This window comes from Lactuca virosa, chromosome 5 (genome assembly GCF_052849685.1).
Source record: "Lactuca virosa cultivar CGN04683 chromosome 5, Lactuca_virosa_CGN04683_v6, whole genome shotgun sequence".
Classification (NCBI taxonomy): Eukaryota; Viridiplantae; Streptophyta; class Magnoliopsida; order Asterales; family Asteraceae; genus Lactuca; species Lactuca virosa.
Window position 1 is genome coordinate 326,047,444 of NC_136430.1, and position 72,089 is coordinate 326,119,532.

The 72,089-nt window shown below is 38.0% G+C and overlaps 1 protein-coding gene across 1 annotated transcript; it reads right to left on the bottom strand.

Annotated features, from left to right (window-relative positions):
* Nucleotides 1-26,861: 26,861 nt before the first annotated feature.
* On the bottom strand, nucleotides 26,862-28,445 carry LOC145117754 (uncharacterized). The gene is made up of 2 exons (XM_079054065.1): nucleotides 27,851-28,445; nucleotides 26,862-27,104 (listed from the first exon to the last, which is right to left on the bottom strand). Exons 1-2 carry the CDS (start codon nucleotides 28,352-28,354, stop codon nucleotides 27,030-27,032), a joined length of 579 nt encoding a protein of 192 aa, XP_078910191.1. The 5' UTR covers nucleotides 28,355-28,445; the 3' UTR covers nucleotides 26,862-27,029.
* Nucleotides 28,446-72,089: the final 43,644 nt, after the last annotated feature.

The following is a 72,089-nucleotide window of genomic DNA, read 5'->3' on the forward strand; positions in this document are numbered from 1 at the left end:
CTAGCTTTGAAGAAGTGAAAAAGTGTTCAAAAATGACAAGTGTTAAATATATATGGGAGAGTGTGCGGCTGGGATGGGTGTGCGGTTGGCTGTGTGCGGCTGGCTGGCCGCACACACCTTGTTTGGTGTGTTTGGCCCGATTTTGTGATGCTACACACATTCTAACCCATCCTACGACTCATATCTTGATTATACTAAGTCTCAAGCACTCATATAGACCCCAAAACTTCATTATAAAATAGCAAAACGAGGCTAACTTTGATAAAAATGCAGAATGCATAAGTTAGAAATTTCGGGTTGTCACATCATCCCCCCGTTAGAGGGAATTTGTCCCAAAATTAGAGTTAAGCAATTAAGTTATTACAAATAACTAAGTAAAAAGATGAGGATATTTCAGTTTCATCTGATCCTCTCGCTCCCAAGTGAATTCAGGTCCTCGCTTGGCGTTCCAGCGAACCTTCACTATCGGGATACGGCTTTGCTTTGTTTGCTTGACCTCTCGGTCCATGATCTCTACAGGTTCTTCCATGAAGTTGAGGCTCTCGTTGATCTCGATCTCGTCGAGTGGAATTACAAGAGTCTCGTCGGACAGACACTTTTTCAAGTTCGAGACGTGGAAAGTAGAATGTATGTTACTGAGTTCGCGCGGTAAGTTAAGTTTGTAAGCTACAGGGCCGATTCTAGCGAGAATCTCGAAAGGCCCTATGTATCTTGGATTTAGCTTTCCACGCTTTCCGAAGCGTATCAAGCCTTTCCAGGGTGAGACCTTCAATAGAACACGGTCGCCCACCTGGAATTCCAACGGTTTCCTTCGTTTATCAGCGTAGCTTTTCTGTCGGTCTCTAGAGGCTTTCAATCGTTCACGAATCTGAACGATCTTCTCTGTCGTTTCCCGAATAATCTCCGGACCCGTGAGAGTGCTTTCAGGAACTTGTCCTTTAGCTAACTGGGGATCACCCACCTCAGCCCAGCACAGAGGGGATCTGCACTTTCCGCCATAGAGGGCCTCGAATGGAGCAGCCTTTATGCTCGTGTGATAACTGTTGTTGTAGCAAAATTCGACAAGGGGTAAATGAGTATTCCATGCTTTCCCAAAGTCGATCACACAGGCTCGCAACATATCTTCCAAGGTTTGGATAGTCCTCTCACTTTGTTCGTCGGTCTATGGGTGGTAGGCTGTACTCATGTCCAGCCTAGTTCCTAGGGAACTTTGTAGCGACTGCCAGAACCTCGAAGTGAATCTACTATCTCTGTCCGAGATAATGGATATGGGAACACCGTGCAGTCGTACAATCTCCCGTATGTAAGTTCTTGTAAGCTTCTCCATCTTGTCTGTTTCTTTAATAGGCAGGAAGTGTGCGGACTTGGTCAATCTGTCGACGATGACCCATATGGTATCAAGTCCACCCGTTGTCTTGGGCAACTTGGTTATGAAGTCGATAGTGATCCGCTCCCACTTCCATTCCGGTATCTCCGGCTGTTGTAGTAGACCGGAGGGTTTCTGGTATTCGACCTTGACCTTGGCGCAAGTAAGGCATTTACTCACGAAGGTAGCAATCTCTGCTTTCATGTTAGGCCACCAGTATAGCTTTTTAAGATCCAGATACATCTTATCTGAACCTGGGTGGACGGAATAACGAGTGTTGTGCGCCTCGTTCATGACCAAGTCTCTGAAACCACCGTGTTTCGGGGTCCAGATCCGATCCATGAGATAAAAAGCTCCGCCACCCTTGACTTCCAAGTTCTTATCCATCCCTCTCAGGGATTCACCCGCCACATTTTCAGGTTTCAAAGCGTCGAGTTGAGCCTCCTTAATTTGTGTGGACAAGTGTGAATGGATAGTCATAGTCAATGATTTGACTTTACGACCAAAATATTCTTTCCGACTTAGGGCGTCAGCTACTATGTTGGCTTTACCCGGATGATAACGAATTTCGCATTCGTAATCACTGAGTAGCTCGACCCACCGTCGTTGTCTCATGTTGAGCTCCTTCTGGTCGAATATGTGTTGTAGGCTTTTGTGGTCTGTAAAGATAGTGCTTTTTGTTCCATACAGGTAGTGTCTCCAGATCTTCAAAGCAAACACAACTGCTCCTAACTCAAGATCGTGTGTAGTGTAGTTGACCTCATGTGTCTTCAGCTGTCTCGAGGCGTAGGCGATGACCTTACCTCGTTGCATCAGAACACATCCGAGCCCTTGATTCGACGCATCACAATAGACAGCGAAGTCTTCTATCCCTTTGGGGAGGGATAGTATTGGTGCGGTGCACAAGGCTCGTTTGAGCGTTTGGAACGCTCTCTCCTGCTTCTCTTCCCAGTTAAAGGCCACGCCTTTCTGGGTCAGGGTTGTAAGAGTTTTTGCAATGCGGGAGAAGTTCTGAATGAACCTGCGATAGTAGCCAGCGAGGCCTAGAAATTGACGAATTTCTATAGGCGTCTTTGGTGCTGACCAGTTCTCAATGGCCTTGATTTTGGAAGGGTCCACGTGTATTCCCTCTTCGCTAACCACGTGCCCTAAGAATTCGACTCTTCGGATCCAAAATTCGCATTTCGAGAACTTCGCATAGAGCTTCTCCGAACGCAGCGTTTCTAAGACTTGACGAAGATGTTGACTATATTCCTCCTTACTACGAGAGTAGATAAGTATGTCATCGATGAAGACGATGACGAACTGATCCAAGTAAGGACGACACACCCTATTCATTAAATCCATGAATACTGCGGGCGTGTTTGTTAATCCGAACGGCATCACTACGAATTCGTAGTGCCCATATTCGGAAGGCTGTCTTCAGAACATCCTACCCTAGCGCTCGTAGTTGGTGATATCCGGATCTTAAGTCGATTTTTGAAAAGAAATTCGCCCCTTGAAGTTGGTCAAATAAATCGTCAATACGTGGCAAAGGATAACGATTTTTGACGGTCAATTTGTTGAGCTCCCTGTAGTCGATGCACATACGAAACGATCCGTCTTTCTTCTTGACGAACAAGACTGGAGCTCCCCAGGGTGAGAAGCTTGGTCTTATAAAGCCCTTGCTGAGCAGTTCGTTAAGTTGACAGGACAGTTCTTGCATCTCTGCAAGTGCTAGACGATAGGGCGATTTGGCTACGGGGGTAGCCCCTGGAACTAAGTCGATTCTGAACTCGACTTGACGTTGCGGAGGTAATCCTGGGAGTTCTTCCGGAAAGATGTCGGGAAAGTCGCGTACTACTGGAATGTTTTGAATGTCTTTCGTTTCTTGGCTCACATCGACCACATGAGCAAGGAATGCGCGACATTCCTTTCGCAAGAATTTCTGAGCTTGAATGCTCGAGATGATACTAAGGTTAGTGTCGGGTTTGTCTCCATAAACTACTAGAGTTTCGCCTGACGGCAGATTAAGGCGAACAGCCTTTTCATAACACATGATGTCGGCACGATGAAGACTCAACCAATCCATGCCGATAATGACGTCGAAACTTTTAATTGAGATCGGCATGAGGTCGATCGAAAATGAATGGCTATCTAGTGTTAGGGTACACCCTATGTATATACTGCTAGTGCTCTCCGTCTTTCCATTAGCCATTTCTACAGTGAACGGTTCTTTAAGTGTTCGTGATTTTTGCTTAAGTAAATGAGCAAACTTTTGGTTCACGAAATTTTAAGGTAAAAAAAATTCATTTTTAGTTCAACCATAAACACCATTTAATCATTTAAACGTATATCAGAGTAAAATAGTTATCATAGTACAATTCCCAAAATCATAGAGTGCGGAAACATGGGTGGATGCGTTGCGATCAAGCCGGGCTCTTCCCTCGCAGATCGGGATTACTTGAAAAACATTTTAAATATAAATGATAAGCACAAAGCTTAGTGAGTTCTCCAAAATACCACATAACATACATATATGTCAGCTCAAGGCTGTGCATGGTCTATTTCACCCTCGAGTCTACGTACCAGGTCTATTTCACCCCCGAGTCTATTTCACCCCCGATTCTATTACAATTCATATGTCAGCACAAGGCTGTACTGAGTCTATTTCACCCCACATACATATAGAAAACAGACACATAGGCATACATACATACAACAGGAGTCACAAAGACTACAAGCACATACAATCCTAATGTCCTATAGTATAGTGAGCAAACTCACCTCAGTCCGCTGATAATCCAATAGATGATCGAGCTACTGGATCGAAGAATCCCCGCTAACCAATCAAAAACAATAATGATCAACAATCAGGTCGTAACCATAATCGAGACTAAATTCACTAATCTTGACTCCTAGGGTAAAAGACTATTTTACCCTTCCCCTCAACTGGCCCAAAGACCAAGGCCCAAACTCAATAGCACTAAAAGCCTAATAACCAACCCAAATCCAAAAGACACCCAAGGCCCAATACATGCTCAATTCCATAAAGGCCCAACCAAAAGCCCAAAATTTCAACTATCCATCCTCACGTCGTGGCCAGTCCTTGGTCACGTCGTGAGATCCTGCTTGGTCCAATTCCAACTCATCCCGACACAACTCAGCCAATTCAGACATGAAAATTCAATGGAGCTTACCTCACGTCGTGAGAAGCCTCATCTCACGTTGTGAGCTCCAAGAAGCTAACCAGAAACGGGTTCATTCAATCCTCACGTCGTGAGACCCCAAGTCTCACGTCGTGAGAACAGTCTGAAGCCAAAAGTCCAACTTTTAAGTCCTTAATCCATTAAACCTTGAACCCTAACTTTCTAGAGGGTCTTATAACTCCGTTATACACTAGAAAGTCTATGCTTTTGAGACATATATGTCCTATACATGTCTAGATCTTATTTGGGTCAAAAGTTAAAGAAAAGACATCCAACTTTCATGCAAGGTTCCAAAACTCAAACATTCACTAGATCTGAACTCCATATCACTCTTAAGACCCTAATAATACGTAAAGTTGCCAACTTTATGGTTTTCATTCATCAAACTTGCACAACCAAGTGGAAAAGTGGGACAAAACCTAGATCTATCTTCATAGAACAATAAAGGAGGAATCTTTGATACTCACAATGGTCCAGAAACATTGTAAGATGATGATGATGATGAAGATTCCTTGCAAGCCTCAACACAATATCACCTTTTTCTTTTTTTTTCTTCTTTTCTCCTTCTTCCAAGCCAAGAAAAGCTCCAAAATGACAAAACATAAAGCAAGGATGAAGAATAGGGTTTTTCTGAGGTGAAAGAGGGTTTGGGGCTGATAGGAAACCCTAAAATAAGTTTAGAGATGCTTAAGTACGAAGGGAAACCCTAAAATGATCATGAGCTTGGGCTGCATTAGCTCTCACGTCGGGAGCCTCTATGTCTCACGCCGTGAGACCAATCTCGAACAAATGTTTTCATCTAGCCCATTGTGACGTCGTGAGCCTTCATGTCTCACGCCGTGAGTCTCCTTTCTTCCAAAATCAAACCTTTTGACTCCTTGAAACCCTAAATCGATTCATCCAAGAAAACGGGTGTTACATGTACACTTTGCAAAATGCTAAAGGTGGGAGACTAGTCTTATGCACGTGTGAAACTTATAAGGACTTAAGCCCTAGGTTAGTTGTTTTATTTCATGTAGAGGATCTAGAGATGGGAAAGGGAAGGAGACTAGTGGGTATGCTTTGTATAGGGAAAATGAATTGTATGGGTAACGAAGTATCATAATTGTACAAAAAATACCATTGAACTTTTTTTTGTACACATATCGCCAACCAAGTATAATGTTTGTACACATATGACCATTAAACTTCACGTTTGTTCAAAAAATACAATTACGTTACCAGTAATCGTAGGTCACCAGCCATGTGGCATGCCACGTGGCATGTCTAGTGGTTGCTGACGTGTATTTTACTGTTTATTATGTACACATTATACCATTAAACTTTTTTTGAACACATTATTAAACTTTTTTTTTGTACATATTTTACCATTAAACTTTTTTGTATACATTTGATCATTATTCTTATATATTTTATTCAAAAAAATATCATTCCAAAAAATACATATTATTACATAAAAATGGGTTTTCTATCACCTATTGTTTTTTTTTTTGGAAACGGAAAATATATTAATAGGCCCAACTACCGCCACTAGCAAGTAACCAGAGGGTGACAAGGCAGTCAAATACAAAACATGTTCAAAACAGAGAGACGAGAATAAAACACCAAAATACAGACTTTTAAAGACTATTACAGGGGAGAATACACCTAATCACACCATCTCTATCACCAATTATTACTCCCTGGTTTTGTAAGGTTTGGGGGAGAGGGTTCGCTTTTGACAATGATACTATATAACACTTGAATCCTGGTATGTTTCTTTATTTCCCTTGGGTAGTAAGCGGGGCATACCACATGGTACGCTTAGCGTACAAGATGTAAAGCGAGTACGCAGGGTGTACCACTTGGTACGCTTAATGTACTGTTGCGAGGATGGGACGAGACTCCGGACACGTACGTTGGGCGTACATTTATGTACGCGGAGTGTACATGAGATATGTTGCAACCCTAATTTAGGGTGTTGTGCCCTATATAAAGACCTTAAGTCCTCATGGTTGGCCTCTTTACTACCCTCCATTGCCATAAAAACCTTAATTCGACCCTGAAGCCTCTTTGTGGTGTTCTTGAGCTATTAAGAAGTCTTTGGTGCCCATTTTTGCCTTTGTGAAGGAAGTAGAGAAGCTTGAAGTTGCCTTTCTTGGTGAGAAGGTTTTGGATCCAGAATCATCATCTTTTGTGCAAGCTTTCTGAGGTATCAAGTTTTAATCTTGGCTTGTAAATGTTTAAATCTCTTCATAGTTTGTTTTGTTATGCTTTTGGTCCCTTTTTGGGTTGATAGAAGATTTAAGACGTTTTAATGGTTTGTTCTTTTAGATATAAGCTTGTTGTGGACTCCTTACGCATAAAGGTGCAAGCTTTATGGGATTTTTGGTCACATGCATGCATTAAGTCACTTATTAAGTCCTTTTTAAGCTTAAGATCTTCATTTAGCCATGCATGAACATAAATTTAGCAACTTTACGTGATATTCCAGCTCAAGGAAGTCAGATCTATGTTTTGGAGCTATGTATTAAGGGATTAACGGCTAAAAATCGAGTGGCTGAATGGGTGAGTACATTGGACGCATAAGTTGTTATGCTTAGTGTACAAGCCCTCAAGCGAGTACGTTGTGCGTACGTGCTGGGTACGCCCTGCGTACTCAGTTTGATGGACTCCGCATGGTTGGGCTTCGGATTTGGGCTTTCCTTTGGGCTTAGTGGTTTAGGGCCTTGTTGGCCTTCTGAATGTAAGAGTTTGGACTAGGAAAAATTAGTGGGCCTTAGAGTAAGGCGCATGTAGGGATTTGGGCCCAATTTGGAAAAATGGGCCATATGTGGGCCTTGTATGGATAATTGGTTTTTGGGCGTTTTAGATTGGAAGTTTGGGCCTTAGTCTTGGACCAAACTAGGTAAGGGGTAAAATGGTCTTAAGGATATAGATTTGACTCCAATTGTTAATTTGGTGTTATTTGATATTGATAGCTCAGAGATTTGTTGGACCAGCAGCAAGGGATTATTAGTGTGATTCAACAATGCGAGGTGAGTTTCCTCACCATGTTTAGCGGGTTGAAGGAACCAATGCCGACCCATGATCTGTTATGTTAGGATATTTGTTGTTTGTGTGACACCAGTATATGTATATGCTTGTATACTTACTGGGCGGGGACCGATGATTATTTTTTATGCTATTACTTGTTATGTAGTATGAATTGTATGTGGACGGGGCTCGTTATGCGAGTTAGGGTGGGGTTCGTTATACATATTGGACGGGGCCTATTATACGAGTTAGGGCGGGGTCCGTTATACTCTTTGGGCGGGGTCCGTTATGTGCTATATGTTTTGGTATGCGGTATCTTGGGGACTCACTAAGCTTTGTGCTTACGGTTTTCAGTTTATGTTTCACGTACTTCCAGTTCCAAGGGGAAGGGATTGGAATGATTGTAGAGCACACACCACCTCGTTCCGCTTTTTGTGATTCACTTTGATTGATATGTTGTTTGACACATTTATTTTTTATTTGGTTTGTACCAATGATGTTTTGGAAATACTGATTTTACTAAATTAAAAATGAAATTTTCGGGTTTTATTTTTGGGACGGTAGAAGTTGGTATAGAGCCTTAGTTTGAGGGATTCAGACATACTCTCGAGTGTCTATGAACTCAAACTGAGGATTTGGTAAAGTTTTTTTTAAAATAAAATATAGTTTTAAGAAAAGAGTTTTTCTAAGATAAGAAAGAGTGTGGTGTATGCAATCAACCGAACTCAAGTAAGTTGTCACAAAATACCCATACATGTTATCTAATATGATTTGATCTGTGAATCTGTGAATCACATGCTAGTTAGGGCTAAGGATCTGCTCAGTTTTTGCATGATAGAATTCTAAGAGAGATGCCTTTGTATGCATATTGTACGAGCTTGTAGACTTGGATGCTAGTACTGTTCAATCGGTGATAGGGTGGCCTGATTAGGTGATACTTGATTCTGGTTACTAGATTCCCAAATGTTGCTTGCTTTGTGCTTTATAGGAGTTCTAACTAGCTTTAGCTATCTAGTAAGTGAATATGCCAAGTTACATATTATGAGAACTAAATAATTTTAGAAGATTAGGTTTTAACTCTATTATGCAGCTCTTGTCTTAGTCCAACCGTTGTAGTGTGAGACCTCTCATTCGAAGAATTATCTGGATTTAGTAATATGTAGCTGTATTCTTGAGCTAGTTAGAGGAAGTTAGCGGGAGTTCCTTTTATAGCTAATGGCGGAGAGTGGTGTGGAGTTGCCCTAGGGAAACCTAGGATTAAAATCTAGTTTTGGGGGTATTATCTGTGAGGAGAAAGTTGTATGGATATAAAGTGTCTTGGTGGAGTCAAGGAAATCCTTGAGGAAAGTACGGATAGTTGTGGAAGGTAGTATGGGCCAGTACTACTGGAAGCAGAGGATCCATACTCGATTCAAGGAGGGTTGCAATGAAACCATGGAGCTTGTGGAGTTTGTGATTCCCTGATATATATATATATATATATATATATATATATATATATATATATATATATATATATATATATATATATATATATATATATTGATGCGCACATGGATGGTTTTTCTGGTCTATTTTCCGTATAATGACATTGCGAGGCAGACCTGTTGACAGTTATGGTGTTGAAGAGGGATCGGGCTCAGGATTTGGAGTCGGGAAGCTAGATGACCAGACGAGGGAGTTCATCTCGTTTGAGATTATGCGCAATATCCTTGAGTAGACTCTTGTGATCTTTGGCATGGTCAATGAGGGTATTCTGGAGATTCTGGATGAGCGGTTGAGCGCCTTTCGTGCAGAGATGGTGGCTTTGGTTGGGGAACATTCTTTAACCTTTAGGGAGTTCCGGGAATGTGGAGCTCCGGATTATCATGGGGAAAAGGACCCGATAGCGAGCAGGAGGTGGTTAGCGGATGTTGCTAATACCTTCCGCACCAACCGTTGCCCCGTGGGGGAAAGGGTCAGACTAGCTTCCTGCCTTTTGAAGTACAGGGCATGAGAGTGGTGGGGGGAGGTAGGACGTGCAGTGGTTGATGATGTTGTTGATGTGATGACATGGGATGATTTTCGACCAGGTTCTGAGATGAGTTTGCACCGGTGATTGAGGTGAAGCAGTTGGCGCGAGAGTTTCACGATCTCTGCCAGACTACGAAGACGGTGGCTGAGATCACCGTGATCTTCCGAGAGAGGGAACTTCTGGTTCCACAGTATGTGGCGGACGAGGAGATGAAGAAGGCATGGTACCATGAGATGTTGAGGAGTGACATTCGACAGTTTGTGAGTCGATCCAGCTGCAAGACGTTGGAGGATATGATAGCAAGGGATAGAGAGAGAGAGAGATAGAGATTGATATTGAGATGGAGAGGAAGAGGAAGTCGGAGGAGGTTCAGGTATCAGGGGGTTCGGGCAAGAGGCCCAAGGTTATTGATACGAGAGGGAAGGGCCGAGGCCGCTGCGGCAGGTCGCACAAAGGGACGTGCAAGGTGGGTGGTTATGGTTGCTTCAAGTGCGGTCAGACTGGTCATGTTAGCAGGGATTACACTGCTACCACCATCACCACCCCAGTATCTGATCTGATTTTCTTTCATTGCAATATGAGGGGCCACAAGTGTTGGATTAGGTGTCTAAGCCCATAACTATAATTGGTATGTACTTGAATTGATAGCAGCACAGTCCTTTTGAGTTGCCCTCAAACCTAGCAACTGGACAAGGAAATTATGAAATGAGAGATATTGATTTATTATAAGATTAATAAATTAATATAAATGATTTATTAATATATTAATATATTAATTAGAAATCATAAGATTTAATTAATAGTTAGCCATAAATTAATTAGAATTAATTTTGGGGTTAATTGTATTAATTATAAAGTGCAGGGACTAGTTTGCAATTATCAAATAGTTGAGTGGAAGGCTCCAGAACCTCCTTGGAAGGAGGTGGACGAAATCTATAGGGGAAACCCTAATTATTTCGTCCAAGGGGCTTGGATAAGGCCTTTGGATAAGCTTAGGCCCCAAGCAAAGGAACATTAGGGTTTTACCTAAACCCTAGATCCCTCATCTATATAAGGAGCCTCTTGGCTCTTAAAATCGGCCACTCCTACTCTTGAAGAAACCCTAGGCCGATTTTTGCATACCCTAGCCTCTCTCCTCACAAGTTTCCTTCTTGCTAGCTCTTGGGTGTGATTACATTAGAGGCATTACATTTGTGGTGCTAAGCTTCCAAGAAGATCAAGATCAAGAGGATTACCAATTGTTTGCTATAACAATTGAAAGGTATGTAACTCTTAAACCCTAATTGGTATTTTCGAAAATAGCCTCTCTCCTTAGGGTTATTGTTTTGCAATTCAAAGTTATATGTTCAATAGTTAAAACATAGATCCAAAGTAGGTTGCATGTGAACTTAGGAATTGTTTTCTAGTTTATTTGTTTTACCCAAAACCCATCAACAAGAAGGCCCATGGTTCGTGTTCGGACCCTAGTTGGGGAGATATAGTAGTTCATGGGGAGAAATCTCAGCGTGGGCTGATTTTGTGTTCAATAGCGAGGGCCAGACGCTATCTTCGGCATGGTTGTTCCAATTATGTCGCCTATGTTATGGATACCCGAGATAAGGGTAAGGCGACCATGGATAATGTACTAATTATGCAGGATTACCAGGACGTATTTCCGAAGGATTTTACTGGGGTGCCTCCGGAGAGGCAGGTTGAGTTCAAGATTTATATGGTTCCAGGTGCGACTCCAATAGCCAAAGCACCGTATCGATTGGCTCCTCATGAGATGCAGGAGTTGTCTACACAGCTGCATGAGCTGTTAGACAAGGGATTTATTCGACCGAGCAGTTCTCCTTGGGGAGCACCGATTTTGTTTTTGAAGAAGAAGGATGGGTCTCAACGTATGTGTATCGACTACCGGGATCTGAATACAGTAACGATGAAGAACCGTTATCCACTCCCGAGGATTGATGATATTTTTGACCAACTTCAGGGTTCATCTTGGTTCTCCAATATTGATTTGCGATCGAGTTATCATCAGATTTGGGTCAGGGACGAGGATTTGCAGAAGATCGCTTTCCGGACTCATTATGGTCATTACGAGTTCGTGGTGATGCCCTTTGGGCTCACCAATGCTCCAGCCGCGTTAATGGATCTCATAAACCGCGTGTGCAGACCGATGTTGGATCGTTCTGTGATAGTATTCATTGATGATATCTTGGTTTATTCCAAGACTCAGGAGCAGCACGAGGAGCACTTAAGGGAAGTGCTAGAGACATTGAGGAGGGAGAGAATTTCCGCAAAGTTCTCCAAGTGTGAGTTTTGGTTGCGCGAGGTGCAGCTTCTGGAGCACATTGTCAACCATAATGGTATTCTGGTTGATCCAGCCAAGGTTGAGGCCGTGATGCAGTGGCAGGTTCTGAGGTCTCCATCTGAGATTCAGAGTTTTCTTGGTTTGGCCGGTTATTATCGGAGATTCATCCAAGATTTATCCAAGATATTTGTTCCTTTGACCCGACTGACAAAGAAGACGGTGTTACATTTTGCTGGGGGCCTGAGTAGCAGGCAACTTTTGAGACTTTGAGGTAGCGGTTGTGTGAGGCACCAATTCTGACCCTTCTAGAGGGTGTTGATGTATTCATGGTTTATTGTAATGCATCGATCACAGGATTGGGGGCATTGTTGATGCAGATGGGTCGCGTGATCGCTTACGCTTCGAGGCAGCTGAAGCCTCATGAAGCGAATTATCCGACGCATGATTTGGAGTTGGGGCCGTGTTTTTCACCCTCAATACTTGGAGGAATTACCTCTATGGGGTCCGTTGTACTATTTACACGGATCACAAGAGCTTGACGTACTTGATGGATCAGTCGAATCTGAATATGAGGCTGCGTTGATGGTTGGATGTGGTGAAGGATTATGATTGCGAGATCCTTTATCACTCGGGGAAGGCCAATGTAGTGGTCGATGCTCTCAGCCGCAAGGCGGTTGCGGCTCCGGTCATAGATATATGTTTGAGGATGACCGTGATTACTCCATTGTTGGAGCAGATTCGTGAGGCTCAGATTGAGGCTATGAAGAAAGAGCACCGAAAGAGCGAGCGTATTGTGGGTCAGGTGGCTTCCTTCGATTATGATAGTTGTGGATTGTTGACTTTGCACCGATGAGTTTGGGTTCCATATTGGGGTGGTGTACGCCAGATTCTGATGGAGGAGGCCCATAAGTCTAGGTTCTCCATTCATCTCGGGGCGACGAGGATGTATATGGATCTTCTTCCAGATTATTGGTGGCCCTACATGAAGCGGGATGTGGCAAGGTATATGGAGTGGTGCTTAACTTGCAGGAAAGTCAAGGCCAAGCAGCAACGTCCTCACAACAAGATGCAGCCGTTAGAGATTCCCGTATGGAAATGGGAGGATATCACTATGGATTTTATCACTAAGCTTCCCAGGAATGCGTGCATAGTGGATTCGGTTAGGGTCATCGTGGATCGTTTGACCAAGAGTGCGCATTGAAAACCGGGCCATGCAAGGGTTGAGCTTCAAACCGAAAAGATAAATTTCTCGGGGTCTTCGGGCACTTCGGAACGTATTTTAGGTGTTTGGTACGATCCTGGGGCTTTCGGGGATTAAAAGTTGCTTGAAATCGGGTTTAGAGGTGAAAAGTATAAGAGCTTCTAACCAAAACCGGGAGATATCGCACCTCCCTTTATATAGGGGAGGCTTCGGACCAAGGGGGAGGAGGAGCGAGCACGTGGCTTGCATGCGAGGAGGACACGAGGCGGGCTCGGATGGTGCCAGCGCGAAGCCACGCGTCGAATCAGGAGAGGACCGTGTCTCGGATACGAGGAGAGGGTGACACGCTTCGGACACCGGGAATCTTCGCGTGCGAGGTGACGTGGCCGGATAAGGTCCATGCGATTTTTCTCGATTTACAAGGATTTCTCGATTTTTGAGCCAAAAACTTCTAAAATCCATAACTTTCGCATACGGGCTCCGTTTTTGACGTTCTTTATATGCACGCGTAGTAAAATTATGATCTACAACTTTCGTTCAGACTCCGTTGACTAATTTTGACTTTATTTTTAATATTATTATTTTTAACAGACCGGAATAGGAAAATCCGTTAAAAATTCATAACTTCTTCATCCGACGTCCATTTTTGTCAGTATTTTTACCGTTGTACTACTATTGATGAGACATTCGATTCTCTTTTAGGTTGCGTCGGCTAAAAATCACTCAATCTTTATATCAAGTTTTTAGCTGTCTACTGCTATTTCGAAACTTAGAAAAATCATAACTTCCTCATACGAAGTCAGATTTGGAAGTTCTTTTTATGGAAATTCTCGGTTTAACGAATACTACGATTTTTATTTAGATCACCAAGGCTAAAAAGTAGTTTATCAAAAACTCACTTTTTACGTCATTCGGTGCCGTGCTGGTTTTGTTGCGGATCTTCGATTGGTCATAACTTCTTCGTTATAACTCGGATTTCGATGAGATTTTCGCCTAAATGTTTCTAACGAAATTATCTACAACTTTCAATAATAAAATTCTACTTATTTTAAATTTTATATTTTCGTTAAATTTCAACATTTGCCTTTTGGTTGGAATCTCATAAGACTTCCAATATTTTCCGAGTGATTCTAAACATAGTTTTACTTCATTTCTAGTAAAAACTATCCTTTAGAACTCAGTACTCATAATTTTATAATATTTCATAATATTATTCACTTTTAAAATTTACAAAACACGATTTCAAAACGTGTATGTTACAAATACCTCCTCCTTTTGAGGATTTCGTCCCCAAAATTACATCGATTAAAATAAATGGGGATATTTCACTCTTATCTCATTCTTATTTTCCCAAGTATAATTTGGGCCTCGATGGTGTTTCCATTTGACAAGCACCAACTCTACTTCTTTATTACGTAGCTCAGTCGTTCTTTCGTTTACGATCTCTTCAGGCTCTTCTACATAAGTTAACTTATTATCCAGTTTCACCTCGGATAACGGAACTGCTTCATCATATATGCTTAAACATTTACGCAGATAGCTCACATGAAACACATCATGAATACCTGCCAAATCTTTCGGCAATTCCAAGCAGTATGCTTGTTTACCAATTCTCTGGATGATTTTGAAAGGACCAACAAATCTAGGGCTTAGTTTTCCTTTCTTCCCAAATCGCATAATGCCTTTCCACGGGGATACTTTCAGCATTACGAAATCACCCACCTGGAATTCTATGGGTCGTCTCCTCTTTTCTGCATAGGACTTCTGTCGATCCTGGGCCGCTTTCATTCTTTCTCGTACAATTTGAATCTTGTCGGTGGTGTCTTGAATCATTTCAGGGCCTCCAAGGATCTTCTGTCCTACATCACGCCAACATAATGGCGTACGACATTTGCGACCATATAATGCTTCATATGGTGGCATTTTGATTGAAGCGTGGTAACTGTTATTATACGAAAATTCGACAAGAGGTAAGTATTTATCCCAGTTACCACCGAACTCCAAGACACATGCACGAAGCATATCTTTTACTGTTTGGATTGTTCTCTCCATCTGACCGTCTGTCTGGGGATGATAAGCTATGCTGAGAGCAACTCGAGATCCCAATTCATGTTTCATACTCGCCCAAAAATGAGAAGTGAAGCGAGTATCACGATCAGAAATGATCTTTAGTGGCACACCATGTCTTGCAACAGTTTCATCCAAGTATACTTGTGCGTATTTCTCCATTGGAGCCGTTTCACGCATGGCGAGAAAATATGCACTCTTAGCCAGGTGATCGACGATTACCCAAATGCTATCATGTTGTCTAGCAGTCTTTGGCAATTTGGTAATAAAATCCATGGACAGCTCTTCCCATTTCCATACAGGAACACTAAGACTTTCTGGAGTTCCGTAAGGCTTTTGGTGCTCTGTTTTGACTTGTAAGCATACTAAGTATTCTTGTACCTATCTTCCAATGTATCTCTTTAATCCTGGCCACCAATAATCAGCTCTTACATCATAGTACATTTTACTTGTACCAGGATGTATTGACAGTTTAGACTTATGGACTTCATCTAAAATCTTCTGTCTTAATCCACCAATCTTTGGAATCCATAGTCGATTCTTGAATACCTTTAATCATCGTGGATTATCACATAAAACATCAGTATAATGTACCATCCCTTCATTCTTCACGTTTTCTGGCTTTATGGCCTCTATTTGCCATTTCTCTAGTTCATCTAGAATAGTGAACTTTAATGTAGTGTGAGTAATAGCATAACACATACTATTACGATAAACCTTTATGCTAAGTGCATTGGCAACTACATTGGCCTTTCCAGGATGGTACGGGATTTCACATTCATAATCTTTGATCAGCTCCATGGCTCTTTGTTGTCTCATATTAAGAGTTTGCTGACTGAATATATACTTGAGACTCTTGTGGTCGGTAAATAGTTGGCATTTTGTATCAAAAAGATAATGCCTCCAAAGTTTTAGGGCAAATATCACTGCAGCGAGTTCGAGATCATGAGTGGGATAATTCTTTTCATAATCTTTCAGTTGTCTTAAGGCATAGGCTATCACTTTACCACGTTGCATCAACACACAAACGAGTCCCAATCTTGAAGCATCGCTATATACGGAGAAATCATCATCACCTTCTGGGAGTGATAAGATTGGAGCATGAGTCAAAAGATCTTTTAGAGTTGAGAAAGATTTTTCTTGGGTTTCACCCCATTCGAACTTCACTTCCTTCCGTGTAAGACTCGTGAGAGGTACGACTATATGATAAAAGTATTTTATGAATCTCCAGTAATATCCTGCGAGACCCAAGAAACTACGAATTTCGGAAGCATTACAGGGCACTTCCCAATTTTGAATGGCTTCGATTTTGGTAGGATCTACAGATACACCGTCACCAGAAATAACATGGCCGAGAAATTGAACTTGGCGAAGCCAAAATTCACATTTCGAGAATTTAGCATATAGTTTCGCCTTTCGAAGAAGTTTTAATACCGCACGAATATGAATGCCATGATCAGCTTCAGACTTGGAATAGATTAGAATATCGTCAATGAATACGATGATAGATTTATCGAGCATTGGGCGGCATACCCGATTCATCATATCCATGAATACTGCAGGAGCATTTGTCAAACCGAATGGCATGACAAGGAATTCAAAATGTCCATATCGAGTACGAAAAGCAGTCTTCGGTACATCCTGCTCGTATACTTTCAACTGATGATAGCCAAACATCAAATCAATCTTTGAGAAATAGCTAACACCCTGAAGTTGATCAAATAAATCGTCAATGCGAGGTAGTGGGTACTTGTTCTTGATAGTTACCTTATTTAGCTCACCGTAATCAATACACATTCGCATCGAACCGTCTTTCTTCTTGGCAGGCAACACTGGAGCACCCCAAGGAGAGGTACTCGGTCGAATAAAGCCTTTGTCAAGTAATTCCTGCAGTTGAATCATCATTTCTTTCATCTCAATTGGTGCACGATGATAAGGAGTCTTTGCAATCGGAGCAGCACCAGGCATAAGGTCAATTCGGAATTCTACTTGCCTGTCCGGAGGAAGTCCAGGAAATTCTTCGGGAAAAACATCTGGATATTCTTTAGCAATGGGAACATCATTTACCATTTTCTTTTCCTCTTTTGAGATATCGACTGTGTAGGCCAGATAGATAGAACACCCTTTCGATATGAATTTATGATCTTTGAGGAAAGAGATTATTTTTTAGATTCTTTGTTCACCGTAGACATAGATAGGATTCTCCCCTTAAATGGGAATACGTACTATCTTTTCATAACACAAGAGTTCTGCGTGGTTCTTTGACAACCAATCCATACCGAGGATAATATTAAAGTTGGGCAAGGAGATAGGGATCAGGTTAGCAAGGAAAATATAGCCTTCAATTTCTATGACACAATACCTATATACTTTATCAGCAAGTAATGATATACTTCCCGCAGTATCTACATGAAATGGTTGCGCGAGTGCATAACAATCAATTTGAAAAGAATGTGCAATGTCATGAGACACAAAAGAATCTGAGGCACCAGAATCAAATAATATGTGAGCAGGTCTAGAGTTGACAAGAAATCTACCTGTCACAACATTCGGGTCCTCGCGTGCCTCCTCTCTGGTAATCTGGAATGCACGACCCTTAGCTTTTGGAACCTCCTCCTTTGTAGTTGGAGTACCCTTTGATTATTGAACAGGAGCTTGACTTCTCGCTGGTTGTTGAACAGAAGATTGACTTCCCGTCATATGACTAGTAAGAGTAGGGCAAAAACGCTTCTTGTGGCCAGTAATACCACATGCATAACAAGTAACATCCTTCCTTGGGCAAGCTGGCTTTATGTGACCCGTTTCTCCACATTCATAACATACAACAGATTCCTTGTCTATTTTGCATTGGCCCGGATGATTCCTTCCACAAATGCGACATGAAGGCGATTGAATAGAAAAAGATTGTGACCTACCGCGGCCACGAGGGGCATTTTGAGTTTGCACTTGATTACCAGGTTCAGTTCGAACAGATTGAGCTAGTGGAATAGAGGAAACGGGAGTAGTTCGATCAATACGTGGATGCTTTGGAACAGAAAAAGTGGCACCACGTATTTCTAAGTCATGCTCTCGCTTTCAAGCATACTCAACTGCTTTTTCAAATGATAGATTTCTAAGTCAACAGCTTCCCTAGCAAACGAGTTTTGAACATTTCCTAGGATAAATTCTCCTGGTCAAACCCGTTGAGAGCTTCATATGTTGCTTCCCACCAGACCAAGGCTTCTCCGATGAGCATTGCAAAAGCATAATTAGCCTTGTCTTCATTATCCACATGAGAAATACGAAACACTTTCTCTGTGTTCTGGATCCAGGTAAGAACAACAATGCGATTAAGAACACCTGAAAACTCTGTAGCTTTCTCTTTTCCTTTATCACCATTCTTTTTGTGTTCTTCGAGAGTCTGCCGAATAACCCTGGTAAGTTTACCCAATAGTCGCTCCTCACGAGGAGATACTGGAGTATTTACTTCATCAGGTTGAGGACCTCCACCCACCTCAGGGGTATGGCTACTCACCTGTTCAGCCATTGCTCTACAATATGGAGTAACATTGTATTCTAGAATATTAAGGTTTATCATTACCTAATACACTACTTAAGTCTTTCCTAAGGTTTGTATCCATATACTTACAATGATTCAGCTCATATATTGAACTTCCAATAGTTTAAGTCTAAATACCAATCCGTGGAATTTAGTTCACTTAAACTACTACTCTGATACCATGATTGAAAGACCCACACTTTCATATTTGACAATTGTTACTCCAAAACATGCTACATGTATATTCATAAATAATATTTTACATTGATAACTTGTTTACATAAGACTCGATACAAACCGACTATTACAAAGTGTTGTATATTACACAGGATACTATAATTTATACATACATGAGTACAAAATATAATAGTTTCAAACTATTCAAAATCTTCCAACAGTATACGATTATACTGGTTACTTATCTCCTGCAATTTGTTAAACATTGAGAGGGGTAAGCGGTGACGCTTAGTGAGTTCAATAATAGATACAATATAATGTTATGCCATATATATACTTCAATATGGCAGAAGCAAAGAGGAACAAGGAACAACAAAGGCATATGTGAATCATGTGACAAACTTTCCATATCAATCAATGATTTGATTCAAAGATATACAGTCAATGAGACATAACAATTTCCCTACCTGATATACATCAATAAAGCTTCGGCCCAAATGGCACAGAAGACATATACTTTCTGATTAAACATTTTGGTAGATTTCAGGCTTTTAGCCCTATCTAACCTTCTCCCAATACCATAGAATAGAAGTCATTCTCTTACGAGACATGCTCTACATGGCCAGAGGCTACATACCAGTACCACCGTGAATCTAAGTCCTTTCACTGATCATATGGTCAAAGGTATAGCTTTGCTATCATAAATAGCAGAAATAATAACAACGGAAAAGCACATAGCACATATAACACATAACATACAATTGTTCCTATATATTGAACTCACCGTGAATTAATCGGGGGTTAAAATAGTAATTTGTGCAACACTTCGTTATAATAAATAGCTTTCTTCGTTGAAAACCGGGAGCTTTATTGAAAACCGGTCCCTACGAGAGTTGAGCTTCAAACCGAAAAGATAAATTTCTCGGGGTCTTCGGGCACTTCGGAACGTATTTTAGGTGTTTGGTACGATCCTGGGGCTTTGGGGGATTAAAAGTTGCTTGAAATCGGGTTTAGAGGTGAAAAGTATAAGAGTTTCTAACCAAAACCAGGAGATATCGCACCTCCCTTTATATAGGGGAGGCTTCGGACCGAGGGGGAGGAGGAGCGAGCACGTGGCTTGCATGCGAGGGGGACACGAGGCGGGCAAGGATGGTGCTAGCGCGAAGCCACGCCTCGGATCAGGAGAGGACCGTGTCTCGGATGCGAGGAGAGGGTGACACGCGTCGAACACCGGGCATCTTCGCATGCGAGGTGACGTGGCCGAATAAGGTCCATGCGATTTTTCTAGGTTTTCAAGGATTTCTCGATTTTTGAGCCAAAAACTTCTAAAATCCATAACTTTTGCATACGGGCTTCGTTTTTGACGTTCTTTATATGCACGCGTAGGTAAAATTATGCTCTACAACTTTCGTTTATACTCCGTCGGCTAATTTTGACTTTATTTTTAATATTATTATTTTTAACAGACCGGGACGAGAAAATCCGTTAAAAATTCATAACTTCTTCATCCGACGTCCATTTTCGTCAGTCTTTTTACCGTTGTACTACTATTGACGAGACCTTCGATTCTCGTTTAGGTTGCATCGGCTAAAAATCACTCGATCTTTATTTCGAGTTTTTAGCTGTCTACTGCTATTCCGAAACTTAGAAAAATCATAACTTCCTCATACGAAGTCAGATTTGGAAGTTCTTTTTATGAAAAATTCTCGGTTTAACGAATACTACAATTTTCATTTAGATCACAAATGCTAAAAATTAGTTTATCAAAAACTCACTTTTTACGTCATTCGGTGCCGTGCCGGTTTTGTTGCGGATCTTCGATTGGTCATAACTTCGTCGTTATAACTCGGATTTCGATGAGGTTTTCGCCTAAATGTTTCTAACGAAATTATCTACAACTTTCAATAATAAAATTCTACTTATTTCATATTTTATATTTTCGTTAAATTTCAACATTTGCCTTTTGGTTGGAATCTCATAAGACTTCCAATATTTTCCAAGTGATTCTAAACATAGTTTTACTTCATTTCTAGTAAAAACTATCCGTTAGAACTCAATACTCATAATTTTATAATATTTCATAATATTATTCACTTTTAAAATTTACAAAATACGATTTCAAAACGTGTATGTTACACGAGTACGCGGGGTATACCACTTGGTACGGTTAGCGTACTGACGCGAGGTTGGGACGGGACTCCGGACACGTATGTTGGGCGTACGTTTATGCAGTGGCGGAGCTTCAACATTTGATTTGGGGGGGGGGGGCACAACCAAAATTTTATATTTTTGGGCCTAATATGTATAAAATTAAAGTATAAGGGCTACTTATAACCAAAAAATCCGGGGGGGGGGGGGGCACAGCCCCCCTCGCCTTAATAAAGCTCCGCCCTTGCATTTGTATACGCGGGGCGTACGTGAGATATGTTGAAATCCTAATTTAGGGTGTTGTGCCCTATATAAAGGCCTTAAGTCCTCATGGTTGGCCTCTTTACCAGCCTCCATTGCCATAAAAACCCTAATTCGATCCTTAAGCCTATTTGTGGTGTTCTTGAGCTATTAAGAAGTCTTTGGTGCCCATTTTTGCCTTTGTGAAGGAAGTAGAGAAGCTTGAAGTTGCCTTGCTTGGTGAGAAGGTTTTGGATCCAAAATCATCATCTTTTGTGCAAGCTTTCTAAGGTATCAAGTTTTAATCTTGGCTTGTAAATGTTTAGATCTCTTCATAGTTTGTTTTGTTATGCTTTTGGTCCATTTTTGGGTTGATAGAAGAGTTAAGACGTTTTAAGGGGTTGTTCTTTTAGATATGAGTTTTTTGTGGACTCCTTAACCATAAAGGTGTAAGTTTTATGGGATTTTTGGTCACACGCATGCATTAAGTCACTTATTAAGTCCCTTTTAAGCTTAAGAGCTTCATTTAGCCATGCGTGAACATAAAGTTAGTAACTTTACGTGATATTCCAGCTCAAGGAAGTCAGATCTATGTTTTGGAGCTATGTCTTAAGGGATTAAGGGCTGAAAATCGAGTTTTGGCTGAATGGGTGAGTACGTTAGGCATACAAGCTGGTACGCTTAACGTACAATCCCTCAAGCGAGTACATTGCACGTACATGCTGGGTACGCTCCGCGTACTCAGTCTGATGGACTTCGCATGGTTAGGCTTCAGATTTGGGCTATCCTTTGGGCTTAGTGGTTTGGGGCCTTGTTGGGCCATCTGAATGTAAAAGTTTGGACTAGGAAAAATTATTGGGCCTTAGGGTAAGGCCCATGTAGGTATTTGGGCCCAATTTGGAAAATTAGGCCATATATGGGCCTTGGATGGATAATTGGTTTTTGGGCCTTTTAGATTGGAAGTTTGGGCCTTAGTCTTGGACCAAACTAGGTAAGGGGTAAAATAGTCTTTTTACCCTAAATATGGATTGAAGGATATAGATTTGATTCCAATTTTTAATTGGGTGTTATTTGATATTGATAGCTTGGGGATTTGTCGGACCAGCAACCAGGGATTATCAATGCGATTCAGCAGTACGAGGTGAGTTTCCTCACCATGTTTAGCGGGTAGAAGGCACCAATGCCGACCCGTGATTAGTTATGTTAGGATACTCATTGTCTGTGTGACACTAGTATGTGCATGTGCTTCTATGCTTACTGGGCGAGGCCCGATGATTATTTTGTATGCTATTACGTGTTATGTAGTATGAATTGTATGTGGGCGGGGCCCGAGTTAGGGCGGGGCCCGTTATACTCATTGGGTGGGGCACGTTATGCGGGTTAGGGCGGGGCCCTTTATACTCTTTGGGCTGGGCCCGTTATGTGCTATATGTTTTGGTATGCAGTATCTTGGGGAACTCACTAAGCTTTGTGCTTACGGTTTTCAGTTTATGTTTCAGGTACTTCCAGTTGCAGGGGAAGGGCTCGAGATGATTGTAGAGCACACACCATCTCGTTCCGCTTCTTGTGATTCACTCTGATTGATATGTTGTTTGACACATTTATTTTATTTGGTTTGTACCGATGATATTTTGGAATACTGATTTTACTAAATTAAAAATGAAATATTCGGGTCTTATTTTTGGGACGTTACATACTAAGCACTCCTTTTTACAACTGCATCGTACATTTATGTTGGTCATACATCGATTGAAACCAACAAGGTTTGAACTTGAGACTTCCCTCTGGAGTGCCCAAGAAATACTCAATTATTCATTATTTTAGCTAAAGTTTAATAAACTTACCCTATAAGTCATGAGGATTTGAAATCTAATATAATGGATAATAGAGTATTTATATATATATATATATATTTATACATTTAAATGTAGGGAAAATGACTTGTAAGGGTAACGAAGTATCAGAATTGTACAAAAAATTTCATTGAACTTTTTTTGTAGACATATCACCAACCAACTATAACTTTTGTACATGTATGACCATTAAACTTCACCTTTATTCAAAAACTACCATTACGTTACCAGTAATAGTAGGTCACCAACGATATGGCATGTCACGTGGCTGTTGATGTGGATTTTACTATTTATTATGTACATATTATACCCTTAAACTTTTTTTGTACACATTATACCATTAAACTTTTTTGTACACGTTTTACCATTAAACTTTTTTGTACACATTTTACCATTAATCTTATTTAATTTATTCAAAAAAATATCATTTCAAAAAATACATATTATTACATAAAAATGGGTCTCCATCACCTATTATGACTCCCTGATTTTGTAAGGTTTTTGGGATAGGGTTCACTTTTGACAATGATACTAAGCACTCTTTTTTAGAACTGATTCATACATTTATGTTAGTTATACATCGATTGAAATCCACAAGGTTTGAACTTGAGACTTTCCTCTGGAGTGCACAATCCTTACCCGACAAGCCACCAAGATGACAATTTAATATTATTATATAAGTATAAAGTATCAGGGGCGGCTCAACCAATTTGGGGGCTCTAAGCAAACAAAAAAATTGGGGCCCTTCAAGTAAGCAAAAAGTTTCGAACTTGAGACCCTTAGTTTTATAAACAAACGTTTTTACCACCGAGCCAAGCTCCAACTTATCTTTGTAGCCCAAGAAATGCGTATATATACATATATAATTAATAGACTAAACTTTAAAATTGGGGGCCCCTTAGAATTGGGGCCCTAAGCCCTTGCTTAGTTTTGTAAAGGGCAGAGCCGGCCTTGTAAAGTATTTTTGCAAGTAACCACAAAGTATTTCAATGTATAAATACATATTTTTACATACATATAAAACATATTTACAATAAATATGTGTTCTTTACATAAAAAACACATATTTATTGTAAATATGCTTTATATGTATGTAAAAATACGTATTTATACATTGAAATACTTTGTGATTACTTGTAAAATTACTTTATATTTATATAATAATATTAAGTTGTCATCTTGGTGGCTCGTCGGGTAAGGCTTATGCACTCTAGAGGGAAGTATCGAGTTCAAACCTTAACTTTCAATCGATGTATGATCAACATAAATGTACAAAACAGTTGTAAAAAGAGTGCTTAGTATCATTGTCAAAAGTGAATCATCTCTCCCAAACCTTACAAAATCAGGGAGTAACAATAGGTGATAGAAAACCAATTTTTATGTAATAGTTATATGTATTTTTTGAAATGATATTTTTTTAATAAAATATATAAGAATAATGGTCAAATGTATACAAAAAAGTTTAATGGTAAAATATGTACAAAAAAAAACAGTTTAATAATGTTTTCAAAAAAAGTTTAATGGTATAATGTGTATATAATAAACAGTAAAATCCACGTCAGTAGCCACGTGGCATTCCACATGGTTGGTGACCTACCATTACCGGTAACGTAATGTGAACAAAGATGAAGTTTACTGGTTATACGTGTACAAACGTTATAGTTGGTTGGCGATATGTGTACAAAAAAAATTTGAATGATAATTTTTGTATAATTTTGATACTTCGTTACCTTTACAAGTCATTTTCCGGTTTTCTATACGAAACAAAACAAACATCAACTTTTCTGTTCTAAATCAACAGTTAACAAAATGGCTTATATTAAAACAAATTACATATTTTTGCATGCGTATGAACACTCTAATGACCATTTACAGTTGACCGTTGTACTCCTTTACATAAAACAATTGTTGTCGAAGCAATTAACAATTACATAAAAAGAAAGTTAAGTCATATAAAAAAGAAAAAGAAAATGACAAAAATAGCCACATATTTTAATTATTTGCTCATGTAAAATACTATACACGATGATGTTTATTGAATTGCGAAAATGGACCACTTCGAAATGCCACAATTCTCTGAGAAACAACACTATTCACTACGATATGCCACTATTCACATGAAAAATATTAAATTTATTAGTGCTGTGAAATTGTTCTTTGTAAGGCAACATATATTTTTCAAAATTCATGTTTTTTTATTAAGGAAACATCTTTTGAATTTTTTTTATGGTACGGATCTTCAAAAACTATTTGCAAAATGAAGCTTCATATTATGAAATGAAGTCTTAAATTGAGAGACCTTTTTTTTTCAAAACCGGTTCGGTTCCACAAAAAAATGTTAAAAAATCGGAACCGATTTTTAAAATTTCGTAACTCACTCATAAAAAGTCGGAATTACTTGATTTTTTTTACAGAATGCAATTTAGTGTTTTAAATTCATTTTAGACTATAAAAAAATTGGTTAAATATTGAATCATATACAAACCCCGGAAGACGGCATATCAATGTTGCGTTTGTTTATGTTTCAACATATTTTCTTTATTCTTTCACAGTTTTTAAAATACCGTAACTCATTAATATAAAGTCAAAATTATTTGATTTGTTTTTCTGATATTTAATTTAGTGTTTGTATTTCATTTTAGACTATAACAAATCATATTTGGTTAAATATTGAATTATATATAAGCCCCGAAAGACAACATATCAATGTTGTGTTTATTTATTTTAATATTCTATCCCGGTTTTTAAAATACCGTAACTCATTCATATGAAGTCGGAATTACTTGATTTTTTTTCCGACATGTAATTAAGTGTTTGTACTTCATACAACATATCAATGCGACAATTTTTATTTTTATTTTTTTTCATCCCTAACTCAAACTATAGAATGAAAAGGGAAGAAGGTTTTTTTTAATACCGTAACTCACTAATTTCATATGTGACAAGTTTTTCATTCCTAACTCTAACTATAGAATGAAAAGGGAAGAATATATTGTAGGGGAGGAAACTGGAACTAGGCACCTCAACGTATAAGGATGATACATTGAACCATTTGCACTAGAAGCTATTTGTGATGTTATCTTACAAAATACATAGATATATATATTATTTACAGAAAAATTATACTTTTATAATTTTAGTTCGGTTTGATTTTATTGGTTTTTATGTTTTCTAAAACCGAAAGACCCAATAATTTGGTTTGAAAAAAACTCAAACCCATATCATCAACATCTATTTTGGTTTCGGTTTTGTTGCCTTCCGGGTTCGATTTTTCTCACCCATTCAAATTTTCATTCGCCTAAGACTAAGACCATCGCAATCTCGTATGTGTGATTATCGGCTAAAGGCATAAAATCAAAGGTATCCTCGTCTTCTATGCAATGTGCCATTATTTCTTGATTTTTCATTTATCGGCTTGAATTTAGACTGCCGTCTTATGCCTCTTGTTCAATGTTCACATACCTCCTCATTCGTGAGACATGGAATAGATTTGGGCCGAAATAATATTATTGTATTATGTATGTATGCCATATGCTCCTCCGTAAAGTGTTGTCTAGGTCGCCCATAGCTTACACCATAACATCTTATTTCTGTAAGTACTTAATTTTATTTTAAAAAAGGTAGATGTAGTTACAAAATATTGGTGGTTGTCGATATTGTCCGAAGAACATTTAAACTGTGTACAACCATTTAGTTGATTTTAATTTGAAACAAAAACTATGATAGTTGCATAAATACGAAATGCATAATAACAAAAAGTGTAAGAGATAATAATAATAATAATAATATAATAAGTCCCCCGAAATACACAAAAAAACATCGTCCTCAAAAGAATCCCAACTAAATTCACTTCAAAATACAATGAATCAAAATTTATGAATATCGGTCATAGATGATGACTGTAGACGATTTAGAAAATATACATCTCTCTAGATCAACGAGTAGACAAGAGCACATCCGAAAACCAAGCTTCCAACCATCGATCCCATTTTCTCAACTCCACTCTGCAATTACACAGAATCCCACAAATTAATACCATAGAGGTAATAGCAACACAATGCATATGGCGTACTAAAATGTTAATACCACAGAGGTAATAGCAACACAATGCATATGGGGTACTAAAATGTTATATAATACAACTCAAAAGTATAATGTAATGTACAAAAACTCAATATATCTAATAATTCATTTACAAATAAATACAATGTCTCGTTGCAACAATTAGGGATGACAAAAATACCAGAACTCAACGAGAAAACGAGCACCTGAAACTTTTGATTTTTTCTAAAATAATTCTCAGGTTTGGGATGGTTATGATATTAAGGTTATAATTGAAATTATTAAATAATTCATGTTGTTTTTTAAATGTTTATGATTTAGATTGGTTTAAATCCCAAATCCCAATTTGTTTCACTAAAGCCAAACAAAAATGATCATATAATATATTGCTATTATTAATAGACTTAATAATATTAATACTTTTATTACTTCATGGAAGTAATTAAAATATTTACCAGTTGAATTACAATCCTTAATTAATGGGATTGAGGTTGAGTGTTGATCTGAATGGATCACGTGACTCCCATCATTCACTTTACCTTAAGAAACCAAACCTGCTTCTACTTTTACCTAACTTTACATACTCTATCCGACCCCATCAGATCTACCCGTAGCTTAATGCTAAATTATTCTTGCATCAGATCTATAACAATAAAAATGTAAATGGAGTAAGGTGAGAAGTAAGTACCACGTCAGTAGCTGATGGTGCCGGAGATACACCGGTGGTGGTGACGGCCGGAGAAGGTGCTCCAGTAGGTGGTGCTGGTGGGCTCGAAGTTAAGGGAGATGGTGCAGCCGATGGAGTCGCGACTGGGGAAGAGACTGGGACGGGAGCTGGTGGCGGTGAAGCTGCAGGAGGAGGAGTGGCTGCTGCTGGTGGTGAAGCGACAGGAGGGGGAGTGGCTACAGGTGGTGGTGAAGCAACAGGAGGTGGAGTGGCTACAGGTGGTGGTGAGGCTACTGGAGGTGGAGTGGCTACGGGTGGTGGTGAGCTGACTGGCGGAGGAGTGGCAACGGGTGGAGGAGTTGAGACAGGTGGCGATGCGACGGTTGGAGGTGGAGATGAGATGGCTTGTGGTGGTGGAGTGGTGGTGGTTGGGGTGGCGGTGGGGGAGGAGGAAGGTGATTGAGCGGCGACGGAAGAGAAGATAATGCAGATGAGGGCAGTGAGGAGGGCAGCGTTGCGATCCATGATTGATTAATTTAAGCTTGGAATTGGATTTGGAACAACGACAAGAAGAATGTGTTATGTGTGTGAGTGATGGTGAGAGAGGAAGAGGTGTCTGGTTTATTATATAGCGGACTTGTATGAGGTATATCCGGTGCGGTGGGGTCGTTTGTATCATATGCATTGAGCCTTCCTAATAATCACCCTCCAATATCACAAACATTTAACTCTCTTACTTTAGAAATGAAGTATATTGTTTGTTATATCGAAATGTGTTTTGATGAAGTATAATTACTTATAATGGTAATATAACCATTATAATATAGGTTTTGTGTTATTTTTTTATGTACATATAATTATTAAATTTGTTTGGATTGTTCATATTACTTTCTTATGACATGTTGATGTATATTTTAGCCGGTCATAAGGATGTAATATGAACATTCCAAACAAGTTCAGTGATAATATATGAACAAAAACAGAGACTAAATATGAACAAAACTTAAACTATCTTACTGTTATAAGTCATTAACTCTTTCTACAATAGTTTCATATCATTAGAGAAATGATTTGATCTTTTGAGGATCGATCTTGATGTTTGTTTGATGAGCCTACATGGTATTACGTAGTTGTTCAGATAAATGTTGACTAAGCCAATGGTGCTTAGCTGGAACTAGGATGAGCAATCGTTCCAAACCGAACTGAATCGAAACCAGTTAGACTAATAATGAGAACCAATAACTAGACTGGTTGGGCTATACCGGTTCCAATGCAGGTGCCAATTTTCGGTTAAATACCTAGTTGGAATCGACACATGTTCTTATGCAGTTGGTATAACTAGTTACGAATTTGAGCCAAAATGATTAAAATAATACAAAATCAACCAGCAAAAATTAACCCAATATATAAACAAATAGAGTGTTTATATAATCTAAAATGAAAACCCAATGTTGAAATAACATAAATCAACATGTAACCAAACAAGGTGTTTATATAGTCTAAATTGAAATACACACATCAAACTACGTGTTGAAAAAATTCATAACATTCCAATATCAAACAAAGAGTTTATGACCGTTTAAAGAAGATGAAAGATTGAGTAGGCTTTGGCTCAAACTGAAACACCTCTCATATAGTATAGTCGAAATATGGTTCAATGGCAACATAAAAGACGACCGGAGTTATCACATCATAAGGTTGTAATGTCAACAATCCAAACAAGTTTATATGGATGTAATGTGATCAATCCAAACAAGTTCACTGATAATATGTGGAGAAAAAAACTTAAATGACTAAATGTGAACAAAACCTAAACTATGCAACCTACATCAACCGTCATAACGATATAATGTGAACAGTCCAAACAAGTTCAGTGGTAATATGTGGACAAAAAATAACTTAATGACTAAATATGAACACAACCTAAATTATGCATGTTACCCTTATAAGTTATTATCCCTTTCACGAAAGAAACTACAGTGTTTGTCTTCGAAGGACGAATATATATATATATATATATATATATATATATATATATATATATATATATATATATATATATATAGAGAGAGAGAGAGAGAGAGAGAGAGAGAGGAGTGCACATTGTTTATCTCAATCTTGTAGTTATTGTCAAGTTTTGAAAAATTGATGTATCTTGTCATTATGTTTTAGAAAAAAAAAACATAAGAGTTTTATTCTCTTCAAGTACCAAAGGGTTTCTAGCCCAACGGTATCAGGTGGTGTCTTTCCTCTTTGAGGTTGAGGGTTCAAGTCCCGTGATAAAAATAGGTGGAATAGGTGTTACTTTAGGAATAGATTATATTGTATTTGCCGGTTAAAAAAAAGTACCATAACATTGTTACGTTAAATACATATAAAAACATGTTTTTACCCTTATATTGATCATTTTTTGTTTTTAGTGTTACCATATTTATTTATTTTTTGTAAGCCTTTTTTTTTAATATTTATGTTATTAGTAGATTCATTTGTTACAACCATGAGCACACCAACGCGACCACAACAACCACCAATAACCACATTCACCCCTTCCAATCACCTCTCTTTTAGAATTTTTTGATTATCATACTTTATTTATAAATATGTCATTTTCTTTGTAATGTTCATTTGAACTTACATTGCGAAATAAAAATGGTAATTCAAGTTGCACAATATTTCGACTTTGGCAACATTTTACTAGAAAAGTATTTCTTTTCAATTTCATCAGCAACTTTGAAACGTCCCGAAAATTACAAATAGATTTTGCGTTTGAAAACAGATTAACCGATTAAGGCCTTTAACTTAAAAACAATAAGTGACATTGATTTGTTTGAAACCATAGTGTTATCAGAGTTGAGTTATAGGAAAGCGGAAATCATTATCTTCGATGTGTGTGTACAATCCCGCCGAGCTCTTCTCATAAACAACTTGTAAAACATATAATCCACAGCTGTAAGCATAAAGTTTAATGAGTTCCCCAGTATACCACATATTCCATCATATATATACAATGCATCCACACAAAGTCCTCGGCTCTAAAGTCGACCTACATGCTTTCCTCACTACAAGCATACATCACACATAACGGGCCGAGCCTAAACATACATAACGGGCCCAACTCAGATAGTATAAAGGGCCTAGACCAACGTACAAAATGGGCCCCGCCTACATACATAACAGGTCTCGTCCATATAACGGGCCCAAACCTAACTCATATAACGAGCCCAACCCAATGTACACAACAAGTCAATGCCAGGGGCCAGATCCTGGTCTTCCATACAATACATAAAATCGTATGTGGTCAGAGATCAGATAGACAATAAAATAGGTGGTCCACCCGAAAACAATAAAATCAAACAAGAACCATGCAAACAAGCTTTAGACTAAGAGTTCTCAGGCTATCTAATTTAACCATCTACAGCCATTACAAGAATTTCCCTAACCAACCATGACACCTAAAAACATCATATAGTCCACAAGCAAGACCCTACCATTCTAGCATACCATGAGACTAAATGTCCTACACTGCTCAAACCAACATTATCATACAATCAACATGCAATCCCCTACCAGTCTAGCATACCATGACACCAAGTATCCTAAACTATGCATGCATAACAAAGAGTTATCAATTCAACTAGCATACTCGTACCCTAATAGTACCTCTACCTTATCATGAAAAGGATATATAATGTCATACATGGCATAGTGAGAAACTCACCTGAACCAAAGAACCAAAGAAGCACAACAACACTCTTACTCCTTGCAGTGATTAGAACCGCAAACCGACTAACACCAAACATAGAACAAACCTCAGTCAACAACCCAAATCCTTCAAATTTGACCCAAGGTCAAACTGGTCAAAAGTCAATGGTCAGCGGTCAACAAAAGTCAATGTCCAACCAAGTCAACAGCCACCACGAAGTGGTGACCTCTTGGCCACATCGTGGGTATGTCCAGACAAAACAGTCGCGAGGCTAAATACCCTCCATGACATGGTGACCTCATGGTCACGTCGTGGTTACTGCCATAAGCCATTTTTCTCATTAAGGAATTAATTCGTTAAGTCCTTTGCTCTAACTTTCTAGAAGGCCTCATTGCCCTCAAATGAACCATAAAAATCATTACTTTATGGACATGCATGTCCAATGCATTTCTCTCTCAATACTAGGTCAAAAATGGGTAAGAAATAGAGTCAAAGCTCCATGCATGGCACCAATAAACATGAAAGACTAAATATGAACCATATAATGACCAAGGGACCCCAAGAAGTGATAAATTTGCCAACTTTATTAAAACCATTCATTCATAACAATATATTATAAAGGAAAGGAGCTTAAAACTTAGATCTACAAAAGATGAACTAAAAAAGTGAGAACTTGGAGGCTCGCAATAGTCCAGAGGATGCACCAAGAGATGGAGATGAACTTGCTAGCTTATCCTTAACTCAACATAGCCTTCCTTCAACCTTCAAGTGACCAAAACACCATCAAAGAGCTCTTAAGACAAGATGAGAGACTAGGGTTTTGAAAAGGTGGAATAGAGGCTGAAGAGGATGCCCTAATCTTGGAGTTAGTGGCCTTAAATATGGGAGAAACCCTAAAAATTGTGGGCTTGGGTTGCAACAGCCACCACATCATGGCCTCCCTCTTGCCACGTTGTGGTGTTCATTAGAACATGCGATCCAGAAGTGTCATGTCACTTCGTGGTACTCCATATACCATGTCGTGGCATATTATTCTCTCCAAAAACCTATCTTTTTCCTTTTTGAATCATCAACTGATCCATTCTAGAAAATGGGTGTTATAAACTTTAGCCAACATGTAACTCGAAAAATATTCCAACCTAATTTAAGCTTCATTAAACAAAGAGTAAATTACAATTTTGTCATAGATAATCTCATAGACTTGAAATAAAAAGTCAAAGAACATGCCAAGAAGACTCTCATCATTAGGGATGACTTGAAGAATCGTGAATACACTACCGCTAATCTACGTATTGCCATTATCATCCAATGGGACAACACCAATTGGGGGTTACTTTTTCTTCCTTGAAGTTGCAAGTGTGCAACAAAGAGAGAGAGAGAGAGAGAAGGGGGGATAAGTACGATAGTGACATTGAGTTGTGATATATATGGAGTTTATTGTTGATGGTAACGACATTATGGCTAAGGTCGTTGAGATCTTAGAGGGTAGGTGAGGGAGTTACCGGTGGGATGAAGGTGATGTGTGTTGGGAATATAAGGGGGAAAAGATAAAGAACAAAAAATTGTGAGCGAGATGAAATGGGAGGAGGTGCCATGGTAGCTTTGCCATTGTGGGCGTCGGTGCCAAGTTGCTCCGACGATAATGGGTAGGCAATGGATTTGTCGGCAAAGGAAGGAGGTAGAGAAGGGATGTAAGGTGTTATTATACTTTAGATTAAGTGATTTTAAATTAGGTTTCATATAACTTTTAAAATGGTCCCAAAAGGTTTAAAACTTTTATTAAGGTCATTGTACTTTAAAGTCAGCAAAAAATAAATAAATGGTATTAGCTTAGAGGACCAAAACCGATGGATTTTGAAACCAAGAGGATGTTTGACATAAGTGTTTCAAAAGTTAGAGTGGACTTGTAGACGGGGCTAAACCACATGGACCACTTTTGTAATTTACTCTACATTTAATTATATTAAAAAGTAATAAAGTATGTAACTAAGGAAATGATTGATAAATTACTATCCTAATTCTGAAAAATCGATCTGGATCATAGTAGGATCGAGATTGGCATAAGATCGCATTTGGGATCGCGGAATCAGAACCGGGATCCAATATGATCATACCATACTATCAAAATCTGAATAGAAAAATCGAATGAATAATCAGGAAGAAACTCAAGGAAATATTTAGGAAGGAACTCAAAAATCAAAAGAAATATCACGAATCAACCATTAAGATTAAAGATATGAACATAAAAATATTAGGTCGTGCTTTTTCTTTTGCTCATGCTTCTCTGTCATCTGTGCATTTGTAACTTTTTAGTGATAGTAATGAAGTTCTTCTTTAACCAAAATTATAATTTCACTTCAAAAGGGTTCAAAGTGTAGTTATGTGTTGTTATGTAAATTTCATTGCTCATTTTTCGATCTTCATTTTGATATATAATACTCAATCATTCTTGATCTTCATTTTGATATAAAACTCAACTTCTTTTGTATGTTTCGATATTATGATTGTTAGGTACATTTCCATGTTCTAATTCCTTCCTATTGCCACTAATTCCACATGGCTAACAACGATGTACATATTTGATTAATAGTGGGAAGATGTTGTTGCCGCATATCACCATTGATTATGTTAGAATAAGTTAGATAATATTTGTTATCAGTAATGTTTGGATATTTTTTGTAACTTTTTATACGGTCAATTGTTATAAAGATGCATTTTTTATGTTTTCAACTTATAGATACGTTATTTCTTGTATGATCTTGAGAGCTCGGTCCAATCTTGCAAAGTCAAAATGTTCTTACATAGGTTCCCGATCTTAGTAACCTTAATTTTAACCCTTAAATGAAATTAACTACAAAATAAAATCTTATTTTTAAATAAAATAAAGTAAAATGATTTAAAAGTTAAACTGAATTAATTTAAAACAACTAAATTAGATCCCAATTAATTGATTGTGTGAAAGTTGTATTTGGAAGCTTTAAGATTGAATATCAATGACATTTGGATAAATCGATTTAACTAGGTTATGACTTATTTGTAACAATTTTATCATTCAAGAAGACTGAATTGGAAAATAAGAGACTATGCATGTTAATTAGAAAGTTATTGTTGGTTATACAAAAATATTTAAAGGATAAAGGACCAATCTTGCCAATTACGGAAAAGTAGGGTTTGATTTTGACTTAACTTAGTAACAAAATTAAGTTTCTTTTTGTTGAAGTGCTAGGTTTTTTTTTAAAAATCATTTTATTACATATTAAAACCACTTTCAACCAATTCAAAAACTACACCAACCTTCTAAACTCTCTTTAATTCTCTGGTTTTCTATTTTTTTAACCCAAATGACTTCTTGTGATAACTCCTATTAATATGTGCACAACATTTTAGTGAATCTTTTCCGTTGCTCTACTCATCTTCATCCGAAGAATCAAATATCCACAACGTTTTGGCATCAGCTGCTCGAGCTACACTAATGATTCTTCAAAAATACTACAAGTTAAAGTTTGCCTAGAAATCTGAAAACTTATCACGATAGAGATTAGGAAGTTGCACAAAAGTAGTTGATACAAGATACTTTGTTTTTAATGTAAATTTTGGTGATGAGCAATTTCAAATAAGATTCCAGATGAATACACTCTTATTCATCCATATTATTGGCAATATGGATACAAAATATCCATATTTTCAAACAAATTTAGATGCCACAATGCAAAAAAATGCATTGTAGAAACGCACATCTGCAATACGACAACTAGTGTACGAAAACACGACATGCATGTTCGACGAGTACTTGAATATGTCGGAAAGAAATTTACATGAAATCCTCTACAACTTTTTCCATGGTATTGATAAGATAGATGGAGACAAATTTATACATAAACCAACATCCAACAACATTTAATTTTTGTACATTGCACATGCATCAAGACATGAATTTCTTTGTAAGTTAGGTAGCATTGAGTGTACACATTGTGGTTAGAGAAATTGTCTGTAACATCTTGATATTAAGGTATTTCCACTTTTAACCATTGAAACGAGAATTTATTGCATTTTGGCCCATAGTGGTATTTTCGTAAATTTTTGGAAGAAGCTCGCATACGCTGGGTGTACATTATGTACGCTGGGCGTACGTGATGAAATCCCAAACCCTAGTAGTTAGGGTTTGTACCCTATTTAAACTTCCTTAAGTCCCAAGCCTTCCTTCCTTCATCAGCCTACAACCCCAACTTCGACCTTTGCAAACCCTAATTCGTTTTTGAAGCATTCTTGAGCCATTGTTGTGTTTTCGTGTTGATAGAGGAAGAAAAAGGAAAAGAGAATAACTTATAAGCTTGGAACATGTAACGACCCAATTTTCCAAATAAAATTTACATTTTTAGAATAATCAAAACATTCCCATAAACCATAAAATCTAAATGACAATTGTTTTCAAATTCATAACGTCAACATTTTATTTCAAACATCAGAGTGTCCCCATAAAAATGTGTGAGAGAGTGTGTGTCGCGCCATCAAGCCTTGTCCTTGCCTTTAGGCTCAGAAGTACCTGAAACAATTAACAAAATGTAATCTAATGCTTAGTGAGTTCCCCAGAGCATACCCCACACAATCCACATAATCACAAAATCCATATTAGCTACAATATAGCTATATAAACCACATAAGCCATGCATACAACATATAAGGATGCCCTGGAAACCCTCCAGGGTCTTACTCCGGGTGCCTCGGGAACCCCCGAGGTCTTAGACCAAGGGTGCCCTGGAAACCCTCCAGGGTCTTACTCTGGGTTCCTCGGGAACCCCCCGAGGTCTTAGCCCAAGGATGCCCTGGAAACCCTCCAGGGTCTTACTCCGGGTGTCTCGGGAACCCCCCAAGGTCTTAGCCCAATGATGCCTTGGAAACCCTCCAAGGTCTTACACATAAGTGCCTCGACAACCCCCCAAGGTCTTTCATGCAAGTATCACAAATAACTAGCATACCACATATCCCATAATCAACTAGCATGTCACATAACAAATAATAGGCTGGCCTTGGTGCCTTCGACCCATTGGTATGGTGAGGAGACTCACCTCTCAAGAATGTTGAACTGATAGGATAAGTCCCAAATTGCAGATCAAACTCAACTGTCTATAACACCATATCTGAAACCATATCCTCATGATAATTTCAAACCCGAGAATGACACCATTATGCATCAAAAGTGACAAAATACTTTCACAAGATGAGATCTAAGCAAATAGTGGTCAAGGTAGCAACTTTATACCTCAAGATGGTTGCCAAACTAGAGTAGATGTCGCATATACTACCTCTCTCTTTAGTCCAACCTCTTCAAGCTCCAACTTCTTTCACAACCATACCAAAATCACTCTCCAAGGCTCACACACACACACACACACACACACACTCAAGAAGGTGTAAATCTCGAACTACGGTTTCTCTGGGCTGTAAGGGCAATGAGGGAGGCTACAAATGAGCCATAAGTTCTTTAAATAGGGTACAAATCCTTGAAAATTAGGGTTTTCCTTTACAGCGTATACTCATCGAGTTGGGTCCTTCCAACTCGTTGAGTAGACCCTAAATCTCGCGTCCAAAAAGATCTCTACTCGTCGAGTTGGGGCTCCCCAACTTGTCGAGTCCTAGTGAAAAACCCTAAAATTTTGAGAAATAAATGCTACCTGAAATGAGCATTACAGAACAACCTTGGATCTGGAAGTTTTACACACTCCTACATCTATTGAAGGTGTAAAGTTCATACCTTGATGGTCATTTGGTTAGATCTAGCTTGTATGATGTTACTGTGTGCTTGTGTCCCCAATCAATGTTGTTCTTGAGTATGGCATGCTCTAGATCCATTGAAGCTGTCCTTTCAGGCGTTTTGGAGTGTCTAAGGTCATAATAATGCAATCTTGATTGTTAATTTCCTTCCATGCATTAGTTAGAGCGTCTTAATGGGTTAAGAATTTAGGGTTTTTGTTGTCGGGCACTTAATAACCATGCAAGACCATGACGTTGGAAACTTTATGGTTAAGGACGTTAGTTTAGGACTAGATCTGGAAATAGGGAAAAAGAGCTTAAGGATTAAGATCTTAATAAGAAAGGGAAGAAATCCATTACGTATGACGGGCATAACTAGGTACGCCGCTCATACGAATTTAGTCGGCCCACTTTTGTTCAACAAGCTAGTACGTCGTGCGTACCGGCTGAGTATGTCGGGCGTACTCAGCTCTGTTGACCAGGTTTAACTTTTTGACTTTTTGAATTTTACCTGGATTTGACCAAGTTTGTCCTAAGGGTATTTTGGGTAATTGGAGTTGTATTAGATATTTCTCACTATTTGTTGAATAGGTGACAGGTAGAGCTGAGATTCGGAGCAGAGACCTATTCAGCTATTTGTTCAGACTGAGAGGTAAGTTTTCCTCACTGTTCTTGTGGGTCGAAGGCACCAATGTCGGCCCATTAGTTTATGTATCCTGATATACAGGATGTTGCTATGATGTAGTGATATGTGAGATCTATGTATTGGTATACATAGGATGTTGTTATGCAGTAATGATCTGTAGATTTGCATGTTTGTCTGTTTACTAGTTATATGTTTGTATGTTATGTATCTGTCGACATAGTATGGTTGGGTTGAGGTAATACTGCTTTGTGCGGAGGCAAACAACCCGGGAGCAAGCCAGACATAAGTTGTGGGCATGGAGGGCAGGCCAGACTTATGTTGTGGGCTCGGTAGCAAGCCAGACATGAGTTGTGGGCCTGAAAGGCAAGCCAGACTCATGTTGTGGGCTCAAGGGTAATCCAGTCTGTTAGCTGTGGACCCAGTATGAATGATGTTATATGTTTGTCTATTGGTACTTTGGGGGAACTCGCTAAGCTTTGGCTTACAGTTTCAGTTTAATGTTTCAGGTACTTCAGATGATCGTGGCAAGGCGAAGGCGTGATCATGCACATCCTTGTGATTTATGTTATTTGGATTTTGGGATACTCTGATTATTGATTAATACTTTTGAAACAATTGTTTGTAAACAATTATGGTCATTGGGTTGTTTTTGAAAATTTTAAATTTACTCTGATTTTGGGATGTTACAATTTGGAATCAGAGCCCTGGTTTGAGAGAATTGGATAGGCATTCGTGCGAATCCAGACTCAAACTATAGATCTTTAAAAGTTTTCAAAATGATTTTCAAAATTGTTTTCAAAAGTAACCAATGAAGGATGAGATGTGTAAGATCAGTCGGAGCAAGAAAAGTATACCCCAAGTTACCACACTGTTATTTGATTATTGATGATTATGATAGAACTGCATGTTGGTAGTAGGCTAGGGATCTTCATAAATTGCATGATAGAATTGCAGTATATGATGCCTGTTTGCCTGGGAGGACTTATTATATGCTGGATGGAATTGACATCATTATTGTAGTCGCTTAGTGTATGCATCATAGTTGTACACAACTAAGATTTTATAGTCTGAGAATGTTTGATTTAGCCTTATTTCATGTTCCTTGTGTGGTGTGGGCTTAGGGTAGAATCATATATTTGAATGTCTATAGGATCCAACGTTATGTATGATTAGCATGCACGAGTGGCTGCAGGGTTGGTGGAAGTTTCATGAATGAGTATGTGTGTGAGCTGTCGGTTTGATGAGGAATGTTTAGCCACTCTCGATATAGTGAGGATAGGATGTATATGTATCCTGGTTGATGTATTTGTTTTGCTGATTGTGATGAACCTTGAGAAAAATACGAGTAGGTGTGGAAGGTAGTATGCCGTACTACTGAAAGAACAGGCCCCGTACACATAGCCAGGAAGCCACAAACCTTAATGGTTTAGCCTAGTCTTGTGATTGTAAAAATGTGTATTATGGATTTTTCTGATGTGTTTTGGTTTAATTTCAGAATGGAGGAAACGAGAGGATCAAGATTTGGAGCGGGTGGCTAGGATATGCTTGGATTGACTGATGATCAGATTCAGGAGATCATCGCCATTGAGGTGGTTGTTTCTATCCGGAGGTCTATGCCGGAGATGTTTGGGTCTATCTGTTGGTTTTTGAGCATTCTAACACTCCTAAGTGTACATGCAACCCTAAATACCTTGGATCTATGTTTTCTCTATTATACATACAATTATGAACATCCAAGGTATTATCCTAATCTAGCATACAAAATAATAAATATAACAAGATAGAATACATACCTCTTTGATGTAGAATGTCTTCATGAAGCTTGAGTGCCTAGTGCCCCAAGTGTGACACCTCAAATGGTTCACACAACACCAAATACACTTGGAATAACTTGAGAGAAACTTGAACACTCCTTGAAATCGTCTAGCCCTCACACTCACACATTAGTTCACGATTTCTTGAGCCATGGGATTCTTTTATATGGTGGCTATTAGGGTTACACCATGTAACTCATAACTTTACCCATTCCTTATGCTCCATGGATTTTAACCTCCATGGAGTATCCATGGGTCACCCCATGGACTTAGTCCAACATAAGGAATCTTGGATCACAAGCCCACATATATAAGAATGAATGATTTACACAATCAACCCATATATTTAATTAGTCTCCTTTTGATCACTTAATTAATTCCAAATTAATTCTTGATCAATACTAATTAAATAGCCTTATTAATATATTAGAACTTATAATATATTAACCAACCTTAAGTGTTATTTCTCTCATTATAGTATATCCAAATGCATGATGCCATGCAACCCAAATGGACCATGCCGGGTCGGGTCAAGTCTTACCAATTATAGTTATGGACTTAGACATTAATCCAACAGTCTCCCACTTGGATAAGTCTAAAACTATTATTGCGTATGACTTCAGGAACCGATCAGCAATCGTAGCTCTCAAAAGCTTCTGTCGAACTCTGACCTTGTCGATGAACTCTGACCTTTGTCAATGACTTGTCCATTAGATAAGGGATCATATATTCCTCCATTCTAGATATCATATGGACTGAGACATGGATTATCAATCATTCTCTCTGTCCATTTGTTGTTTCCCGATTTCCGATTCATGATGACTGACTGATTGAACAAATCAAATCAGTCCTGGCTTGGCCAAGCACTCACATGTATCATCTTTAAATCATCGAGGGGCCCACAGATATCGCTTTTATCCCGAAGGTAAAAGGAATGGATAAACTTCGACTCATATGGCTTGTTCTACTACTTGTTGTATCATACACAAAGGCACGTTTTATAAGATCGAGTTACCAATGCGTTTTCGTGCAATCAATGTATAACCAACTCATAGTAACAACTCATATCTCTAGGTTTGAAGAATATAAGATATTATCGTCTCATGATCACTCGTGATAAAATCCATGAAGTGATTCAAATGAGCGCGGGTTGAATCCAATACTCAGAACTTATGAGCACTCATGAGTGTTGTAGCACCACTTTGTCCACCAACTTGGACCTCTACAAACCAACCCATGACAGTCTTGATTCATATCTACTTCCAACATATGACCGACTGTGGATGGTTTGAATAACTTAATCATTCAGGAAGAGCGACTTAGTTATTCTGGAAGTCAAAACATGCAAAGTGAAACACAAGAATAAATGAATCAAATATGGTATCAAACCCTATGAATATAAATAAACACTTTTATTTATCACCATACTGATTACTCATTATTCATTGTTTCGGTTTTATCAACTTTATACTTGAATTTAAAACAATAGTTGTTCCATGCTCCAAGCATGTACACTATGTTTTCTAAACACTAGTCATGCCATACACCAAGTATGCATACTATGTTTGTCTATGATCTTTACTTTGTAAAATAGATCAATTGAACATCACTCCAATGATCCTCTTTTCACAGTCCCAAATCCTTACTGCAAATGCAAGAATTCCAAATTCATGCCATTTATTGAAATCTGTTAGATTCTAAACTTATATGCATTGATCCTCTTAATGATTATGCACAAAGTCAGAAAGACTTGACAACAATCATTACAGAGCATTCCAAAGGAGATCAGCTCCTTGGAAACATCCTTCTTTCATTAAGTTTCCTAATCTTACACAGATTGAATAATTTCTAACTTTGAAACATTTCCATATTCCATTTTGACTATCACTTCTGAACAAGAGTTGCCTCCTTACAGATTATGTCAATATGGTCCTTCCAGAATTAACATTATACTTCCAACTGTCCTTGAGCAACCAATCTTTGGTAAACCTTAGATTGTCCTCGACAATTGCTTAATCATTTTAGTCATATCCAATTCTAGACCTTTTCCCTTCATAATGCCCCAGGCATTTGGAAAATTTTAGAAAGGATGAATATAGCACATGTAATCGATCCTATATCCGAAGCATATGGGACACGATTCATGATGTCTCACATAAAGACTAAACCAGTCTTTTGCTATAATATTTCCATTTCAAATTGCCAAGTTCTCAAAATTCAGATTATGAAAAGGGATGCCGTAATCATAATCGAATTTTAGAACGCAAATAATGGACCCATATATAGAATTTCCTTATGTTGAGCCATTCCAACATGAAATTCATATATATATATATATATATATATATATATCCTTGATTAAATACGATTAAAATCTCAATCTAAGCTTTTAGAATTGAAATGAAGTATAATTTCCTCTCCCTTAATTATAGCAAAACAACTTTTTCAACCCCTGCAACCTCACGAATTGAAACTTTTGTTTTCTATAATTAACATTGCTAACTTGCAACCTTTGTCATAATTATCATGCTCCCACTAACATGATGATTATTAGCATAACACTTATGCTCCCACTAGCTTTGACATGTACTCAGAAATCAGCTGACTTTCTTACCAAAGTTCAGATTTCTGATACTAGATTGTTTTGATAAAACTTTATCAAAATCATACACCTCTCTTAGATAGCTCACATGTGTGTCTAAACAATTTTAGAACTATGAAAAGGGATGCCGTAATCATAGTCTCAATTGTTTAGACCTTTGCCACTTCTCACAAGTCCATGTTAGTGTGCCGGTAAACCACACACGCTCCACTAACGACTTTGAGAATGCAAATATCACAATTGCTATCTAGCTAAAATCTACTTAGTGAAAGTGTTTCCTCACCATCATTTTCATGAATCGGAGAGAAACCTTATGACACTTAGATTTAATAGTGTATGTGTTCTTATCCATGTGAATTTGTCAAAACCATAATCACAAGACAAGGTTAGTGACAAATCCAAACTCATATTGATTAAACTTGTGCAATCTTAAATTCTTGCCATTTGGCAGCTCAGGTGCCTGCCATTGCTTCCAAGTAGTTGTGCAACCAATTAAGAACTCTCAGAACTCCTATGCAAAGCCAACTTGAATAGGCACAAAAATTTCAACACGATAGGTTATAAACCTCAAGTCGTGTGCTAGTGAAGGACTTTAGGTTTTATTCTTGATTAAGTCTTGAAACTTTCAAGAGCTTTAAGACTCCCACTGTCCTCTTGACATATAAGACTCCCTTGTCAAATATTCAAGAGATAGTGCGGATTCTTTATCAAGACTAACACTTTACACAATTGGCCTAAGTTGGTCTCTGTTTTATCCAAAACATCACAACTTACCAATTTCAAATGTACAAGAGTAGATAACCTTTTACTCTTACATTTGACTAGTGTTAACAAACCCTCTTTAAGATATGTCACTCAAGTTACAATCTTGGAGTATGACTCTAAGAATTGTTTTGGAACGAAGTATGACTCATCTTTTTGATTTAACCATTTCAACAATTCATGACTCCTCTTCTTAGTCATAAGAATGCACTAAGATGAATTTAGAGGACCAATTGTGATATGGTATCTTAATCATTAAGATGATCATAAACATGATACTAAAGTACTCTCCCATCTTTTCAGATTTGAGAAACTTTTATCTTTCTGCCATACTTTGATTCTTCTTATTCGTTCTGTCTCACATTGAAACTTCTCCAATGCTACAGACTTATACTTAAACTTATAAGTATAACCATATTTACTGAACTTAAGTAAATCATGACGAATAGTCTTCTTGATCTTTTGTGGTGGACTTGACCAGTGCACAAGAATGTGTACTCGATCCCTTAGTCCTTTCCTTATTCACATAAGGAATTAGTCTTAATTTTCCAAGCTGAAAGTTCTCATTCATCATACTATACAACTCGCATGATTCCAAGTTTCGGTCCAATTGAACCTTGGGTGATGAGAATCTTTCCTTATTTGGTAATATTAGACACTACCACAACCGAAAGAATCAAATCCATTTTTCCAATATTGCTATCAATGGAATCTTATAAGCAACAACTTTTCACAAATGCCATTGTAAGGATACTTAAAATAAATAAAATCAAAACCTTTTCTTTTATTTTAAAACTTTGCGGAAAAACTTATCCTTACAATCCATATGAAAACCTTGTTGTTATCTATTCCTAAGCAATATAAATATCATAACTCTTAAGTAATAGCCCAAAATTCTGATCACCGAACCATGCGATTGAAATCCATCTTCGCGATCAGAATCAGCATGTACTTAATAGAGTTAGACAATGGACTTTACCTGAAGTAGAGCCAAACTTATTGACTTTAACATCCTTAGGTAAATTTAGCAGCTTCGTAACCAATGCCCCTTCCTTTGGCAATAGTTACCTATGGACCCTTGATAACGGGACTATCTCAGACTTTGCCTCTCTCTTTACCATTGGGTCAACCGAGTTGACTATGGCCGATCCCTTTCCATTGGGAAGAGAGAGCTTTACTGGATATCCAATGTCATCATTGTCAATGTCCATAGCGTTTTAGGAAGTTGATCTTAGCAAATAGATAAGATCATTAAGGGTCTTGTCTTAGTCTGTTTCATAGGATTCCCAAAAGAACTCACTATGTGACTTAGAAAGTAATTGAGCCACCAACTTTCTCAAGACTTTGACACCCAACTCTCCCGGCTTGTCAATATGTGACTACATCTCCAAGATGTGATCACACCTAGACCTTGCCTTGCCAATAGGGCTTGAGTGACCTTAAACTTTTTAGGAACTTGTGGGTTAGGGAGAATAATTGGAGGAGGTGAAAGAAGTATGATATCCATGGGACATCATCTTCATTTAGGAAAGCTTGTTTCAAGAGATTTGGGAAGATCATAAATGTCTAGACCAGACATCTTTTTGGGAGATATTCAAGATAGTTGATTTAAAGTCCTTAATATGACACCCAATATGAAATATTAAGGCTAGGACGCAACAAACTATTTTATAACTTAGAAGAGGGATGCAGTAATCCAAGCTATAAAATATTTGAAGGTAGGTGAATGACGATTCACCAATTTCCACCATGAAAAACGAAATAATTTATTAGGTTTTAATTGGATTTGAAAGTCCTAGATCTTTGAGATTCATTGAACTGTTCAAAGGCATGTTTCAATATCGAGTGTGCCCTTCAGGTTTTGTGACTGGGATGCCGAGGATCACAAAACAAGGTGTGAATAACCATGCAAATATACTTGGTACCCTTAATATTTACCCCTTAATCAGTGTGCCGGTTAACCACACACGCTCCACCGATACTATGATAAATATTAAGTTACCCTTTGCCTACCTTGTTAAGTCCAGGTTAGTGTGCCGGTTAACCACACACGCTCCACTAACGACTTAAGCAAAGTGCAAAGTGTAATTTCATGGGTTAGCACCAAATTCACATTTTCCTAAGTAACTAAGATTGGGAATTTATAAGTGTTTAGTTACTTAGTATTTATCATTAATACTTTTAATGAAGGGAGAATTATAGTCCTTGTCCTACCCGTTCGGCTAACGACCCTCCACCAGTCAAGGAAGCGGTGGGTGAGAGTGGACACCCATTAAACAGTTATTTTATAGGCAGTAACCTTATACCCCCCTTATAGACCGGCTTCGTGAATGAGGCCTACTAACGGTAAGACTGACTTTACTCTTATACATATATATAAATATTATTAACTTATAATATTATAAAGTATAAGGGTTGAATTTTAACTTTTAAAATTCTAAGGGCTAACTTGGAATTAAAGTATTCATAAGTGAAAACTTTTCAAATTCCAAAATTTGAGGGAAAGTTTTGAAACTATTCAAAACTAATTAATTCCATAACTTATGAGTTTAAAGTAGTTTTAATTAAAAAAAAAAACTCTTCAAGTTCTATAACTTGAGGACAAGTTATGGAAGACTTTAAACTAATTAATAAAAAAAATAACTTTTTTTTATTGTAACTTATGGAACTAATTAAGGTTACACTTTTTTTTTTAATTTAATGAAGAGACTCTTGAACCTCCATAACTTGAGGACAAGTTATGGAGTCATAAAACCACTTAATTAGAACTAGACTCTTCATTTTGTAACCTTTGCCAACTTTTATGAGTTTTATGATTCTTAAATGTGATTTTTCATATAACTTGAGGACAAGTTACAAAAACACACTTTGGAATCAACTCTTAGATTAAAATAGATTGAAAACAACTATTTCACACAACTTTTCTATTAATCTAAGAACCTCATAAGAACAAGATAATTCAAATCATCAATCTTCAAGAAATTAGCATGAACATACAAACTAATACAAATCTTGAAATTATGACAATTATCTTAGAAATTGGATTAGCATGAACATTACCACATCAAAAAACAAGTTTATAAGTCTAAAAACATCTTAGGGTAATGTTCCTAGTCCAATTCCAGCCAAAACAATCGAATATATGCATCCAACTCGATTGTTCAGCTACTTTTGCAAGTATAACAAGAAAACAAACCTGGCTCTGATACCACTGTTGGTTTTTTAGCATTCTAACACTCCTAAGTGTACATGCAACCCTAAATACCTTGGATCTATGTTTTCTCTATTATACATACAATTATGAACATCCAAGGTATTATCCTAATCTAGCATACAAAATAATAAATATAACAAGATAGAATACATACCTCTTTGATGTAGAATGTCTTCATGAAGCTTGAGTGCCTAGTGCCCCAAGTGTGACACCTCAAATGGTTCACACAACACCAAATACACTTGGAATAACTTGAGAGAAACTTGAACACTCCTTGAAATCGTCTAGCCCTCACACTCACACATTAGTTCACGATTTCTTGAGCCATGGGATTCTTTTATATGGTGGCTATTAGGGTTACACCATGTAACTCATAACTTTACCCATTCCTTATGCTCCATGGATTTTAACCTCCATGGAGTATCCATGGGTCACCCCATGGACTTAGTCCAACATAAGGAATCTTGGATCACAAGCCCACATATATAAGAATGAATGATTTACACAATCAACCCATATATTTAATTAGTCTCCTTTTGATCACTTAATTAATTCCAAATTAATTCTTGATCAATACTAATTAAATAGCCTTATTAATATATTAGAACTTATAATATATTAACCAACCTTAAGTGTTATTTCTCTCATTATAGTCTATCCAAATGCATGATGCCATGCAACCCAAATGGACCATGCCGGGTCGGGTCAAGTCTTACCAATTATAGTTATGGACTTAGACATTAATCCAACACTATCAAGACCGTTATGATTGACCTCTTTGATGATCGATGTGCTGCTCTTTCTGAGGCTGTTGTTGCTACATCTACCGTGACTATTTTTTCTGCGAGGATATGATGGGTGAGATCCTTCCAGTACCGGGACTTCGACAATACGAAGCCCCCAGAGTTTGATGGGGTTAGGGACCCGATTGTGGCGATGAGGTGGTTGTCTAATGTGGAGGATTGTTTCTTTACATGTTCTTGCCTTGCTGAAGAAAATGTCAAGTGCGCCCTAAACCTCCTTCGATCAAGGGCGAAGGATTGGTAGAGATTGGTGACTGGCTCTTACACTCCTGAGCAGAGAGCTGCTGTTACTTGGGAGCAATTCTCAGAGATGTTCTATGTGAGATACGTTCCCTTGGTGGAGAGAGAGAGAGAGAGAGGTTGGCTCAGGAGTATCTGTACTTGAGACAGGACACTAAGACGGTGAAAAAGATCACCAAGATGTTTACTGAGAGGGCTCTTTTCTGCCCTGGGTTTGCTGCTTCTGAGCAGGCTCAGATGACTCGGTATTTGAGCATGCTCAAGCCGAATATTCGGCAGTTCGTGTCTACCCAGCATTATGGTACCCTTGTTGATATTCAAGAGGATGCAAGGAGGCGGGATATTAGATAGAGCTCCAGTCGAGGGAGCTGAGGCAGGCCCCTATTCAGTTACAGCCTGTAGCGAAGCGGTTTAAGCCCGCTGATTCGAGATCTGGGGGACAAAGGGCCCACACTTGTGGCAAGTGCAGAAAGGTTCATGATGGTGCTTGCTGATATTCATATGGATGCCACAAATGGAAAGGATGGGCATTATGCCAAAGATTGTAGTCAACAGATCCCAATACCGAGAACCAGGATTTGTTATCATTGTGAGTAGTTTAGCCATGTGAATGCCAACTGTCACATGCTCAGTGCGAGGTCGGCGCAGGCTCCAGCACCAGATACATTAAGGTGATGGGTTTCGAGCAATACATCAATCATATGGTGTACATGCAAACCCTAATAGCTTTGGATCTAGTTTGTCTAATGAACATGCAATTGATAATCCAAAGCCATAAACCCTAGATCTAATAAACTATAACTGAAATTAGGGTTTAGATCTTACCTTTGATTGTTAGATAGCAATAGCAATCAATCTTGGGCTTCAGAAAGCTTAGTGCCTCAAGTGTTGCACCTCTAATGGAGTCACAAACACCACTAAGCAACTTGGATGAAGAGGGAGGAGAGAGGAGGCACCAAAAACGGCTGGAAACCCTAAAGGATTAGTTCACCACGTTTTTGGGGCATAGGGGTCCTTTATATACATGTAGGCTATTAGGGTTTTCAACTAGGAAACCCTAATATGACTGCTTAGGCCTTAAGCAGTCCAATGGACCATTCTAGAAGGCCCTTGGACGATTTCTTTATGGACCTCCATATAGAATTCGTCCATTGCCATATAATGGATCCTAAGCCCAACTTTGTAACTATCTTATAATTACAATATCAGTCCCCTTAATTTAATTAATCTCTTTTAGCCACAAAATTAATTCTTAATTAATTCTTGACTAATATTAATTAAACAATATGATTTCTCCTTTAATATATTATTCTTATAATATATTAATAAATCATAATTAAACCTTTCTCTCCTTAATTCATCCTACATATTGCTATGGTGAAGGCAACCCAAAAGGACCATGCTCATAATCGGGTCAAGTACATACCAAAATAGTTATGGACTTAGACACTAATCCAACAGTCTCCCACTTGGATAAGTCTAATAACTATTCTGCGTATGACTTCAGAACCTGATCATCAATCGTAGCTTTCAAAAGCCGCTGTCAACTCTGATCTTATCAGATATGCATGTCCTTTAGATAAGGGATCATATATTCCTCCATTCTCAAGATATCGTATAGACGCGAGACATGGATTTAAATCATTCTCTCTGTCTATGTATTGTTTCCCGACATCTGATTTATGACGACTGACAACAGACTACAATTGAACACATCAACTCAGTCCCGACTTGGCCAAGCGCTTAGGGTGTCATCACTAAATCATCGAGGGGCGCACAGATATCGCTTTTATCCCACTTTGGGTAAAAGGAATGGATAAACTTCGACTCAAATGCTTGCTTGCACCTACTAATCAAATCACACATAACAATAAGTTTTATAACACCAAGTTACTGGTGCGTTTACTTATCATTAATGTGCAACCGACTAGCAAATAACAACTCATACGTCTCGGTTTCAAGAATATACAATGTTATCGTCTCACTAATCACCCGTGATAAATCCATGAAGTGATTCAAGTGAGCGTGGGTTTAATCCAATACTTTAATCTTATTAAAGCACTCATGAACTCTGCAGCAAACTTGTGCTATGTCTAAACACTTTAGACAATCTACAGACAAATTCATGACAGTCTTCCTTCATACCTACTTCCAACGTATGACTGACTGTAGAGGTTCGAATAACCCAGTTATTCTGGAAGTCAAAACATGCAGAGTGAAACGCAATAATAATATTAATCCTATATGGCCCCAAAACTTTTGAGCGTAAATAAAACACTTCTGTTTAAACACCATATTGATTACTCATTATTTATTGCTTACTGTTTCAGAAAATCAACTTCTTACTCGAATTATAACCACAATTGTCCCATGCTCCAAGCATGCACACTTTGGTTTCCTATGGTCCATACTTTGTAAAAATAGATCAATTGAAAAACTTTTCCAATGAAACTCATTTTACAATCCCTAATCCTTATCATTAGTGTAAGAATACAAGGTTCTTGCCACTATTAGAATATGTTAGATTCTAACATTTTATGCAACGATCCTTTCGTAAAGTAATAGCACAAAAGTCACTAGGACTTGGCTAATGAAATTACTAAGTTCTCTTTCAGAAATTGCTACAAAACAATTTTATAGATGTGATGTCTCTCACTCAAAGTACATTCCTTTGAACATCCTTTTGCATAAAAGTTTCTAATCTACATAGATTCTTAATATCCAACTCCCATTAATGGAAACATTTCCATATTTGCCATATGACAACTCATTCTTAATAGAATCTTATCTATTCATAATAATGTCAATATAGTCCAGCCAGTACTATACTTCCAACTACTCACAAGAGACAAATCCTCAGTGAACCTCAGATCGTCCTTTGATAGTTGTTTAATTATTTTAGTCAAAACCGATTCTAGTCCTTTTTCCCTCTTAATGCCCTAGGCATTTGGAAAATTTCAGAATGGTCAAATATTATAGCATATGCAATCGATCCTATACCCGAAGCGTATTGGACACGATGCATAATGTCTCACATAAAGACGTGATACTTTATCAGCCTTCTGCCATAATATTTTATGTGCCATGTTCCCACAATTCGAACTATGAAGAGGGATGCCGTAATCATAATCGAATTTTGAGAATGCACTATGTATCCTTGACTAAATTTATTAACATTTCTCGATCTAAGCTTTAGAATTTTGAAACGAAGTATAATATTCTCTCTCTTAATTATAGCAAAACAACTTTTCAACCTTTGCAACTTTGCAAAGTGAATCTTTGTTTTCTATAATTAATATTGCTAACTTGCAATACTTACCATAATAATCATGCTCCCACTAACGTGATGATTATTTTCTTACCAGCATAACACTTATGCTCCCACTAGCTTTAACATGTATTCAGAAAACAATTGAACTTCCAGAAAACAATGCTTATTGAATTTCTTAAGTTCATATTTCTAATACCTAATGCTTTGATAAGCCTTTATCTAAGCTTTGTAAGCTCATACACCTTTGCCTTAGATAGCTCACATGTGTGTCTAAAGAAATTCGGAACTTATGTTACTAAGTCCCAAATGTTCAGACTAATTGCCAAATCTCACAATTCGAACTATAAAGAGGGATGCCGTAATCATAATCGAATTTGAGAATACAATTTTCACAATTGCAATCTTCTTAAAATCTCTCTTAGTGAAAGCATTTCCTTACAATCATTTTCATGAAGGAGGGAAACCTCATGACACTTAGATTTTAAAGTGTATGTGTTCCTATCCATGTGAATTTGCCAAAACCAAAGTTTGTGACAAATCCAAACTCATATGGACCGAACGTGCTCAATCTCGATTTCTTGCCTCATGGTAACATGAATGCCCACCATGTCTTCCAAGCAAATCACCATTTCATATCAATGTACTTTCCATTGATCAAGGTGCTTTGTCTTTATGCATTCAAATGAGAACTCATAGAACTCACATGCATAATTAACTCAATTGGAATGGCACAGAAAAAGAGTATGTCATCCACGATAGGCTTTAAACCTCAAGTCGTGTGCTAGTGATGATCAACTAGGTTTAACTCTTGATTTGTTCTTGAAACCTTTCAAGACCATTAAGACTCCCACTGACTCCTTGACATATAAGATTCTCTTGTCAAGAAACATTCCTTGACAAAACAAATATTCAAGAGTTAGTGTAGTTTTATCAAGACTATCACTTCACATTTGTTGAGTGTTATAAACCTACTAAAGACTTGTCACTCAAGTCACAATCTTGGAGTATGACTCTTAAGACTTGATATTGGAACGAAGTATGATTGACTTCTTGATTTAACCATTTCAACAATTCTCGATTCCTCTTCTTAGACATACAATTGTACTAAGACTTACTTAGAGGATCAATTGAGACATAGTTCTTAATCATTAAGACCTATCATAAAACACAATAAAAGGTACTCTCCCTTCTTCTTAGAATAGAGAAACTTTTATCTTTCTGCCTACTTGATTCTTCTTATTCGTTCTGCTACTGAGTGAAACTCTTTCAATCAACTCAGAATTATACTTAATCTTATAAGTATAACCATATTTACTAAACTTTAGTAAATCATGACGAATATCTTTATCACTCTTGTGGTGGACTTGATCAACACACAACCTAGCGTACTCGATCTCCTAGTCCTTCTCTTGGCACTTTGTCAAAGAATTAGTCTAATTTCCAAATATGAAGTTTCTCATTCATCACGCAACCAAGTTGTATGATTCCAAGTTTCTGTCCAATTGAAACTTGGACGATGAGAATCTTCCCTTATTTGGCAAATTCTCGACATTTCCACAAATAACATAATTAAGAATCAAATCCATTATTGCTAATAGTAGAAACAATTAAACATCAATTTTTCATACACACCATTGCAAGGATAAATAAATGAGACAAAATCAAAATTTATTTTATTGCGGAAAAATTTGTCCTTACAATGCAATTCAACTGAAAAACTATGCTATTACATATTTCTTATCAATCTATCCTAACTCTAGAGTAGCAGCTCAAAAATCTGATCTTCAAATCCATGCGATCGAAATCCATTTCTTCATGATCAAATTCAGCACGCTTCTTCCTTAAGTTTCCTTTCTTTTCTCCGATCCTGCAAAACATCAAAATGTAATCTTATCACATCATGTATTAAGAATCAAAAATAGGAACTTATAGAGTTAGTTAATGGATTTTACCTGAAGTAGAGCCATACGTCTTGACTCTCCCATCTCTTAGATCTCTCAGGTAAACTGGGCAGCTTCGTCTCCAATGCCCCTTCTCTTGGCAGTAGAAGCAAATGGACTCCTTTGGCACAGCACATGGGACAATCTCATGCTTAGTCCTTTCTGGACTTCCAATGTTGCCAGTGTCCATTGAAGTTTGGGAGTTTGATATACCAGACAAATTTGCTTGACCAGCACGCCAAATCATTGCTGATTCAGCAGCTATAAGCAAATAGGTGAGATCAATGAGGGTCACGTCGTGTTTCATCATATAGTACTCTCTAACGAACTCACTATATGATTCAGGAAGCGACTGAAGAACCCAGTCAACAGCCAACTCACCTGAAATCTCGACACCCAACATCCTTAACCTGTCAATGTGTGACTTTATCTCCAAGACGTGTGCACACATAGGTTTCCCATCTTCGTGTTTACTCGCCAATAGGGCTTGAGTGAGCTTGAACTTTTCAAGCCTTTGAACTTGTGGGTTAGGGAGAATAATTGGAGGAGGTAGAGGAAGTGAAGCATGACTCTCATTTCCTTGATCGTATCGTGGAACGTCATCTTCATTTGGAAAGCTTGTTCCAAGGGACTTGGGAAGACCATTGTAAGATTTAGACATCTACAAAACGGGAGAAAATTCAAGTTAGTTGATAAGAGTCCTTGATGTGACACCCAAATGAAACATCAAGGCTAGGACCCAACACAATATTCTACAACCTATAAGAGGGATGCCGTAATCTAGTTGCAGAATATTTGAAGGTAGGTAAATGACGATTTACCAATTTCCACCATGAAAAACGAAAAAGAAGGTTTAAGTTTTAAATGAATTGAAACTCCTAGATCTTTTGAGATTCATTGAACTTTTCAATGGCATGTTTAATCTCGATTATGCCCTTCAAATTTGCGACTGGGATGCCGAGGATCACAAATAAGGTGTGAATAACCATACGAATCTACGTGATGCACTCAATGATACTTTCACCTAATCAATGTGTCGGTTAACCACACACACTCCATTGATCTATGATAAACATCGAGCCACCTTTCGCCACCAATGTCAATCCCAAATTAGTGTGCCGGTTAACCACACACGCTCCACTAACGTTTGACAAGGGTACAAAGTGTAATTCCATGGATTAACATACAATTCCACATTTTTCCTAAAGTAACTATGATTTGGGAATTTGTAAAAGCATGTAGTTACTTTGTATTTCATTATACTTATAATGGAAGGTTTCGTCCTATCCTACCCGTTCGGCTAACGACCCTCCACTAGTCAAGAGTGCGGTGGGTAAGAGTGGATACCCATTCAATCGCCATTTTATAGGCAATTTCCTTAAACACCCCTTATAGACCAGCTTCGTGAATGAGGCCTACTAACGGTAAGACTGACTCTTTACTCATAAATATAATATTAGACTTTTAATGTTACATATATATATAGTATAGGGTATATTTTACACTTTTAAAATACTAGGTGGTTCAATTTAATAAATTATACTTTTAATTTAATCAAATGTAAACCAAAACTTTATGGAATTATTAAATCTCTTTTAATTATACACTTTAATTAATTAATAAAACCATAAGGGTGTAATTTGAACTTTCTCAAAATACGAGGGTTTTTAGAATTTAACATTTTAAAAATTAAACTTTTAATCAACTTTTAAATTCCAAAACTTGAGGGCAAGTTTTGAAACCTTTCAAAACATTAGGGTTTAGAATTTAAATATTTCAAAATTAAACTTTTAATCAAAAAATTTAAATTCCAAAACTTGAGGGCAAGTTTTGAAACTTTTCAAAACATTAGGGTTTAAATATTTAAATTTCAAAAACAAAACTTTTAAGTTCAAATTTAAACTATAAAACCTAAAGGGGAAAATTGAAACTTTTTCACAAGATAATCAAATCTAAATTACAAATAATCAATCTTTATCTAATAAAACAAAAGATTATCTAAATTTTGACAAATATCTTCTATTTTGGCAAGGATAATCACCCAATATCAATAAAAATCGGATCTTATGAATTAAAAACGTTTATGGTAAGTATCCCAAGCCAAAACAGCAAGAAAACCGCCAAAAAACGCTGCCAGACTCATGGACTCGCCGAGTCGGCCTGACTCGCCGAGTCGGAAGGCAGAAGGCAAAAAACTTCGTTTTTCATGCAATTTTCGATCAATCAAGCATCAAATTCATTAACAAACAGCCCTAGGCTCTGATACCACTGATGGGTTTCGAGCAATACATCAATCCTATGGTGTACATGCAAACCCTAATAGCTTTGGATCTAGTTTGTCTAATGAACATGCAATTGATAATCCAAAGCCATAAACCCTAGATCTAATAAACTATAACTGAAATTAGGGTTTAGATCTTACCTTTGATTGTTATATAGCAATAGCAACCAATCCTTGGCTTCAGAAAGCTTAGTGCCTTAAGTGTTGCACCTCTAATGGAGTCACAAACACCATTAAGCAACTTGGATGAAGAGGGAGGAGAGAGGAGGCACCAAAAACGGCTGGAAACCCTAAAGGATTAGTTCACCACGTTTTTGGGGCATAGGGGTCCTTTATATACATGTAGGCTATTAGGGTTTTCAACTAGGAAACCCTAATCTGACTGCTTAGGCCTTAAGCAGTCCAATGGACCATTCTAGAAGGCCCTTGGACGATTTCTTTATGGACCTCCATATAGAATTCGTCCATTGCCATCTAATGGATCCTAAGCCCAACTTTGTAACTATCTTATAATTACAATATCAGTCCCCTTAATTTAATTAATCTCTTTTAGCCACAAAATTAATTCTTAATTAATTCTTGACTAATAATTAATATGATTTCTCCTTTAATATATTATTCTTATAATATATTAATAAATCATAATTAAACCTTTCTCTCCTTAATTCATCCTACATATTGCTATGGTGAAGGCAAACCAAAAGGACCATGCTCATAATCGGGTCAAGTACATACCAAAATAGTTATGGACTTAGACACTAATCCAACATAAGGATCACAGATGGACACCAGGGTAGGGTGGAGCCCCCGAGGGCTCGAGGTCGTTCTTTCCAGCTTACGGTAGAAGAGGCCAGGGTAGCGCCAAATGTCGTTACTAGTATGTTTCTATTTATTATTCTATCAAGATATTTTATTATATGCTTATGATTGTATTCATGTTAGGTACCTTCTTAGTGAACTCCTTGCCTGCTCCTGTGTTATTTGACTCGGGTGTGAGTCGGTATTTTGTATCTCAGTCTTTCAGTACGTGTTTCGATATGAATCTTGGAGAGTTAGAGTGTCTGTTGCGCATTTCTATCGCCAACAAACACGGGGTTTTGGAATCGAGTGTTTATCAGGGTTGTGTCTTGGAGATTTTTAGGGTACCTTATCCAATTGATTTGATTCACATTTCCATGGGGGATGTGTGCATGATAGTAGGGATAGATTGGTATAGCAGGTTTGATGCTATGATTGACTGCGAGGGTCAGCGGGTGATAGGTTGAACCCTAAGTGGGGGAGAACTAGTTATTTATGGAGAGGGTACCAGGATTAGGTCGGCCTTTTGTTCTGTTGCCAATTCTCGGCAGTATATTTAGCATGATTGTATGGGTTATCTTGCGTATGTGATTGATACTCGATCTGGGAAGTAGGTTTCGATTTCAGATATACCTGTTCTTAGAGAGTTTACAGATGTGTTCCTGGAAGAGTTACCCAGCGTGCCTCCTGAGAGGCAATTTGAGGTCAGGATTGATTTGGTTCCAGGTATGGCTCCGATTGCTAAGGCGCCGTATCGATTGGCTACGCCTGAGATGTAGGAGTTGTCCTCTCAGCTTCAGAAGCTGTTGGGAAAGAAGTTCATTAGACCGAGCAGTTCGCCGTGGGGAGCACCGATCTTGTTTGTCAAGAAGAATGATGGTTCACACCGGATGTGAATTGATCCAGGAGTTGAACAAGTTGATGGTGAAAAACCATTACCCACTTCCGCATATTGATGACCTTTTCGATTAGTTGTAGGGTGCATCTTGTTTCTCCACGAACGATTTGAGGTCGGGGTATCATCAGATGAGGGTTAAAGAGGAGGATGTGGATAATACCCCGTTATAGTCATTGCGAGTTCGTGGTGATGCCATTTGGGCTCACCAATGCGCCTACAATATTTATGGATTTGATGAATTGGGTATGCAGGCCGATGCTCGATCGATCAGTCATTGTCTTCATTGATGATATATGGGTATATTCCAAGACCAGGGAGCAACATGAGGAGCACATTCGAGAGATTTTGTGAGTTTTAAGGCGAGAATGGTTGTACGCCAAGTTCTCGAACTATGAGTTTTAGTTATGAGAGGTCTAGTTCTTGGGGAATCTCGTCAACCAGAACGGGATTTTGGTCGATCCGGCTAAGATTAGGCACTTAATAGCCATGCAAGACCATAAAAGTTAGAAACATTATGGTTAAGGATGTTAGTTTAGGACTAGATCTAGAAATTGGGCAAAATAGCTTAAGGATTAAGCTCTTAATAAAAAAGGGAAGAAATCTATTACGTACATTGGGCATAACATAGGTACGTCGTGCATACGAAGTCAGCCATCGCGCTTTTGGTCAACAACCTAGTACGCCGTGCGTAGCAGCTAAGTACGTCGGACGTACTCAGCTGTGTTGACCAGATTTTGATTTTTTAACTTTTTGACTTTTACTAGGATTTGACCAAGTTTGACCTAAGGGTATTTTGGGTATTTTGGGTTGTATTTGAGATTGGTCACTATTTGATGAATAGGTGACGGGTAGAGCTGAGATTCGGAGCAGAGACCTATTCAACTATTTGTTCCGACTGAGAGGTGAGTTTTCCTTACTGTTCTTGTGGGTCGAAGGTACCAATGTTGGCCCATTAGTTTATGTATCTTGGTATAGAGGATGTTGCTATGATGTAGTGATCTCTTTGATTTATTTCTTGGTATATATAAGATGTTGTATGCAGTAGTGATCTATAGATCTGCCTGTTTGTCTGTTTACTAGTTATATGTTTGTCTGTTATGTATATGTTGACATAGTATGGTTGGGTTGTGGTAATACTGCTTTGTGCGGAGGCCAACAACCCGGGAGCAAGCCAGACATAAGTTGTGTGCCTGTAGGGCAAGTCGGATTCATGATGTAGGCTCGGGAGCAAGCCAGACATGAGCTGTGGGCCTGAAAGGCAAGCCAGACTCGTGGTGTGGGCTCAGGGGTAATCCAGTCTATTAGTTGTGGACCCAATATGTATGTTGTTATATATTTGTGTGTTGGTACTTTGGGGGAACTCACTAAGATTTGGCTTACAGTTTCAGTTTATTGTGTCAGGTACTTCAGATGACAATGGCAAGGCGAAGGCGTGATTGTGCACATCCTTCCGATTTATGTTATCTAGATTTTGGGATATTCTGACTGTTGATTAATACTTTTGAAACAACGGTTTGTAAATAATTATGGTCATTGGATTGTGTTTGAAAGTTTTAAATTTATTATGATTTTGGGATGTTACATTGTCCAATGACATTACGAGGCCAATACATAGGAAGTGATCACCAGTACCCAACGATGATACTTGAAGTTGTAGTGCCACAAAATTCATGGATACGACATGCATATTTTGGTGTCATTGTTTGCAAGAATGACCTAAACGTCATCTACCAATCACCACTATTCAACGAGAGACATGGAGAAGCGATAAAATGTTCATTTTATTTGAACGTAGAAGAATACAAGCATGAGTAATATCTTGTGGATAAGACATACCCACGTTGGGAACATTTTCTGAAATCATTTGCACATCGAGCTATCGACAAACATAAATGGTACAAGGAGACACATGAAACAACAAGAAATGACATAGAACGACTTTTTGGCATACTAAGAAATCGTTGGGAATAATAAGACTCCCTGCACATTCAATGGGTCAATACATGTTGTAAATATATAATATATGTTTACCTTATATTACACAATATGATACTGAAAGATGAATGTGATATTATATGTTTGACACATGATACCGATCTCCCCCACCAAGATAGAAAAAAAATGTGGATTGATTCTGGAATTGAACGACTTTGAAACTCACCACCAACTTCAATGGTATTTTATTGATCATATTGAAAAAATCATAGTAAAAATTTTCATTTTTTCAAAACCATTTTATAATCCATAAGTCAAAACATTGTTTCAAAAAAGAACATAGTTACCAAATCAAAGTATCCAAAAACATATCTAAACATAAATCCTAGGATGATGTATATAATCACACCTTCACTTTGACCTGATCATCTGATATACGTGAAACCATGAAATTGAACTGATTGCCAAAGCTTAGTAAGTTCCCCCAAAATACCCCACATAACAAAACATATACAAACATGCATGTTGGGTCCATAGTCTCCCGACTAGATTACCCTTAGCCAACAACCTCCCGACTGGATTTCCCCTGGCCCACGGTATCCCGACTGGATTACCCCTGGCCTATAGTCTCCTAACTGGATTGCCTTGGGATTGTTTCCCTACATCACAAAGTAGTACCGCCTTAACCCACCCGTATTATGTTGACATATGCAATATATAACATATAACCAATAAATACATGTAATCATACAGATCTACCAATCTAAGATATAACCAGCAAATACAGGTAATCATATAGATCTACCAATCTAACATATCATTATAGCATAACATTATCCTATATACTAGGATACATAACACAACCTAGTGGGCCAACATTGGTGCCTTCGAACCACAAGTATAGTGAGGAAAACTCACCTCAAAGTCCAAAAGATAGGTGAACTGATCACTGCTCAAAATACCAGCTCTACAGGTCACCTATACAACAAACAGGGACCAAGTCTCAGTATACTACTCAAAATACCCCAAATAACCTAAGGTCAAACTTGATCAAAGTCAACGGTCAACGGTCAAAAAGTCGAAAGTCAACATTCAGCTAGATTACGCCATGCGTAACAGCTCTACACCCTGCGTAGAGTCTAAGGGGGTAAAATAGGGGGAAAATGAGGCTACACCCCGCGTAGCGCCTGTTGTCAAAATTTTCCATTAAGCTCTTAATACAAAAATTCAATCCTTCAAACTTTCAAATGTGGACATATACAGCGTCTTAATGGATAAAGTTTCCAACTTTACCCATTAAGGCACTCCCATCAAGAAATATATAAACTTTATGCACTAAAATGACCAAAAATGCTAACACCGCATCAATGTATTTGAAGAAGCATCAAATCATAACTTTCCAAGTCTAACAAGTCTGAAGAGTGTTCTATAAATCTCAATAGGTGTTGGAGTTGCCTCAACTCCCAAAACACAAGCTCAAGGGACCAAAAAGTGACAAATATGACAATTAACAAGATCTATGAAACCAATGAGCATGTTTGAAGCTTTTTACTCACAATGGTCCAAGAATGAAGTAACCTTGTTGGATCTATACTTGAACCCTTCTTCTATACACTTTAACACCACCTCGTTTTTCAATATTCCACCTTCCAATGGAGAAACAAGCTCATAATTGATTCCAATGCTCAAAACAAGTAAGATGAGTCTTGGGTTTCTCAAGGAGTGATCCTAGGTGATTGAGGCTGGTCATGAGAGGGTTTCCCAGAAGTTAGAGCCCTTAAATAAGGCTCAAAACTGAAGAATTAGGGTTTTTGTCTTTCGTGATTACTCCCTACGTAGCATAAACTACGCCATGCGTAGGTTATTAAAACCACATCCATAATTTATAATCTACGCCCTATGTAACTTGCCTACGTCCTGCATAAATTTCCTACGCCATGCATAGGACAAAATGACCAACTTCTAATTCAACTTAAAATAACCCTAACCTTTTCATTTCAACTCCGTTTTCGGCGTTCTTTATATGCACGAAAAGGTACTAACGATGTACATCCCAAAAATCATGACCAAAAATTTCATTTTTGATATAACGATTCATAAAACAATTTATAAGAAAACATCATCAAGTTATTTCTTTTCATAAAACCATAGATCGCATGTCTCAAACCATATCATAAAATAGTAATAATGTCATAGCACAATCCCCAGAATCAACATAGTATGGAAATATTGGTGTGATGCGCTGCTACCGAGCCGAATCCTTTCCCTTCGAAAAAGAAGGACCTGAAACAAAAACTGTAAACCGTAAGCACAAATCTTAGTGAGTTCCCCTATCATACCGCATACCATACTATAAATATACTTTCAGGCATATCTGGGTGCCCGACCTACCCTGTTGAGCATACCGGGGTGCTCAACCTACCCCTGCTAGGCATACCGGGGTGCCTAACCTACCCCTGTCAGACATACCGTGGTGTCCGACCTACCCCTCTGGCTTATCTCAACTGGTTACGGGGACTATTTCACCCATACCACTACCACATAATAACATAACATAACATAAGCATACTGTCAGGGATACCGGGGTGCCCGACCTACCCCTTTGGTCCTTTCGACCTGATACGGGGACTATTCCTCTTTCTACCACTATCACATAACATCATACCATACTAGCACATAAAACATAACAGATAGTGCCATACCACACAATTATCACAAAGACAATCATCTAACAAACAACTCCTACTAGTGGGCCGACATTGTGGCCTTAGACCAACTTCTACTGGAAGGTAACTCACCTCAATGGCGTGCAGTAACCAAACTGTCCTCGGTGCTGGGATCGACTCTCCTCAAACTCCTACACATAACAGTCTCTTTTAGTCACTTATTCATATTCATATCCCCTATAAGGGTCAATCTTGGGTAATGGTCAAGGTCAAAGTCAAAGTCAACGCTATGGTCAAAATCAACATCTTGGTTGACTCAACTCGCCGAGTTGGTCCATCAACTCGTCGAGTTCCATAATTCTGAGAACCTCGAATTCATGATCTGACTTTTCGACTTACCTTCTAACTTTTTGAGTTTCTCCTTATCATAGAATCGGGACTTTCCATTTGAACTCGTCGAGTCCTTCCTTAGACTCGTCCAGTTCCCCTTCATATAGTCGGGACATTTGCTCACTGACTCGGCGAGTTCATCCTTGGACTCGTCGAGTTCTTAATCTTTAAGTCCAAAACACGTCTGACTGACTAAGTCATCTTCTAGACTCAACAGTTGCTAAATAACAGGGAAGGCCGGGGAAACCATTATCCGACTCGCTGAGTCCCAAGAACGACTCGTCGAGTCCCCCATGATCCAAAACTATATAGTCTATCTCAGTCGGGCATAGCTCATTCAGAACATAGATCTAGCCTCCTAAGGTTGATATAACACGTAAAGTTACAAACTTTACGTTCATGCATGGGCTATTTAGCTCAAATAGCCCTAAAAAGTGGTCCATAAGATGCATGGGACTCCCATGGCCATAAAGTTGGCACCTTTATGCCATGGAGTCCCTCAAAGACTCTGGATCTGAAATCTAAATTCCAAAACATGCTTACATCCATGAATGGTTCCAAAAATGGCTCCTTAAAGCCCTAAACTACTCCAAGAAGAAATCTAGTAGATGAATGATCAAGGTATGAGCTTTATACCTCAAATGAGCTGGAAATGGAACACAACCTCTGGATCTACTTGCTTCCTCTTGAACTTCCAAGCTTCTTCTTCCTTTTCAAGCTTCAAAACCACCCAAAAACACACAAAATGGCTCAAGAAAACTAAAAATGGGTTAGGGTTTCAAATTAGGGTTTTCTGTACTAAGGGAGGCGATGAGGGAGGCCATAGGGGGTGTTAAGGTGTTTAAATAGGGTGCAAACCCTGAAAATTAGGGTTTCATTGTGGCAGGCCTACTCGTCGAGTCCCTTTGTAAAAATGCATAATTTCTTATTTAAATACGTACCAGGAATCAGGCGTCACAAACGAGCCCCAAAATCCTACCACCGGCGATTCAACTCAATTGAAACTGATCTTGCAAAAACGAATAAAGATCCACTAAGGAACTCTACAATGAACTATTGATAAACAACCGTGAGTTTTCCAACAAGTCAGAATCCTACCAAAACCCGACCCATACTCGTCAGTTACTGAGCCATCAACAGTATTCCCATACTGTTCAAAATACCCAATTATGCCAAAGACCAACCGAATTACAGCATGCAGATCTCCACGACACGCTGTGACACCATCAAACCATTAAATGAGATGCTCACGGTTCCTCACGGTTCTTGCCATCACCCAATATCAGCCATGAAGATTTCTGACCAACACCCAGTGGTCCTATAGACATACGACCATCATCCTACCTACCATACTATAATACACAACCCTTCCACAGTCTCACAACCATTCCTTGTACGACCTAATCCTATAAAATGCTACGAGCCAAGTCGTAGACTTACCACACTTCCACAACCGCCTACCAACCTAGGGAATGTTATGGTTACCCCGCAGTCTTGCAACACTTCCATAACTGCCATGGACCCAACCCACGGTCTTGCCAACTACCCACAAGAATACCTAGCCAAATATAAATACGAGCCGAACTCCCAGCGTGCTGGAACTTATCAGGCATTCGGGTCGTGATTCGAACCCCATAACCTTCATCATACAAGAACATCCATAGAGGTCCTAACACAACCCTCAACCTGACCTTAGCCACGGATCTAAAATGTGAACGTACCTCTACTTCACGTCCCTGTATGAAATAACATGAATCCTTAACCTTTGATTCCCTGAGTACAACAGACCAATGAAAATTATTCCTTGCTTGAGCCAAGTATCATACCATAACCAAAAACTAGCTATCCTCTTGTCCTGAGATACGAAACTCTAAGTTGATCCACACTTGAAAATATTTCCTATTGGATTAAGTTGTTTAAGCTCGTAACTAACTTTGTATAAACTTGCAAATAGAAGCAAATTCCTTTTTAGGTTGCCCTCATAACCAGAAGCAGCTAGAAATGATATTAGGAGAGAGAGATAAATGATTTGTTAATATGTTATGTGATTAATATGTTAATTGGAAATAAATAATTGATCTGTTAATTTATTGTGTGATTAATAAATTAATGAGATAAATAGTTCAATAATTGATTTGTTAACTTATATGGTTAATAAATTAATAAGAAATCAATTAGAATTAATTAATTATTAATTAGAATTAATCAGGAATTAGTTTGGGATTTATTGGAATTAGTTAAAAGTGCAAGTGGTGAATTGTAATTGTTTAATAGTTGAACAAAAGAAGGCAATTCTAGAACCATCCAATGGTGGTTGGTTTTAGAGGTTGTTCTAGGGTTTGTAGTAGCATCCTGGATGTAAATAAGGAAAGGATTTGAATTAAGATTAAATCTATTATTTAATTAATTCAAATCTTGCTCTGATTCAAGTTACCTAAACTATAAATAGGACCCTTGGCTCATTATTTTCGTTGATACCTTTATCATAAGGCTTAAAACGAAATTTCCTTCTCCTCCCTCTCTCTCGTCGTCATTCTAGGGTTTCTAGGGATTTGGGTACAAACCATTAGAGGCACTAAACTTTTGGTACTTGATTTCCAAGGTTTTGAAGAAGGATATTGGTGTGATTATTTGCTATAATAATCAAGAGGTATGTAACCCTAATCCTATGCATATTTTGATTATAATAGGTTACCATTAGGGTTCTTGATGTTTATAGTTTATTGATATCAATTAGAGAAAACATAGATCCAAATAGGTGCATGTGAACTTAAGAGTTAAGTAATTTTTTTTTCTCATGCATAGATTTATAACCTATAAAACTCGTCAGTGGTATCAGAGCCATAGTTTTCTAGTTGATTGTGATTATATCAAAATTAGGGTTTATAGAAATTAAACCCTAAATGATTGTTTTTTCTTTCGAAAATGGCTAGGGTTTTTGAAACCTTAGCATACACCCCCTAAATTCAAAAATGGCTAGGGTTTCTTAGGGTTTTCTAGTTTCCTTAATTATTGTTTTAAAAGCCTTAAATAAAATAATTAAAATTGGATAACCCAAACCCTAATTTTCGAAAATTAGAAGGGTTTTGCATTAGGATTAAATTTTAATTACTTTATTAGTTGTTTAATAGAAAATAATTATTTAATCCCCAAATGATTTAAATTAATTTAATTAAAAGTTTATTTAAAAGATAAATATAAAATATAAAATCATTTAAATTAATTTAATTAGAGGTTAATTAAAAAATAAAGATTAAATCATAATTGTTTTAAATTTAATTAAATTAAAAGTTTAATTTTAATAATTAATATTTAAACCTTGTATTTTGAAATGTTTTAAATTACACCTTTTATATATATATATATATATATATATATATATATATATATATATATATATATATATATATATATATATATATATATATATATATATATATATATATGTGTGTGTGTGTGTATGTATATATAATTAAAATTTAATTACTATATGTACAAGATTAAGTCAGTCGAATCGCAAATACGCCTCATTCACGAAGCCATGCTATAAGGGGGTATAAGGAAACAACCTATAAAATGGTAATTGTATGGGTGTCCACTCTCACCCACTGCTCCCTTGTTTGATGGAGGGTCGTTAGCATAACAGGTTTGATAGGACATAACCTCATTAAAAGTATAATGATATAAAAGTACTAGAACCTTCATTAAAAATCTCACTCTAGTTAATTTAGGAAAAATGTGAAAAGTGTGCTAATCCATGAAGACGCACAACATGCTTTATATGTGGTGAGTGGAGCGTGTGTGGTTAATGGGCACACTAATAGGGACTATAAAGTGATATGATGGAGCATTTCAAAAATTATCATTGTTGATGGAGCGTGTGTGGTTAACCGAAACATCATTTTGAGATAATAAAATACCTCGAGGTTGCCAGGCGGGTTTGCATGGTTATTCACATCTCGTTTGTGATCCTCGGCATCCCAGTCACAAAAGTGAGAGCATAATATGAGATTAAACTTGTCATTGATAAGATTCAATGAATCTTAAAAGATCTAGGAGTTTCATAAGATTGAAATTGGTAAAAGCCTTACCTACCTAAAATAGATCCGAATTTGATTATGACATCCCTCTTTAAAGTTCGAATCGCAAATATGGACCCTAGCCTTAATTTAAATTTTGGTTTAATAATTAAGGATTAAAATCAATTAAATTTAATTCTATTTTCCTATTTTTAAATGTTTTATGAAGATAGAAATGATCTTCCACATTCTTATGGAAATGGTTTTCCTCAATCTTCTGGAGATGGTCTTCCAATTTCAAGTCAAGGTGAAACTATTTTCCCTTCGTTAGGAAATGGTGGAACTGGACATCATGCTTCTTTAACTCTTCCACCTCCTCCTCGTGTGACTCTCGATTCAAATGTCACGTTTCCCTCAAGTTGAAAGATATGAGACTACTCTATTCCTATTTGAATGTAAACAACAAGATGGAAACTCAATGTGTGCGTATGTTCTAAAAATGAAATTGTACATTGACAAGTTTGATAGAATGGGTGTCATTTTCCCATAGGAGCAAGCCATTGATTTGGTTCTTCTTTCGCTTCTAAAGTCATATGATCAGTTCATTGAGAACTTTTATAGGAAGAATATTGACTTGACCCTAATTGATCTAACCCAAATGTTGATTGTTGTTGAAGCAAAAATGATTAAGAGCACATCTGAAGTAGAGATGCTTATTGTTGGGTTTTAGGTACTATAACACTCCTATGGTGCACATACAAACCTAATGCCTTGGATCTAAGTTTTCTCTCATTATACATACAACAAAATCATCCAAAGCATGAAACCTATAACTAGCAAACAAATGAAGATATACAACATAAAAACTAGTTGGAAGATTACCTTTTGGTTGTAGCTTGTAGAACTTGGCCTTTAAGAGCTTAGCACCCCAAGTGTGATGCCTCAAACATGTCACAAACACCATGAACAAGTGGAGAATAATGAGAGAAAGGTTATGAAGCTCAAATCGGCTAGGCATACACCTTAGGAGTCTTAGTGCCGATTTTAGCAAGCTAGGGGCTTAATTTATAGTTTGGAATTCCTAGGGTTTCAACTTGTAAACCCTAATTCACTTGGGCTTTTAATCCATTAACTCATTAGCCTTATGGACTAACTCTTCATGGATTCTCACAAAGATTTAGTCCAATCCTAATCAACATGGATCATTAGCCCAAACTATAAACATCACTGATTTACATAATTAGTCCCTACAAATTTAATTAGTCTCTTTTGATCACTAAATTAATTCCAAATTAATTCTTGATCAATACTAATTAAATAATATGATTTCTCAATTAATATATTATTCTTATAATATATAAATAAATCACAAATAGCCTCTTTCTCAAATATCCATCCTATCAAATTGCTTTGGTGAAGGCAACCCAAAATGGACCATGCTACTCTCGGGTCAAGTACATACCAATTATAGTTATGGGCTTTGACACCTAATCCAACAGTTTCCCACTTGGATAAGTCTAATAACTATAATTGCAAGTACGACTTGAAAACCGACTAGCAATCGTAGCTCTCAAAAGCCGTTGTCGAACTCTGAACAAATCAATGACGCGTCCATTAGATAAGGGATCATATATTCCTCCATTATACAAGATATCGTATGAACTGAGACATGGATTATACTCATTCTCTCTGCCCATGTGTTGTTTCCCGATTTCCGATTTATGACGAATGACAACAGACTACAATTGAACACATCAATTTAGTCCAGGCTTGGCCAAACGCTTAGGGTGTCATCACTAAATCATCGAGGGGTCCACAGATATCGCTTTTATCCCTTTTAGGGTAAAAGGAACGGATAAACTTTGACTCATATGCTTGCTCTATTTACTCATCAAATCACACACAACTATATGCAACCGACTTGTAAACTACAACTATATGTCTCCGTTTGAAGAATATAAGATATTATCATCTCACAATCACTCGTGAAACAATCCATGAAGTGATTCAGATGAGCGTGGGCTTATTCCAATACTCAAATCTTATTACAGGAGTACTCATGAACACTGCAGCAAACTTGCGCCATGTCTAAATACATTAGACAATCTACAGTCGGATTCATGACAGTCTTACCTCGTTACTTACTTCCAAAGTACGATTTACTGTGGATGTTTGAATAGCCTATTTATTCGGGAAGTAAAACATGCAAAGTGAAACACAAGAATAATCGAATCCAATATGGTTTCAAAAGTTTTGAATATAAATAAAACACTTATTATTTAATCACCATATTCATTACACATTATTCATTGTATAATGTTTCGATTAATCAACTTAATACTTGAATTAAAACAATAGTTATCCCATGCTCCAACCATGCACACTATGTTTGTCTATGGTCCTTACTTTGTGAAATAGATCAATTGAAAACATTTCAATGATGCTCATTTCACAATTCCAAAATCCTTATCGTAAGTGTAAGAATACGAAATTCTTGCAATGATCCTTTTGTAATGTCAATGCACCAAAGTCACAGAGACTTGGACAATGATATTACAAATTACTCCACTGGAGATTGTTACAGGACAATTCCACAGATACGAAGTCTCATATTCAAAGTACATTCCTTTGAACATCTTTCTTGCATAAAAGTTTCTAACTTACACATAGATTCTTAATATCCAACTCTCATTATGGAAGCATTTCCATATTTGCTATATGACAATGCATTCTTAATCAAATCCTATCTATTGATAATCATGTCAATATGGTCCATCCATTACTATACTTCCAACTGTCCAATCTTTGGCGAACCTTGGATTGTCCTTGACAGTTGTTTAACAGCTTTAGTCATATACAGTTCTGGTCCATTTTCCCTCTTAATGCCCTAAGCATTTGTGATGAGAATATTACGCTATAGATCGATAGATTCTAAACAGAATAACAAGATTAATCAAGTAAAGAACACAAGAATGAATCGAATGATGTCGAATGATTAATAACTCACACCTCAGAAGAGCTCGATGAAGAACTTCGACTGTAGAGGTGTGTTGGTTACAATGTAAAAGCTATTAATGAAAACGATAACCTGAAAGCTATACATGCATGCATTATATATACGCTAACCCTAATGATAATCCACGGTTGGATAGGCCCAAACCGGGTAAACAAAATGGACTATTAACCGAGCCCAAAGATGCAACACTTAAACCCAACAATCTCCCCCTTTGCGTCAATAGAGGCGATAGATCAATTCGGTTGAGCAAGTGTAGACTTCTTCACTGTCTTGAATAAATTCGGTATAACGGCCAAAAGAGTGTGACGAAATGCTATATACCACCGAAGCATGTCAGAGAAGTTCTTCTTATCCGAATCACTGTTATGTTTACACCTGTGAGTTATGTCAAGTACGTGCTCCAAACAGGAAGTGGAGAATAGGTGTTTTTCAACAAGAGCGAAAAGGAATTTTTCACCTTCGCTTCTAGTGACCATAACAGTGTGATGAATCGGATCTATCTTACCCATTTTCATCTTATTTAGATCACTTGGCTTCCCGATAGGCTTCACAATAGGCCTCTTTCTCAAAACGGTTGCAATCTCCTGATCCATCTTAGCAACTTCATGGATGTAGGAAGCCAACATTCTTTTAATGTGATCTAGGATCGGCCCATACTGCTCTTGATTAGTAAGAAAAATATTGAACAACAGAATCCAATCATGTGGGTTCAGGTTTGGAAGATCAGCTAACGAAATCATATGAACCGAGTTATCAGAACCTCGGGTCACCCTGAACTTCACATTAATCAATTTTCCAGCAACAGTCGGTTTCAATACCTTGACAGAGGTTATTTTCTGAGCACTCCATGTCAAGTATTGGGGTTAGTCAAATTCAAGATAATAATCGATCAGATCTTGATCAACCTGTGGGTGAGGAGAAGGGACTTCAACCCTTGAATCAAAACAGTGGAACACGAATGCCCTACAGGTGATGGGCATGTCAAATTGAGAATCCCTTGTGTTTTCGCATTCAAACAAGGCAACAGGTTCCATCCAGTGAGTGCTAGGAGACTCAATTGCTTCTTTGATCAATCTTTCTCAGGTCCAAGTGGGAAAGAGAGTCTGCTTGCAAATCAGAGCGTCTTGAACTTCTTTCTGCTTTCGCTCTTTCTCTTCTTCCTCTCTGGCTATCCTCAGATTTTCATTGAGCTCTTTATCCCTTTTCTTTCTCTGTAAAGCCTCATCAATCGTTTCTTCTTCTTCTTCGTCATCACTATTTTCCACAACACCCTTCAACTTTTCCTTTTTACCAGAACCCGAAGCTTCATTAACCTTCAGTTCTATTTCTTTAACAACTTTGGGTGGAACTGGAGGATTTTGATCTTCTTCCCCCCTTGTTGCGGAGTGACCACGGGCTCCGTAACACCCTGAATCTGACTTAATATCTGAATGGCAGGAAGAAGTTTAGCAGTCAAGTGATTCCAGATGGTAAGGGTAAGAACAGGGTCATGAGCATTAACAAGATTACTGAGGATCGAGAGAACATCCCCATCACAACTTTTAAGAACCGCCTGCTCAGTTTGAAGGGATGCAATTTCCGTTTGAGCTTGATCAAGAAGAGTTGACTGAAGTTCAAGCTGTGTAGTCTTGTGAGCAAGTTCGTCCCTAATCTTGTTTTCCATGGTCAGATCAGCCTGTAGAGTGTTGATCGTTGTGAGAAGAGAAGTGTGATCAGCTTGGAACCTAGTACGAACAGAATCAAACTTTTCTTTCTCTTCTTGAAGGGACTTGGAGAGAGAATCAACAGAAGCATTAACGTTAGCAGCATTGGAATCAACATGGGCTTTGAGTGATTCCAAAAAGATCTTTGATTCATGAAAAAGATCTGTGACTGCTGTTGTTGCTTTCTGACAGCTAGAGGTTGAGGCATCCACAGCCTGTATAGACTTGTCGATTGAGTCTGTATACTGCTGAAGAGCAGTATCAAGAAAAGCCTTTAAAACAACTTCGGAATAAGTTGCAGAGGAACCAATTAACTTGTCAAGCTTATCATTAAGAGCTTGTAAATGTAGCTTTGTCACTAGAGCTTCATCCTCATTTTCACTCGGAAGCCGATAAGGACTATAGTAAGTGGAATCAAAATAAAATTCTTTACCTCCCAGAATAGGTTCAGAGTCTGTGGAAGAGGATGGGGATAGAGGTTTGGTGGTAACAGGGGTGTCAAGACCAATGGTTTGTGCCCCCGTATCATATATATTGACATTTACCAAAGGGCCAGTGGTGGTGGTTGTTGTAGCTTGAGAGAAGAGTGGTGGTGGTAATGGAGCAGTAGAAATAGGTTGAGAAGAGATGGGTGGTGGAAGGGGAGCAACCGAGATTGGTATTGTAGTTTGTTTTGGAGAAGGAGGAGGAGTAGGAACATGAATCTGTACCTCAGGAGTTGGAGATCGGGGAGGAGTATTTACCCTTGGTGAGTCTTCGTTTTGAACTTCCTCTTCTTCATTGGCGTGCTGGTCCTCTGCATTGGAAGCAGAAGGCGACGGTGCCTTTGGTCGTTTGGCCATCTTCTTGACCTTCTTCTTCTTGGAAGCCGAAGGCGCAGCTGTATCAGCCTTTCGCTTTTTAGGAGATGAGGGACCTTCGGTCTCGGCTCTGTTAGACTCCTGTTTTTTCCCCCGCTTGGCAGGTTTGTCAGCAACCTCCAAAGAATTCTTCATCTCAGGAGTGAGTTGGCGTGGACCCGAAGGAGGAAGCTTCCTGTAATCCGCCATGACATTACTTTCACTGGAGACACATCGGCTCATAGATTCAGGAATAGAACCGATGTACAAGAACTTTGTAGGGTCAGTTACGATAATTTTGACCGTGTGAAAAGTAGCAATCGAAGACGTCAGAGCATCCTTCATGACTAGAATTTGAAAAGTCTCAATAGCTCTGCAAGTGACCAATGTCCAGAAACGAGCACACGAAATCTCAGAATGTTTGGATGAGGAGTTGAGACTCTGCACCAGTTGTGCCCATAGAAGTGACCCGTAATCCAAATTGATGCCGTTATAGAGACAATAAAGAACGGTCAGGAATCCTTTACTCGCCCCATCTGACCCTGCAACACGTTCTGCTAACCCCTTGTAGAGAAGGGTAAGAAGACCATTCCATTGAGGTGGCAAACCAGACTTCTTGAATTTCGTCACCGTCGTTAGAATGTTTGTGTATCCCATGTCATAGAGCATCAAAAACAACTGAGTCGTAGTTATGAAATCCGGTGAGATGACAGAAGCATCTGCAGCAAGCCCTAGCAATGAACAAAAGCGTGCCTTGGAAACAGAGGTCTTTTGATTAGAGATATCAAAGAGGATCCGTTCCTTGCGTTTTTCGTATGAAGCAGTGAAATACACCTGTGATAGAAGGGACATGGGAACTGATTCGACTTGTGTGAGAGCAATCACTAATGGAGAATACTTGAGACACTCTACAACGTGAAGCATGTAGGAATCATAAAGAAAAGGGTCCAGTTGAATGATAAGATTCTG

Excerpts from the sequence above, each read along its gene's own strand:
- LOC145117754 (XM_079054065.1), bottom strand. The coding sequence starts at position 28,354 with ATGGATCGCAACGCTGCCCTCCTCACTGCCCTCATCTGCATTATCTTC. Across the intron at positions 27,105-27,850 it reads CACCATCAGCTACTGACGTG|AGTGGAGTTGAGAAAATGGG; the intron begins GTACTTACTTCT and ends GTGTAATTGCAG.